Here is a 72,089-nt window from a genome sequence, read left to right as displayed (position 1 = left end):
TTATGCGCAGCTGGTGATTAGAGTCTGTCTGTAACTGCTGTAGAGGAGCAGGCGGCTTCTCATTTAGTGTTACAGCATATAACACAGCATTGCCCATCTCTGTTGATTTCTGGACCTTACGATGGGATATTTTCCATTATTAACCTGTTGTATACCTTGGTTGTAAACCTGCATGGTGTTTTCATCCTCACTTATCCCACATCTTGTGCGGTTGGAGGGGTCCTTGAAGTTGGTTAAATATGGTCTTGGGGATCCAATGGGATATGGTTTCCTCCTTTTGGAATCTAATATGGTTCTGGATCTGGTGAAAGGTGGGAGGAAGTTTTGACAAGGGTTTGTCGGATCCCCAGGAAATTCAGTGAACATTGGAACCCTTGTGGTTATGGTGCTCCCGAGCTAGTGGGGTAACAGCTGGGAGTAATTGTTGGTACATTTTATGTTCACTTTATGTTTGGTAATCACCAGATTTTGGGAGCTTCAAGAACTCCTACCAGCGTGTTAATATTATTTATGCTTTGGTGTTTTATTGTATGTTTGTTTTAATAAAGGCGTGAATAAAAATAAAAGGATTGGTGTATACCCACCAAGTGCTTATTTTGTATTACTTAAGATGACGGATAGCACAGGCCTCAGTGGATTACCTGTAGCCTGGTGGTTGGGGGGGGGTCCTTGAAGTTGTTTAGAAATTGGTCTGGGGGATCCATTGGGATATGGATTCCTCTTTTTGGAAGTTAATATGGTTCTGGACCTGGTGAAATGTGGAGGGGAGTTTCGGCAAGGGTTTATCGGATCCCCAGGAAATTCAAGTGAACATTGGAACCCTTGTGGCTATGGTGCTCCCGAGCTAGTGGGGTAACGGCTGGGAGTAATTGTTGGTACATTTTATGTTTGGCAATCACCAGATTTGGTAGCTTCAAGGACTCCCCCCAGCCTGTTAATGTTATTTATGCTTTGATCTTTATTTTATGTTTATTTTAATAAGAACATGAATTAAAATTTAAAAAAACAAAAAAACAAGTTATTTGTTTTCCTTTTAGTGGGTCCTTGAAGTTATTTATAAATTGGTCAGTAGGGGTAACCATATCAAGTATGGACCTCTGGTTTGGGGGGTGTTCATCACAGTATGACCCCTGGGTTTGGAAGGGTAACCATCTCAGATATGGCACCCTGGTTTTGAGAGGTAATCATCTCAGGTATGGCCCCCTGGTTTGGGGGGGGGACCATCTCATGTATGGCCCCCTGGTGTGGAGGAGTAACCATCTCGGGTGTGGCCCCTGGAATGGAGGGGTGACCACATCACAATATGGCCCTCTGGTCTCCAGAAGCATTTATATTTTATAGGATCCTGTTAGGGTAAAGTCCCTGGGGTCATGGCAATTATATTTTGCATGCCTACAGAATAAATTGGCTCATCTGAGCCAGGAACAGCGGCTGGAGGGGAGAAGAGAACAAGGTAGTTGGAGCGCCCCGCGGGGCCTGGGGGTACTGGGGGCTCGTCGACTTCAATGGTGGATGGTGTCACGGCGGCGGCGACCCGGTCAGTGGGCCAGAGGTGTCCAATAATAAAATAGGGGAAAGTTGTGTGGTATTTACGTGGTAAAAACAAAGATAATGTTTATAGATGGTGAAATACGTGACGCCACCTGTGGTATTCTGGTCAGAGGTGACCAGCGCTGCGGTGTTGTTCCTCTGGGATGGATGTTGGGGGCAGCTATGATGTTGTCGCCCTCCACAGGTAGGGCTGTAGTCCCAGGGCAAAGATGTTAAATAAATAGTAAAAATGGCTGTAAACATTGGGGTGCAGATAAATGAGAGAAAGACACAGAGAGGTGCAGTTTCTTTACCTTTTACTGGTAATTGTAATTGGTTGTAGTCCGGAGTACCACATACAGGTGATGGAATGAATCCGGCTCACCTGGAGGCATTCAGGGGATCCACCTTGCCAGGTGGGGATTCCTTTCTGCGCTTTGTGTGTGGGTCTCCACTGTATATAACTATGCTGCGACCCTCTATTCGTGATGGTTTCACTAACCTGTACAGCTGTCAGCGTGAGCCTATTCCACGGGTACCGTTCTCTTCACCGTCGGCCCCGGACTCCTTATCCGCTGCCGTGCCCTCAGGTGTTCAATGTGCACAGGAATTTACAATCCCCTGTACTTTCAGATTCGGCTATCAGGGCGTACAGCTCCTGTCAGCCTAGGACTCTGATGTCCCTTTTCTCTTTAATAGCGCTTCACTCAGGGGTCTGCTATATGCAGTATTTTAGCTTCCCTAGAGTCTCTCAGTCTCTGCTCTTGTCCTTTCCCTCTTCACAGATCAGCTCCCTGTCTTCATCTGACAGGATCTTCCAGAAAGATCTATTTACCTCACGTCCTCATGTTTAACTGTCATTTTTCCTCACAGCTCACAGCTGTTTCGTTTCCATGACAACCCCCTCAGCTTATTTCTAGCTGACTCACCATCCCCCTCTGCTGGCCAGAATTTGTAAGGCATCTCCCTTTTCTGACCTGCAGCAGGAAATTGTGATTTAATCTATTACCTGGCATGAGAGTCCCTTTCTGCCTCCAAGCATGACTTTACCCATTAGAGGGAGGTAATGTCACTGTGACAACTGGACTCTGGGGTGTCACATTCCCCCCAGTTAAGTTCAGTACTCCTGGACTGAAGAAAATATAACAAGAATTGTTAACAACAACATTTAAAGCAAATCTACAAAGTCTTAAAAATGTAAAAATTATCAAAAACCAGACAAGAAAAAGAAAACAATAGCACAGTTACTGCAGCGATCAGTCCTTATGCTGCTGTCCAGGAATTGTCTTTGTGCTTGTACCTGGAGTTTGGTTGGTGGGAACCGCCTTAGCCCACTTTGTGTGTCATCCCTGGGCATGGCTACAGGACACTCTGTAGATGGGCCTGTTTTTCGGGCCACGCCGGCGGCTTATTTCCAAGGCCTTTTTGGATTAACTATTTACAAATAAAAGTTCTGACCACACATAGTCCTTTGGCCCAATTGTCCTTTAACTGGTTATTGCGAATACTTTAAAAAAGGTCCTTACAGTAAGTCTCTGTAGGCTCTCATGCTTATCGGTTGCAACTATACATTCTTATCAATCAATCAATCAATCAAATTTATTATCGCCAAGTACATATTACATATATACAAGGAATTCTTTGTGGCAAAGAGGCAACATAACATATAACAACAGATACAACAAGTAACATCTAACAAGACAGATACAGTATATAGTCTACACATGACGATTTAATTGCTGAACAGAGAGTGTATGGAAGCTGTTCATATGGCGGTTGGTGCTGCATTTGGGGACTCTGAAGCGACGTCCTGAAGGGAGTAGTTGGAATGAGGAGTGTCCTGGGTGAGAGGGATCGGATGAAATTTCCAATGCGTGGGATCGAATACTCTTATCATAAAGATCCTGGATTTTAGGCAGGGGGAACCTATAATTCTCTCTGCTGTTCTGAAAGTCCTTTGTAAGCGGAGTTTGTCATGCGCAGTGGCTACCCCATACCAGACTATCAGAGAGGAACAAATCACAGATCTGATGACAGCATTAAAGAATAAGATCAGCAGATTCTTAGACAAACCATATCTTTTCAGCTGACGCAGGAAGAACATCCTCTGTTGTGCTTTTCTTATAACAGCATCCACGTTTTTCCCCCATTTAAGATCATGAGAGATGATAACACCAAGGAATTTGGTCTCTGTGACCCTAAGAACCACTTCGTCATGGATGTAGATTGGAAGTATCTCATGTTGAGCTTTCCTAAAATCCACAACCATCTCAGCAGTTTTTTTAGTGTTGAGTACAAGATTATTGGCTTTACACCAGTCACATATTCTTTCCACCTCACTCCGATACAAGTCTTCAGCATTTCCCCTGATGGGACCAATCAGTGTCATATCATCGGCAAATTTCAAGATTTTTACTGAGTCTGCTGAAGAGATGCAATCATTCGTATAGAGAGAAAACAGTAACGGGGACAAAACACACCCCTGAGGTGCCCCGATGTTTGTGACCAAGGTGTCCGAAGTGAATGGTCCAACTTTTACACTCTGTATCCTTGCTGTCAGGAAGTTATAAATCCACAAGCATGAGTTGAGAGGGACTCCAAGAGCTACCATTTTCTTATGAAGTAATTTCGGATCAATGGTATTGAACGCTGAGCTAAAGTCCATGAAAAGAATCCGGACATATGAGTGCAGTTCATCTGTATGATCCAAAATGTACTGCAGTGCCAGATTGACAGTGTCGTTTGCCGAACGATTCTCCTTATAGGCAAACTGAAGCGGGTCTCATAGCTTCTGCGTGAATTTTATCAGGTGGGACATCATAATTCTTTCGAAGACTTTCATAGCTACAGATGTGAGTGCTACTGGTCTATAGTCGTTCAACTCAGAGGATCCCACTTTCTTGGGGACAGGGATAATTGTGGAATTTTTCCAACACTGAGGTACAACGCACTCTTTCAGTGACACATTGTATATATTTGTCAGTATAGGGGAAAGCTGGGTAGCACATACTTTCAGACACATTGGAGATACACCATCAGGGCCAGGTGCCTTTTTGACCTTAAGTCCCTTCAGGATACGTATCACCTCTGCCTCGGAGATCACTACTTGGGTGTTGCACAATGAATGATCTTTATATGAACAGACTGAGGAGCTTAGAGATGAATAGCCACTGTGTGTAGAGCTTGCCTCAAATCTGCAGTAGAATTCATTTAACTCTGCTGCCAGACTTCTGCTGGGGTTCACTATAGTGGGGTGGCTTTTATAATTGGTGACCTCTCTTAATCCTCTCCATGCAGATCTAGTATCTTTTGATGAGAACCTTTCCTCCAGAGTCTTTGCATACTCGTGTTTGGCTAACTTGATCTCTTTAGATAGCGAGTTCCTAAGTTTCTTGAATTCAGTAATATCGCCTGCTTTATAAGCCTCCTCTTTTCTCTTATGGATCAACCTGACTTTATTTGTAAACCACAGCTTGTTGTTTCCCCGAAAGTGGACAGATTTGGATGGAATAAACGTGTCTTCACAAAAACGGATATATGAGGACACTGCATCAACCCATTCATCCAGACCCGAGCATGTTTCCTGGAATACCTCCCAGTCCGTGCATTCAAAGCATGCTTGTAGTTGCAATTTTGCCTCCTCAGACCATGTCTTCTTTGTATAAACTGTAGGTTTGGATGTTTTCAACCTTTGCCTGTAGGCTGGACTTAAATGAATTAGACAATGATCTGAAAGGCCCACTGCTGCTCTCCTCACTGCCCTGTAGGCCCCTTTTATGACTGTATAGCAGTGATCAAGCGTATTGTTCTCTCTCATGAAGCAGTTTATATGTTGAGTAAATTTGGGGAGATCCAGGTTGAGTTTTCCTTTGTTAAAGTCCCCCATTACGATCACAAATGCTTCTGGAGATCCTTTCTCCCATTCTGATATTTTGCAAGCTAATTCACCAATAGCAGCTTTAACAGATGCTTGAGGGGGAATATATACTGCAACCAGAACCATAGATGAAAACTCTCTTGGAGAGTAAAATGGTCTACAATTGAGTGCAAGGAACTCTAGATCTGGAGAGCAACCTTTTCCCAGTATGTTAACATCACAGCACCAGCTAGTGTTGATGTAGAGACATACCCCACCTCCCCTTTGTTTACCTGAAGCTACACAATCACGGTCAGCTCTGTAGATAACAAAACCAGGTAGATCCAGACTACAATCAGGGATGGTCTCATTCAACCAGGTCTCAGTAAAACAAAGAGCAGCTGAATTGGCCATATCAGATCTCATGTTACAAAGTAAGCTCAGATCCTCCATTTTGTTAGATAAGGAATGGACATTAGCCAAGTGGAGTGAAGGAAGAGCTGTTCTGAACCCTCTCCTCTGAAGGCGTGCCAGGACGCCTCCTCTCCTACCTCTATTGCAGTACACCTCCACAGGTTTCACAGAAGTAATGGATTTTATGTACTCAATTGTTGAATTAGCAATCATGCTCCAAGAAGGGGAGTCCATGAGAAATTGCGGATGATTCCAGAATAATAAATCGTCCCTTGAAATCATAAGAGTAGGTTTACAGAGTGCAGTGGCCATGATTACACACAGCTTGTAGCTATAAAGACTGAACAGTCACAGCATAGCAGAGTTAAATGTACAACTTTCCATATAGGGTGCTCCCAGCACTGCTGGGGGGAGGGCATGGGTGCAACAAGACAGGGACATCAGGGGACACGCCAACAGTCAGTCCAAACCTGCCCAGCTCACCCCTTCAGCTCCACCTGGACCACAAGATCTCCAGAACATCTCCAGCACTGCACACTCCACCAGCTTTCCTATCCCGGGATCATCTGCATGCTGGAAATGGGTACAAGTTGTAGGAAAGTTGGCAGGCAGCCAGCAGCTTCACTCTCTCCCAGCTGAAACCAGGCACGGAGCTCCACGAGGACAGAAAGACACCGGTCCCAGCTGGTTGCAGTCTCAACACTACTCCCAGCTCTGCCGAATCCTGTAGCCCTACAGCTCCATGTGGACCACAAGATCTCCAGAGCAACTCCAGCACCGCACACTCCACCAGGTTTCCTATCCTGAGATCATCTGCTTGCTGGAAATGGGTACAAGTTGTAGGAAAGTTGGCAGGCAGCCAGCAGCTTTACTCTCTCCCAGCTGAATCCAGGCACGGAGCTCCACGAGGACAGAAAGACACCGGTCCCAGCTGATCGCAGTCTCCACCCTACTCCCAGCTCTGCCGAATCCTGTAGCTACGCAATGGTGAGTGAACCAAAGGGAGAATTAACAATTAAACGGGGTAAAAAACTAAAAAAAACTCAGGAGCCTCATGCCAGAGCAGCCATCTCTCGGCGCTCCTCTTCTTATTACTTAATTTATATTATGTAATCTCTGTAACGAGCAGGGATCTGACCTCTAGTACTACGAGTGGATCTACGCAGTATAAGTATTTCTGATGACCTGACCTGTTCTCTGTTGTCTACTGTTGGTGCACTAGTCACTAAGCTATAAGTAGACTTGTGTAAGATAGGTATTCTAGACTGCCTTCTCTCTACTCCTAGACTCACCATGAGATTTTCAGATTCACTGTTAGCAGGGGACAGATTTCCGCATTCCTCTGCAGATGTGATATCTGTTACTGGAGCCATTTCATTTAGAGTCTCTTCTTCATCTGGTGAAGTAGGCTGATGAAAGGTTAGTACTGGTACTACTATTGACCGATTTACTTGTGTCCACGTCCGAGGAAATTCTCCAAGTATAGTTTGAATCTTTTCTTCCACCTCTACTATGGGTTATGGAGTGTCTTGGAATTCTTTCTTTTCCTTCAATTGATCAGGGCACATCTTTAGATGATCTCTTGAGACTGCTTCGAAGGTTTCGCCTCCATCTTTGCTGATGATACATACTTTGGTGTTATTAAAGTCTGAGTGGTATCACGGTGTATGGCTCTGCTTCCCACTGGTCATCTAGTTTGTTAACACGTGTCTTTCTTTTAAGTACTTGTTCTCCTGATGTCAAGGGAACTGCATGGGTGCGTTGGTTGTAATTTCTTTGCTGTCTCTGTCTTGCTTGGGACAAACTTTTCTCCACACATTCTTGTACTTTGCGGTATTGTTGCTGCCACTCTGTATCACAGTCTGTATCTGGTGATGTTGTCTCTGGTGTTAAGACTCCCATGTCTAAATCAATAGGTAACTTGCCAGGTCTTGCTCTCATCAAGTAGGTCGAAGTGCAATTTGTGGAGTTTACCGGTATATGATTATATAGTGCTACCTAATCTGGCAACTTCTCTGGCCACTGGTTTCGTTCTTCCAGAGGTAAGGTCTTCAATAAGTCAATTACCACCTGGTTCATCTTTTCACACATGCCATTTGTCTGTGGATGGTACGGCGTCATCCTGATTTTCTTGCAACCGTACATGTTACAGAACTCCTGGAACACTTCTGCCTCAAAGGCTGGACCTTGGTCGGTGAGCACTTGTTCAGGGTATCCGTGCGGTCGACAAAAATGTTGCTGAAATGCCTTGGCTGCTGTCTTCGCTGTTTGGTCTTTAACAGGCACGACTACCAAGAACCTTGAGTAATGGTCCACGATGGTCAGAGCATAGGTGTAGCCATTCCTACTCGGAGGTAACTTCACGCTATCCAAGGCTACCAGTTCAAGCGGCTGTTTTGTGATGATCAGCCATAATGGGGTTCTCTGGCTGCTTCGTTTTTTTCTGCGCAGGTTGCATGGGCCACATTCTCAACACCACTTCTCAATGGAACTCCTCATGCCAATCCAGTAGAATCTTTTACGAAGGAGGACCTCCAACTTCTTCCAACCGAAGTGTCCTGCTCCATTGTGGTACGCCTCTAAGACCATTGGCGCATCCCTCTTCGGGACTACCACCTGCCAGACCAGTTCATGTGTGCACGAGTTGATGTATCTCCGACACAGTTTACCCTCGTAGATGAACAGCTAGCCTCTTTTTTCCATAACTGCTGTGCTTCCTGTGGATCATCTGGGCCAGGGTGTGAATCAGCTTATGCCAGCCACTGCTTTACTAGGCGAACAGCTGGGTCACTATCTTGTGTCTCTGCCCACTCTTGATGGGGTAATGGGTTCAACGTTACCTCTCGTACAATAAAGCGCTTATTCCTTACTCCTTGAGAGCACTGGGCTGCAATTGGACGGTGGAAGGCTGGTAACTCGATTTCTTCAAGTTCTTTTGGATCTTCTCCCCCGTCTGGAGAATTGGGCATCCTGGACAGCGCATCCGCATTAGCGTTCTTATGTCCTGCTTGGTACTTGATGGTGAACTCATAGTTGGACAGCCGGGCCATCCATCGCTGCTCAAGTGCCCCAAGCTTCGCCGTTTCAAGGTGGGTTAGCGGATTATTGTCCGTGTAGATGGTGAACTTTGCGGAAGCCAAGTAGTGCTTGAAGCGCTCTGTTACCGCCCAGACTATGGCGAGGAACTCCAGTTTAAAGGAACTGTAGATGTCAGGGTTCCTCTCAGTGGGACGAAGCTTCCTGCTGGCATAGGCAATCACTCTCTCTCTGCCTTTCTGCACTTGTGACATCACTGCTCCCTATCCCACGTTGCTGGCGTCAGTGTAAAGTACAAATGGTTGGCCATAGTCAGGGTAGGCCAGGACCTCATCTCCTGTGAGGGCCAATTTCAACTTGGTGAAGGACTCTTCTATCCTATTGTTCCACTCGAATGGAAGATTTTTGTTCTTGGCCTTCTTGGATTGGCCCACTAGAAGATCGGTGCTGCTATCTTGGTGAAGTTCTTGATAAATCTTCGGTAGTAGCCTACTAACCCAAGAAATTGCCTCACTTCATGGATAGTTCTGGGTCTTTTCCAGTCTCGAATAACGGTGACTTTGTCAGGCTCGGGTGCCACACCTTCCACGCTCACCACATGGCCCAGGTACTGCACCTTGGGTTTCAAAAGGTGACATTTGGACGGTTTTATTTTCAGGCCAAAGTTTGACAGGGCTTCGAATACCTCGGCTCGGTGCTTCAAATGGTCTTCGTAGGTTTTGGAGAAGATGATGATGTCATCCAGGTACAGCTGAACGGTTTCAAAGTTTTTATGTCCAAGGCAGCATTCCATTAACCGCTGAAATGTTCCTGGTGCATTGCTGAGCCCGAACGGCATGTAGTTAAACTCGCAGAGGCTCATTGGTGTTGTAAATGCTGTCTTCTATTTATCTGCCTCTGCCACAGGAACCTGCCAACACCCACTAGTGAAATCTAAGGTAGAGAAATAATTAGCAGTTCTCAGTGCAGCTAGTGAGTCCTCATTTCTAGGCAATGGGTACGCGTCTTTATGTGTAATGCTGTTAATCCGCCTGTAGTCTACACACATTCTCATAGTACCGTCTTTCTTCTTAACGAGGACTAATGGAGCTGCCCAGGGGCTACAACTATCTCTGATTACCCCAGCCTCCTTCATCTCTCGTAACATACTCTTGGCACATTGGTAGTGTGCTGAGGGTACAGGCCGGTGTCTCTCTTTAATGGGTGGATGATCTCCGGTGGGGATATGATGTTGAACCCCTTTTGCCTGCCCAAAATCTAGAGGATGCTTGCTGAAGACCCGTTCAAATTCTCGAGCCACCCGGTAAGCCCCATGCTTTTGGTGTGAAGGGATGGAGTCAATGCCTACATGTAGCTGCTGACACCAATCCTCCTGTTGCCCCTCAGAGCCATTCCCTTCCACCTTGTCAGACGGAAGCTAGTGCCTCTGTTGCATTGTTACTGACAGTGAACAATTTAGCAAGGGTGGCATACTGGGGTAACTGGATCTCTCTCCCCACAACTTAAGATTTGTATTGGTACTCTCCCCTTGCGGACATCAACTACCCCTCTGGCTGTCAGGATAGTGGGCCTACTATCAGAGTACATGGGTTCTACCAGGGCTTGGTAATCTTGACCCCTTAGGCTTATTGCTGCCTGACACTAAATTAACATTTCACTTCTGGGAGGTAATGCAATGGGGAAAGGATCACTTACTCTGACACTGCTGACCTCTCCACCAGACAGCTCTACCTGTTGTGTCTGCATCAGGGCTCTGATCTCCTTTTGCAAGACCCGTTGCTGACTGGAGCTGGCGGTCTCGGCTACCTGTTGTAACAAAACAATAATTTCTCCAAGACAATTTTTAATTACATTAGTGCCTAAAGTGATCATAGGATGGCATTCTCATTTGTCAATATCAACTATTATCAAACTTTGCGATTGCAATTCTACTCTGCCAATCTTTATGGTCACCTCTTTACATCCCATCTGAGGCAAGGGCTGACCATTGCTGGCAAAAATGGTAAGGTCTTTATCTGGGTTATGAGTAATGTCTGAATCTGCCCAGTACTGCTTAAAAAGAGCATATGGTATCGTTGTCACCTGGGAGCCGATGTCCAGTAAAGCATTCATCGAAAAGCCGTCAATCACAACAGGCAAGACTGGTCGTCCTCCTACGTACTTGTCTCGCCAATTTGGTTGGCCTGGTTGTCTTACTCCTGGTGGTTGGCCCTTTGCCCCAGGGGATGCTTGTTTAAATGACAGGATCTTGCTAGGTGTCCCGCCTTGTTGCAGCGGCGACAGAAGGGCTGTCCGTCCTCATCGTAAATCGCTGTCTCTCCCTCTGGTCGGCAGGATCCTCTTCTGCTGTCGCCACGGGACACCTTCTGGACTGGAGGCCAGCTGGATCTTCTTCTTTGGAATCACTTGCAGGGACTGCACAGTTTTTGTGAGTGTGGCCACACTTTTAGTTAGTTCCTTGACTTGGAGACGTAAGTCTGCAGCAGAATCATCATCTTGGGATGGCTTGTCAGTCTCAACACAGGTCTTTTGAAAGGATGCCGTCTCCTGCTGGTATGTAATTGCAGGATGCTTAGAGGGCTCTGTGCTGCTAGGGTTCGGTTCACACAGCACTCTGATGGCTCTATCCTTAAAGTGTACAAAGTCCAATTCAGGATTTTGTAGAGCCAACATGCGCAGCTTTGTCCTTTGATTGTTAGACGGGAGTCCCTCTATGAACTGCTCTGTTAGTAATCTATCTTCATCTTGCACGCTCTCAGGGTCAACCTGCTTTACGGCCCGTAGTGCCTCCTGAAGAATAAGGGCATAGTCCCGTATACTGTCCTGCACTCTCTGTTTGCACCCAAAGAATCTCATTTTTATCTCTGTTGCAGTGCGGGCATCAAAAGTGTCTTTCAGTCTGGCTAAGATTTGTTTGACAGTTCCTTTGTCAGTGTCCGGCCAGGACTTTACTTCCCTCTGAGCCGCACCAGTTAACTGGCCAATGAGGATACTGAATTTTTGGCTTTCTGACAGGGGGTACACTTTGAACAAACTACATAGTCTTTCTTTAAAATCGCTCAGGGTGTGCGTACTGAGGTAACCAGGCTGCTCCTGGTATATATGGCATTGATAGTGGCATTATGGGGGCTGCAGCTGCGAACTCCGCTGAATCTTCACCCGTGTTGAGCATTTTCTTCCTGCTTTTTCACTTGCTTACTAACGTCAGAGCATGGGCAGGGGCTTCGCTTCGTGCTTTAATTCTGGCTCTGTCCACAATTGCACATCCATCTCTGCTCGCACGTGCTGTATGATGCAGTTATGGCGGTTATTTGAAAGCTCAGCAAAGTCTTTAGCACTCAATTTAATAAAGTCAATGGCACACAGTACCCAGCTTTGCCAGGCTCCTTTACCCAACTTTCCTAGGCTCGCTAAATCCTGTTCGTGACGCCAGTTGGAGCGCCCCGTGGGGCCTGGGGGTACTCGGTACCGGGCCTATCGACTTCCGTGGGGGACGGTGTCACGGCGGCGGCGACCCGGTCGGTGGCCCAGAGGCGTCCAGTAATAAAATGGGGGAAAGTTGTGTGGTATTTATGTGGTAAAAGTAAAGATAATGTTTATAGATGGTGAAATACGTGACGCCACCTGTGGAATAAAAAGAGAGAAGAGCCAGCACTGCCAGTGGTCAGAACGCATAACATGAGGTGCATATGCACATATCTTACTGCATTCAAAATGAGACATTTAGCAAAATATTGATCAATATATTGAGCCACCCCGCCACGCCAAGGCAATCTCATATGGGGGGTCCTACTCTACATTTTTATTTATTCACTGTGCCATTGCGGCCTCCTAAATGTTTTAAAAGCAAGACCATATCAAATGCAATCCATACCTGAAGCATATCTGCATCACTCCCGTGCAGCCAGATGGAGCAGGTGCAGATGAAGGCCAACCAGGTCTGAACACAGACATCTCAGGTTTGACCTCCACACACTGCCTAACCAGCAAACACAGGTGAAGGGCAATGCAGGCTCAGACATGGATGCAAAAATAAATAAAGCCTGGGGCAGGGCGGGGCTGCCGTGAGTGTGCACAGCAGCCTAGATCAATCACAATAAACACAGAAAAGATGGCGAACATGACGCCACCTGTGGTATTCTGGTCAGAGGTGACCAGCGCTGCGGTGTTGTTCCTCTGGGATGGATGTTGGGCACAGCTATGGTGTTGTAGCCCTCCATAGGTAGGGCTGTAGTCCCAAGGCAAAGATGTTAAATAAATAGTAAAAATGGCTGTAAACGTTGGGGTGCAGATAAATGACAAAAAGACACAGATAGGTGCAGTTTCTTTACCTTTTACTGGTAATAGGTTGCAGTCCGGAGTACCACATACAGGTGATGGAATGAGTCCGGCTCGCCTGGAGGCATTCAGGGGATCCACCTTGCCAGGTGGGGATTTAGGACCTTCCTTCTTCCTTTCTGCGCTTTGTGTGTGGGTCTCCGCTGTATATAACTATGCTGCGACCCTCTATTTGTGATGGTTTCACTAACCTGTACGGCTGTCAGCGTGAGCCTATTCCACGGGTACCGTTCTCTTCACTGTCGGCCCCGGACTCCTTATCCACTGCCTTGCCCTCAGGTGTTCAATGTGCACAGGAATTTACAATCCCCTGTACTTTCAGATTTGACTATCAGGGCATCCAGCTCCTGTCAGTCTACAACTCTGATGTCCCTTTTCTCTTTATTAGCGCTTCACTCAGGGGTCTGCTATATGCAGTATTTTAGCTTCCCTAGAGTCTCTCAGTCTCTGCTCTTGTCCTTTCCCTCTTCACAGATCAGCTCCCTGTCTTCATCTGACAGGATCTTCCAGAAAGATCTCTTTACCTCACGTCCTCATGTTTAACTGTCATTTTTCCTCACAGCTCACAGCTGTTTCGTTTCCATGACAACCCCCTCAGCTGATTTCTAGCTGACTCACCATTCCCCTCTGCTGGCCAGAATTTGTAAGGCATCTCCTTTTTCTGACCTGCAGCAGGAAATTGTGATTTAATCTATTACCTGGCATGGGGGTCTGTTGTGAGTTCATTCTCTGGTCCACCAGTAGTGAGTTCTCCTTCCAGACTCCCTCTGGTGGTAACAGGAGGTACTGAGGCTGATTTAATTAGTAGTGATCCACCACCTGATAATGCAGATGACGATTGGACCTCAGGAATCTTAGACCGGATTTAAGACAGCCGACGCCCTAAGTCAGTGCTGGTGATTGCTTCTGGCTTTTCAGGTCTTGGTTTTCAGCTCTGTTCCAGCCTTCTCAAAGCTAAGTGTTTTTGCTAATGTTCACACTTGATTTTGTTGGTCTATTCAGTTTTTTGTGTGCTCAGCCAGCCCCGGCTGGGGCTGTGCTGAATTTCCACTCTTATTTATCTGTATTTGCCAATTTGCTTTTTAGTCCCTTATTAGATTGGCCTCTTTTTTGCTCTGTCTCAGAATATTTCAGAGTGCTGATATAGTGGGGGAAGTCTAGTGACTTCAGGGTTAATTTTGTTATCAGAAGTGTTGGACATTATTTTTGTAGGGTTATTGGCAGATTGCAGACAGTGTCTTTCCTTTCCTATCCTTTATAGTTAGTTTGGGCCCCATTTGCTCAGCCTATTTTCCTGCCTGTGTTTGTGTTTTAATCTTGTTTCACCGTCAATACATGTGTGGGGGCTGTCTATTCCTTTGGGGTCTGCTCTGGGGCAGTTAGTTTTCCCCTTTCCTTGCTTTAGGCTTATGTAGTCCTCCGGCGGTGACGAGGCGTTTAGATCATTGTAGGAACGCTCCACTGCTACTGCTAGTAGTGTGGATAGGATCAGGGATCTGCCATCTGCATAGTTACCAACCTCTCTGGTTTCTGGGACTTGGCTTTTTGTTGTCCTCCTCGGTGACCCAATCATAACAGGGGTCCCTTCCTGCCTCCAAGCATGACTTTACCCATTAGAGGGAGGTAATGTCACTGTGACAACCGAACTCTGTGGTGTCTCATATGCATGCTTTTCAATACAATCTATAGCTTCAAGGACCCTCTCTTTTTTTTCATGTGACTTTGAGAATGCCGAGGCAGGGTTCTTGACTGTTTATATTTACCAAACCATGTTTCTTTCAAGGTTGTCGTCTGGACAATGCAGTTATCTAGTGCATGAAACTGAAGAGCAATGTACCTAATCTGTGTGCCCTTGAGTCAGTGGGAGTGACTAAGGGTAAAGTAATCAAGTGCATTAACATGAAGGGCAATATGCCTATTCCTGATGCCCTTGAGCCAATGGGAGCGGCTAAGGATATAATCAAGTGCATTAACACAAAGGGCAGTATGCCTACTCCCGGTGCCCTTGAGCCAGTGGGAGCGGCTTAGGGTATAGTAATCAAGTACATTAACATGAAGGGCAATATGCCTATTCCCAATGCCTTTGACCCAGTAGGAGAGGTCAACAGTAAATGTTATGAAGTGCCTGAAAAACAATTAACAATGGCGTGGCAGGGTTATTAATAATGCCTTTGTAGACTTTTTCTGCTTTAGGTTTATTTAAATTACTAATTCCAGATATTCTTAATGTTATTTTATGGTCGGTTATAATGTTGATGTTATATTGTGTATAGTTTTTAATTACTCCCCATTTATAATATCTTTCTATTGATATGTTCATCACTTTTCGGGTAGTGATAGTAAGGGGGTTTAAGAAATTTTACTGCACAGCTACTGTAAATAATGGTGGTTTCTAGAACTAAAATCTGTGATTTGGTGAATTATTAGAGCTGGCTACAATACATGCAGTATAATAGTTTTTGAGGCATGACAATGTCATTATACAGGTATTTAGATTGTGGCTATGACCTTAATTAGGGTTTACTTTCCACATTCCCCATTATGGGATCCTCATTGCAGGATGTTTAGCAACTGTTATTTTGCTGTAGTTACCATATTATCGATCATGACTTGGTAGCATGGCATTGATAAAATTAATCTGTCGGAGCTCTGGAATTTTAATTTTTTTTTACTTGTATGCACAGTCTTTCCATAGCATGTAGAAATGGTTGATGGCTTTATTAGGCATGGTTGATGGGGGTCAAGTACATTTAAGGTGTCAAATGGCCTCTCTGGTGGCGGTTTAGGAGTCAGGTGGAAGTTGCAGACAAGTTAAGGTGGACTAATTTTAACTAATAGAGGCTGTAAAACCTCATGGTGGTGAACAGGCTCGGCTTTGGTGGCCAGCCTCAAGGACGTTGTAATGGTAACGTCAATCAGGGGCGGGCACAGTGGTTAAGCACAGGAGTGAGGATAATAGGGTCATTGTGCTCTGAAAGTTTACTGGCTCTGCTTGAATGGCAAGCCAGTGCGTGCCGCCCCTTTATGGCTGTCTGTCCTGGTTCTGTATGTCAGACAACTGGGGATATCACAGTACTTGTGAATCCCAATGTAATAGCACTTCACCTGACTCCTACTGTGATTGTTTTAATCCTGTGATTTAAATAAAGCTGTGGCCATTTTGACAACCAAAATAATGTGTTGTGTATTTATTCTAGTGCCTAGGTTAATTGTAGTTATGGTGGTTTTAAGATGGAGTGGGGGTCCGTCCCATTTGCATAAGTCATGATACAGCATGTCACTGCCTGATACTAAGAGTAAATGGAGTTGTTGTACAGCCCTGTAGATATGATATATGGCTAGTAAAACTCTCTTGTAGAAAGCCATAATAAAATTGTGTGCATAATACCCAATAACACATGATCACAACAGTTGTAAAGTTTACGTTTCCTTTTCCAGAGCAAGGATTCCACTTTTCTGTTCTCTTTTACTTTGCCTCAGTCAAAGTCATTACAAGAACAAAACAGACAAATGGAATTGGTGCAGGTCCGTCTCCATTGTTCCTATACAAGTTTCTTTCAGCTTGAAGAAAGGTAAAGCCTCAATCTGATCATCGATCTCTCAGCTGAATAAATTGAGGTCAGTGCGGTCTGTCCATAAAGATCAATGTATCAATCAGTGAATATAGCTAAAAGGGAAAGGATCAGGTTTTGCCTCTGGAGCTCTTAATATATGAAATAGCACGATTTTGAGCGAAACAGAACAGCACATTTAATTGTGAATTAAGCCAAAATAAGGCTAGCTTCACACTAGCGTTTTGGGCCACAGCGCATGGCCACCGCTAAGCCCCACCCCCTGCACGCCCCCTTCGGTCATCTCCGCCTAGTATTGCACACGGTTGCATCCGATCTGCACACCCTATCTTTAGCATTGGGTGCGCAGACCGTGCGCTAGTAGAATTTTGCGTGCGCTGCATAGATGACTGATTATTTTTCTTTAATGTCAAATAAAATGTATTATCATAAAATGAGCTACAGGTTAAATCAAGTTTTTTTTTGTTAGACGTTTTTTTGTTTTGATGTTTCTTTTTTTCCCATATCATTGCCTATATTGTAAACTAAATTCCCAAAACTTGCAATTTTCACACTGGCCAGAAAGCCTAATACTATACTTTCATACTTACTGATTTTTACAGACAACTTTTCAGCAATTTCATTATCATCACAGACAGAATTACAATGAAAGGTAACACCACACAGTAAATAACACAGGAACCAGTATTTATAGTAATCCCACCTTCCCACTTCCTGCACAATGATATTTGCCCAAGCCAAAATGTTCAGTCAGTTCTTTGCTGCTTATGTGGTGCCCCTGCAGTCTTGGTTGCCACAGGGTACTGCACTTCATCCAGAGGTGTGGTAGTCAGCTCTCAGGATAGGAAGGGGCACTGCCAGAACTCACACACCAGCGCCCAACATTAGTCCCCATCTGGCCAGGGGGGAGTTAAATAGAGGGTGTGGGTGGGGAAAGTAGAGAAGGGGAGGAGCTAAAGGGAATGACAGTTAGTGGGAGGAGTTAGTGCTGAGGTAAAACGATTGTTCTGGAAGGAGTCATTCAGGCGGGAGGGAGAAAGAAGGAGTCACTTGTGGAGATTGAAGCTGAGTGCAGCTTGTCTCCAGACTAAAGAGAATGAGAGATGGAGTGAAGATAGAGAAGAAAGGAAGGAAAGCTCCAGAAGGAGAGGAAGAAGAGGTCTTAGGGGCACGGATAGTGAGCAGTCCATCCGTGGGGCCTGCATCCATCGTCTTGGTCGGTGGAGGGACCAGGTCACAGTTAGGTGACCGGCCCCAAAACTAGTGGAGAAATTAAAGAATCAGCTAGCAAACCGGAGGTGGCAGTATCTTTAAGTGCTGCAGCCGACCCCACACTCATTCCCAAAAAGGCAGACATATAGGATCCAAGGGTCCCGACAAGAGCCGAGTCTGCTGGCTCTTGACACTGTGTGTGAAGATGCAGGGCAGGAGAGGTGGCAGCCAGCATAGTGAGATGGCCAGGAAAGGAACATCAAAGGGAGCCCTAGCAACGTACACCCCAAGCTACCTGAGAGCTGTCTGGACCACAAGCCTGAAGGACACAGCACCCTGGTTGGGGACTGTAACAACAGAACTGTGAGTAAAAGTGTAAAGACTGCACCCTGCTGTGTCCTCAGTTTATTTGATGCGTCATCTGCCCTGCACTATAACCACCATTATCTTCAACCTCATAATCTGCCCTGGGGAATAGCTCTGCCTGTAGAGAGCTGAACCAACTCTGCTGCATTAACAACTGCCCCAGTGGACTGAATCTGCAACGTCGGCTAACACCTTTCTTGCCAAGTACCACAGGTGGTATCACGAATCTTTTATAAACTTTATACCCCTCTTTCATCATTTTTTTTTATTGGACACCCAGGGCCACGGACCGGATCATTGCTGCTGTGACACATCCCTTTAAGAACTGACTGGGCCCAGTAATGAAAAAATAGACTTTGTGACTTTCAGAGTCCCTCCTTTATAAATGAGACAGGATGTGTCTGATGGTGTGTCACACACCAGATGGCCAAAGAAGGTTGTAAAATGTTAACATGACATTTCTCAGTGAAAGCATTTGTCTTGGTTGAAAGCAATGCTAAAGTTGAAAAATGCATCCAAAACCCTATGTGTGAACATAGCCAAAGTGGTGGAGGAACATTTTTTGTTTTGGGTTAATTATTTTGCCTTATATAAAAATCATTACCCTGGAAAGGATGTTTCTTAACATATTTCCCAGGAAAACCAATTTTGGTTTTGTTTTTGTATGTTTTTTTATGTGCCTGTAAACATGACGTAATACAAAAACCAAGAAAAACAAGGACCAAAAATAGAGAATTGCACACCACCAATGATAATAATACAAGGAAAAAGCTTTATTAACAGCAATGTTAATTAAAAACATGTAAAAATGACAAAAATGACGATCCCACTGTTAACCATGATCTATACAAAATACAATTGAGTCTTATAAATGTACCATCAGCATATATAAAGAAAATTTGATGAATAAAGAGGGCATCCACAATAAGGTGTATCCCCATAAATATATGTAAAATGTTACACCATGGTGTCCCACATAATTGCAATCTTAATAGGATCGCCCCAATGCTGGAGACTCAAAAATATATATATATATAAATATATATATGTGTAGCCTTCAGGTAGGAAAATACCATGAACAATATATCATCCACAATTTGGTGTATTTAGCCATTGTGGCTGATATATTGTTCATGGTATTTTCCTACCTGAAGGCTACACATATATATACCCGAAACCGAACTTTTTTTTTAACTGTTTGACTGAAACTGCCGGACCCAAACATCCAGGGGTCAACGCATCTCTAGTTAAGAGACTACTAGTACAAAATGACAATACTGGTTAATAGAATGTCATGCACATAAAGCTAGCACTCCCATCAAAGTTTTTATCCTAATATTTTGCAGTCAACATATTACACAGCACTGTGTACTTACAATTGCTCATTTTGCCTTTCTATTCAGATTGGTTGTGAACAGGTTGACTAATCCCTGGTTTTATGTGTTTGCTAACCTTATGAGCATAACATTATAACTCTTTTTTACTTGCACCACTGTGCTCGATGTCTTCTTCCTCCATATTTACTCTGCGCTGGTGTGTTCAACATTAAGTAGGCATATGGCATCATTATGCTTATTCACCACATGCCATGACATCATTACGCATTGTGACATTATAGGTCTATTTGGTACTTAAAGCTCCATCATAGAGTGGACATGGAAGAAGAAGACGTCACTCTTTGTGTAGCAATAAAGAAGAGAGATCTGCACAGAGAAGAAAATGAGCAGACTGCAATGGCGAGACAGGTGAGTATGCTATTTTTCATTTGAGCAAGTTCATCCATGTGGTATTGAGTTTGAGTTGAGTTTTCAGAAATTCATATTTCCATGCAATTTCAAAGACTTAGGCCGTGTGCACACGATTCATTTTTCCTGCGGACCCGCAGCGGATTTTACCGCGCAGAAACGCTGCAGATCCGCAAAGTGATTTACAGTACAATGTAAATCAATTTAAAAAAAAAAAACGCTGTTCAGACGCTGCAGTTTTTTCCACTCGTTTTTTGTGCGGTACAAAAAATGCAGCACGTCACTTCTTTTGTGCGGTTTTCCACCTGCTCCATTCTCCAAATCCGCAGGGGGAAAACCGCAGTGGAAAACCGCACAAAAACAGGAAGAAATCCGCAGGAAAAATGCAGGTCATTTCACCTGCGGAGGAAAATCCATGTGTGCACTTAGCCTTAAAGATTAAATTTCCAAATAGTAAACAAGCAAAAAAAAAGTTGTCCGGCACCATCCAAACACTGCTGCATTAAAAAGTGGGCATTTGGCGTTTCCCATCAGCTATGACATCACATTCCAGTTTATCATCGGATTTTCCTACCTTGTACACTTGTGGTCAGTGGATTAGCAGTTCCCAGAATTATTCAGAGACCAGCAGTTCCCAATGGAGCACGACTGGCAGTATATACTGTGCAGTAGGATTCCATCTCCAGTTTCACCGGCTATTCTTGAGATTTCTCTCTCTCTTCTCCTCCACTTTGCAGTACTAAGATCTGCCCAAGTTTGTTCACCGCAAATTTCTAGCAAATTGGAATTTCAGCAGATTTGCTCAATACTAGTTGGGGAATGGTTTTCTCATAATAAAAACAAGAATTGAAATACAACATATTACAAAATACAACATAATACAACATATAGTATGCTACCTAGGGATTACAATATAATAATCTACAAAATGAATTTTTCTTAAACAAGGATAATTTTTCATTTTGAAGATTTAAAATCTGGGAATTTCAGCCAGTGATGAGACCAGTAGGATTACACTGTGACTCACATATTGAATTTTTTTGTTTTTTTCTCAGAAAACATGTTCGCGATATGAATCTATGAGCACAAGTCTATATTGTGTTTACTGTGAGATTTCAGAACCTGGGGAATTGAACACATGTCTGTTATATTAAAAAACACAGTTTAATATACAGTGCCTAGAAGATACGAACAACACTGACATGTGAAAATGCTCTCAGTCTGACACATGAAATTTCTGACACTAGCAATCAATGATCTCCTGTTTGAAGTTACTTTCTAGGGTATTGAGTTGGCCATATTATTCTGAGCTTTCATATTACTGTCTTTTTCTTACACCCTTTCCTTACCACGTTTTATCTGGAAGTGAACACATATATCAAGAAAGGTACAAAATGAAGCAATATGATATTGCCTCCTAGAATTACAAGTACTATCAGAGATTCAGGTAAAGCTTAACTCTGTAAGGACCATGTTTTTTTTTGTAATTTAGTTGTTCCTTGCTTTTTTCCAAAAGCCATTTTGAATTTCCAATAATTGCACCATTATTTTTGCCCCCCAAAAAATCCAAGCGGGATGATATTATGAAAAAAATATGATTCCACCATTGTTTTTGGGCTTTGTTTTTTTAAATATTTTATTGTGCACTACCAATTACCTGGAAACATAAATAGTCTATCAATAAAATTGCAATGATACAAAATGTGCATAGGTTATTTTTTTCTTTTTAAGTGATGAAAATAAATTCACAATTTTTTAAGAAAAAAGTGAAGCTGTTTGAGGGTTTGTTCATTTTCATTTTGCATGATGAGCCAATGATATTTTTGCTGTTCATCTGAGACACATATCATGTTTTGATTGTTAATTATTGTATTTTATATACAATTGCATGTCTGATGCTGTATACCTGAGTAGAAAACTCTCTTCTTGTTAAAGGAACTATGCCAGGAGAAACAGTGTTTGGCCATCAAATGGGCAATTGACATGCTGAGGTACTACCTGTTAGGCCAGAAGTTCAGATTAGTGTCAGACCATGCCCAACTAAGATGGATGCGGAAAAGCAATGGGAATAATGATCAGGTGACTAGGTGGTTTTTAGTGCTCCAGGAATTCAGCTTCCACGTGCAGTATAGGCCAGAGAAACTACATGGTAACACAGATGCCCTGTCCAGACTTCCCTGTTTAGTGAGTAAAGGTGCCAAAACTCTGGCTTTGAGCTTGTCAAGCTCCCACATGTACCATGCTTGGCCCATGTACTCAACTTTGCACTTCAGAGGTTTCTGAAAACCTACCAGGATTTTCCAGAGCTATTAGCAAAGTTTTGGCACATCAGGTCCCATTTTCGCAAGTCGGCAATAGCTGATGCTGCTTTGGCAGTTCTGCAGCAGCGCAATCAAGTGCCAACTCACCCACTGTTGTGTGATGTGGCCACGTCCTGGAAATACACACTGCACATGCTGGCAAGGCTTTGTGAGCAGCATAGGCTAGTTGTGAAATATCAGCTCATGCTTGCATGTCAGTACACATAACAACTAAAGAGTTTGCATGGATGTCTGACATTTGTGCAGTTGGGGACTCCATAAAGATGGTGAGCGGCAATGATGGCATCATTAGCGTAACGATCCTGCTTCTGTGCCTTATTAAACAGTCGCTGCTGGTAGTTAGATATGAAGCTTTGCATGTGGACTAGGTGAAGATGGAGGAGGACATGAGACAAAGAGATACATCCCAGCCCAGCCTCATCTCATCTGTTTAGCACAGATTGGGTAACAATCAAGAGGTATAGGCTGAAGAATAGGAAGAGGAACAGGAACTTGCAGATAGAGCAAAAGAGGCTAGTACCCACTCAAGCTTTGAAGTGTCATTCCTGCATGGATGTAATGAGGAGGGGAATGAGGAGGAAAAGTTGGAGGAGGATGTTGAAGCTAGTCATCATGGTGGAGACAGGGAAATGTTGGCTGTTGGGACATTGGCACATATGACAGACTTTACGTACTGCTGCCTTCCTGTGACCCTCACATTACACATATCTTGGCCAAAAAATGTAAAGATTGCTCACCCTGCTAGACCCATGCTACAAGAACTTTGCATCTCTTCTTCCTGAGGTGGAGAAGTTTTCTAAAATGGTGCTGTAACAGAAGGCCATTGTGGAAAATATGTTGGAAAATTTTCCATTAGACAACGATGGTGACAGGAGGCAACCAAGGAGGAGAGGCCAGGAAGACACACACCAGGTACAGCAGAAGCAGGGGTACAATGTCAAAGGCCTTGGCCAATTTCATGACACACTCCCAGTGTCCAAGCCCTGATGACCGGGTATTTTTGACAAGGAGGGAAAAGTTTTTTAAGATGGTCAAGCAATGCCTGGATGACAAAACGAGCGTACTCCATAATTCCTCTGCAACCCTCAGCTATTGGGTCTCAAGCAAAGGACCCGTTGAAGCAAAGAAAGCACAAAACAGCTGTTGTCCCATTAAGTGTCTGAATCATTCTCTTGCTGCAATGTTTTATACGGACGGTGAGTGCCACCTCTTTTTGCTTATTTTGGACATATGTTTAACCTTTTTTCTGGTGTGCACCCAAACTCCTTTTTTGACCGGCTTTTTTGTGCTGTATCTTGAGGGATAATCAGGGATTTGTTTTCTCCTCTACAATTTGTTGCACATATTTGGTAACAGCGCCTTCAGAATTGCCCGATCTATCTATTATTATTATTTATTTATATAGCACCATTGATTCCATGGTGCTATACATGAGAAGGGGTTACATACAAATTACAGATATCACTTACAGTAAACAAACTAACAATGACAGACTGATACAGAGGGGAGAGAGGACCCTGCCCTTGCGGGCTTACATGCTACAGGATGGTGGGGAAGGAGACAGTAGGTTGGGGGGTTGCAGCAGCTCCAGTGATGGTGAGGCGGTAGCTCCAGTAGTGGTGAGGAGGCAGTGGGGGTCATCAATATAGAAAAAGAATTTAACCGATCGGTAAGCGGCGTAACAAGAGAAAAAAAATCAAAACCCAAAATGACATTTTTTTGGTAGCCGCATCATTGTATTAAAATGCAATAATGGGCGATCAAAACATTGTATCTACACAAAAATTGTATCAATAAAAATGTCAGCTTCTGAAAAATGGATCTGATACGGGTCTTGGAAAATGATGCAATTATTTATTTATTTTTAAAAAGCAAACTTTGAATTTTTTTTCACCTCTTAAATAAAAAAAGAACCTATACATGTTTGGTATCTACAAACTCATAATGACCTGGAGAATTATAATGGCAATTTCAGTTTTAGCATTTTGGGAACACGGAAAAAAAAAAAACAAACAATTGTGGAATCGCTCATTTTTTGCAATTTCACCGCACTTAGAATTTTTTTCCCGTTTTCCAGTAGACTTTATGATAAAAATAATGGTGCCATTAAAAAGTGTGAGTCGTCCAGCAAAAAACAAGCCCTCAAATGGCCATATTGAAGGAAAATAATAAAGTTATGGCTCTGGGAAGAAGGGGAGCAAAAAACAAACACAAAAATGGACAATGGCTAATAACTGCATTTTGTGTTTACCTGTGTTGTTTAAATAGAAAGTAAATAATATCATGGAATAAGTACATTCCTTTTCACAAAACAAGTGTTTCAGATCATGAAAAGTGACCTGCACAATGTCTTTATTCACATATTTTTTATATTATTTTCTGCTGATAATCTTTGATGTTCGATGATTGCAATTGAAAAGATCTATTCAGTAAACTATTCATGTCACTACTTAATTAAATTAGCCTTCCTCACCTCTGATCTCCCAGTCGTTAACAGTCATCTGCAATCCAATCACGTATCAGTGAAAACATCAAGGCGGCGTCATTCTAATCATCCCTTGATGTTCTTAAGCACGTCTTTGCCCTGGGACTGATATTTTGAGGACAGAATTCTTAATGACAGTGTTTGCAGATATAAGAAGAATGCTACAGTAAAATTATAAAAGTTCAACAAATGATACTCCGGTAATGATTTTAAAAGAGCCTTGCACACTTGAGCTGAATTTATGCTAATTTTAATAAATGTATATAGGATTCTTAAAGGACAGGTTCTCCTTGTCAACCAGTAATTGTTGTAACCCTCAAATTGAAACATGAAAACTGCAAATAGGCTTTATTAAAAATACCCTACAATTTAATGTGTAGCCTACAGTTCCTAGACAGCAGAGTATTGCCATAATTACAGACTTTAAGCCAAATCCTTTATAGCCGGATCCAGCTATCATAATTCCAGCATGTGAGTGACTTAAATTTGACTAATTGATCAAATGTTTGTAAAAAAAAGATGCAAGAGGAAAGGCAGGTTAAATCTCATTATATGGGATTTGTTTGTAGTCTGCAACATTGGAGGTGTATTGGGCAGGTTAGAACTCCTCAACCCCTTGGGTATGTAAAGTCGTGTCATCAGAGGAGGGCCGGGACAAGGGGTAGGCAGGATAGGCACCTGCCTATAGCGCCACCCCCTGCCTACCCAAGGGGGGCGCATGCACAGAGGCGAGCAATGTCAATCACTGATACCGCTCACCCCACTCTCTGTCCTGCACCCCGTCCATCGCTCCATCCATGCACTCAATTGCATTCGTGTCTGTCAGATGCGAGTGCAATTGCTGTGTGCACCACCCGGGACAGGAGCAGAGGAGCTGTCATCTTCCCTGCTCCATGGGGATTTCAAGTAAGACGCAAGACACTTCCGGCCTGCACCTTGTTGGAGAAGACACACACAGGGGACGTTGGATGGTGCGATGCAGTGACATCATCTTGCCATCTAGTGTCCACTGCCGCACAGAAGAGACGGAGGACCGGGAGCCAGGAATATGTGAGTATGTGCTTCTTTTTTAATCCTTATATTACTGTGCAGGAGGGCATAAAATGATGGGAGGGACTGTGCCTATGGGGGAATAAAATGAGGGGATGGTCTGTGCTAATGGGGGGAACAAAATGAGTGGTAGGGCTGTGCTGATGAGGGGAATAAGACAAGTGATGGGACTGTGCTGATGAGGGAATAACATGAGGTTAGGGGCTGTGCTGATGGGGTAATTAAAAGGGGTGAGGGACTGTTCGATGGAGAGGAATAACATGAAGTGAGGGGCCATGCAGATGGGGGAATAAAATGAGGTGAGGGGCTGTGCAGATGGAGGGGAATAAGATGAGGTGAGGGGCTGTGTAGATGGGGTAATAAACTGGTGAGCTCTGCAGATGGGTGGAATAAGCTGACGGGCTATGAAGAGGGGGGTAAAATGAGGAAGAGGTGGGGATAAAATGAGTGGCTGTGCAGATAGGGCAATAAACTGAGGGGCTGTGTATAAGGGGGTAATAAGCTATTGAGCTCTGCAGATGGGTGGAATAAGCTGAGGGGCTATGAAGAGGGGAGTAAAATGAGGTGCTGTGCAGAGGGGGAATAAGCTGAGGGGCTTGGAAGAAGTGGGGATAAAATGATGCATGTAAATAAACATGAGAACATTGTAGATGGGGGTAATAAACTGATGAGCTGTGCAGATGGGTGAAATAAGCTGAGAGGCTGTTCAGAGGAGGGGGTAAAATGAGGTGCTGTGCAAAGGGGAAGAAAACGAGAGTCTCTGCAGGTAGGGGAAAAAAACTGATGTTTTGTGCAGATGGTGGAATAAACTGACAGCCTGTGCATATTGGGGGAATAAAATTAGGGGCTGTGTAAATGGGCGGAAGAAGCTGAGGGGCTGTGCAGAGCAGGGTTAAATGAGGGGCTGTTCAGCTGGGGTGAATAAAATGAGGGACTGTGCAGATTGGAGGGAATACATTGAGGGGCTGTGCTGATGGGCGAATAAACTAAGGGGTTGTACTGATGGGTGAATAAACTAAGTGCAGGGGGGCATGAAATGAGAGGCAGTGCGTGGGGGGACATGAAATGAGGGGCTGTGTGAGAGCCATAAAATTATGAGATATCCATTCGGGCCATGAAATGAGGAGCTGTGAATGGGGGCAGCAAAGTATATGAGGAGCTGTGAAGACCATACTGTATGTGAGGCTGTGGGGGTTATTATACTGGGGGCTGTGGTGATCATACTGGATAGGGGTCTGTGGTGAATATTGTACTGCTTAGGGTGTTATTTGTGGGCCATAATACTGTGTAGGGTGTTGTGGGGATCATCTTAAAATACATGGAGGCTGTTTTGAACATCATACTTTTCTTGGGAGTTTGTGGTGGACATCATACTCTATGTATTTGATGCTCTGGTGATGACCATATATATATTGGTGGAAAGTTGTGGATAAAATACCATATGGGCGAATGTGGTGACCATCATAACACAGTACAGTGTGAGGGGTGGTTACAGTGTGAAGAGGGCAGCGTGTTGGGTAGTATGAGAGCATAGTGTCAAAAGGAGCACAGAATGGATATGGAGTGGGGACAGCGTGAAATTGAGACACATTATGGAGAGGGGTTTGCATGGTGGAGGGACAATGTTGAGATATGGAAAGTGTAATGGAAAATAAGAGATGGGACAGCCATGGTATAGGCCATGGTTCATAAGGGTGTATGGTATGGCAGTTGTAGCTGATAATGGTAGACAGTGTGGAGGTCATATACCATAGGAGGCTTATTTAGGGGCATAATATGGACATATATTTTTATGCAGTGGGCATTTAAATAACACTATTTTATGGGCATTGTGTGCTGCAAAAGACAGAAGAGGGAGGTCTGCAGAAACCAGCTGTGGCTGTGAAAAGTTACTATGTCATCTAGACAAGATGGAGATAAAAAAAAATAGATGACTCCAGAAAATATGTAATTTATAAGGTACCTGGGTGTAAATGTTTGTTTATTTATTTGTAATACTGACTAATTCCCATCAGTACTGTGGTTCCAGGCTGGTCTGTAGTCTGATGACGGCTGTTAATAACAACTCCTTACCATTGTTAAAGACATACTGGAAGTTGTATGGTTGTAGGTTCATTCGATATAATTGTTTATGGGGCCGACTTGAAATTACAATAGATTGTTGTACTAAGCTTGGTTCTTGTATTCAAATACTCTTGGTTATAGTCATGTATTCATGTACTTATGATGGTTCTGGTGACATATTCATGTACTGATAGAGGTTCTGGTAACATATTAATTTACTGATGGTGGTTCTGGTTACAAAGTCAAGTACTATACTAATGTTTGGTCTGTTGATGTATTCATGTACTGATGGTGAATCTAGTGATGCATTCATGTAATAACAATGGTTCTGGTGACATATTCATGTACTGATGGTTGCTATGGTGATGCATTCATGTACTGATGATGTTTCTAGCACCATATTCATGTACTGTTGTTGGCTCTGGTGCTCTAATTATGTAGTGATGATGATTTTGACTTTATATTCATGTACTGATGTGGTTTGGAGACATGAAACTATCACCACTGTGGATGTGTTGTTTGGAGACATGGGAATCTCTGTAACCATTGTGTATGTGATATGAAGACATCTGAAGCTCTGTCACCACTGTAGATGTGATGTGGGGACATGTGATGCTCTATAACCACTGTGGATGTGATTTGGTGACATATAGTGCTCTATCACTAATATGGATGTGATGTGAGGACATGTGAATGTCTGTCACCACAGTGGATGTGGTGTGGAGAAAAGTGAAGCTCTATTACCACTGTGGAAGTGGTGTGGAGACATGTGAAGCTCTATCACTACAGAGGATGTGGTGTGGAGACATGTGACGCTCTATCACCACTGTGGATCATGTGATGTGGTGTGTAGTGATTGGGCCGCTTTCCACAGACACAGAATCACTGTTCTGTTACTTCCAAAACTAGAGCGATGACAGAGGTTTGTGCTGGGACAGTTTACCTACAGCCAATGAGTGTGTGGTGGGTGGTGCTGGACATTGAGGCTGGGTAGTGCCAGATCTGGCTGTGAGGTTAGATAAGAAAGCACAGGGAGCTGCCGCAGGTAGAGCCGCAGGTGAACAAAGTGGGTGCAGGAATGAAGGGAAATTCATGGCAGAATGCGACGTACCAACAGACAACCCTGGCACAATAACACCACTAAAAAGCTCTGGCATGTGTCCAGGGCTGCAGAGCGGCGTTGGAAGAAAACAAATTTGCAAGACGTCTTCACTGCATTCAAACAGGAAACACTAGCTTTCAAATCTGCCCTCACCTCTGCTAAACAGGCCTACTTCACAACCCTCATATCTTCCCTATCCTACAATCCCAAACAGTTATTCAAAACTTTCAACTCCCTCCTCCGCCTACCACTGCCCCCTTCAACCTCCCTCATCTCTGCTGAGGACTTTGCCACACACTTCAAAAATAAGATCGACCAGACAAGGCAAGTCTTCATTGTTCAACCACCACAACCACTTTGTATACCAGACCAATGCCCAAACCCCATAACTTCCCTCTCCAACATCACTGAAGAGGAGCTTAATCGTCTCTTCTCTAAATCGCACCTCACAACCTGTGCACTTGACCCTATACCATCTCACCTCCTCCCCAACCTCACCACCACACTTATCCCATGCCTAACCCACCTCTTCAACCTATCACTATCGTCCGGTACCTTCCCGTCCACTTTCAAACATGCCACAATCACGCCTATCCTTAAAAAGCCAACCCTCGACCCAACTGCTATGTCCAGCTATAGCCCAATATCACTGCACCCATTCGCTTCCAAACTCCTGGAGCTGCACGTCCACGCTGAACTTTCCTCCCACCTCCCATCTAACTTTCTCTTTGACAATCTACAATCTGGTTTCCACCCCCATCACTCCACTGAGACAGCCCTGATCAAAATTACTAACAACCTACTTACAGCCAAAGCAAACGGACAATACTCTATACTCCTGCTTTTAGACCTGTCCTCTGCATTTGACACAGTTGACCACTGCCTCCTACTACAAATCCTCTCCCCCTTTGGCATCAAAGACCTCGCCCTATCCTTGATCTCCTCTTTCCTTTCCAATCGCACATTCAGCGTCTCCCACTCCCACACTACCTTCTTATCCCACCGTCTCTCTTTTGGAGTCCCCAAGGCTCTGTTCTAGGAACCCTACTCTTCTTAATTTATACCCTTGGCCTGGGTCAACTCATAAAGTCCCATGGATTCCAGTACCACCTTTATGCTGATGACACTCAGACCTACCTCTCTGGCCCAGACGTCACCTCTCTGCTGTCCAGAATCTCGGAGTGTCTATAAGCCATATCCTCCTTCTCTCGCTTCCTCAAGCTCAATGTGGACAAATCTGAACTCATCGTCTTTCCTCCATCTCACAGATCTTCCTTACCTGACCTATCTATCACAATTAATGACATCATGCTTTCCCCATTACCGGAAGTCCGCTGCCTCGGAGAAACCCTTGACTCTGCCCTGTCCTTCAAACCGCACATCCAAGCTCTTTCTACCTCCTGTCGCCTCCAGCTCAAATATTTCCAGAATCCATCCTTTCCTCAACTCTCTATCTACTAAAATGCTTGTGCACACCCTCATCATCTCCCGCCTCGACTTCTGCAACATCCTTTTCTGCAGGGGCGGACACTGACAGCTTGGGGCCCCTGTGCAAGAAATGTCTCTGGGCCCCCTTCCTTTTAAGGTGACAAAACTATATATATATATATATATATATATATATATATATATATATATAGCCACACACATACATGTATATATATTACATAGTCTCATTTATTATGTATATTGCTGTCCTCTCTTGTCATGTACAGTACCGTCCCTTACATATTGGATTATATAGAGCCCTGTTTTTTATTACATACCATCCTGTTTTGCCAGCTGTACTTTATAATGCAATGATGGCTGATGGAGCATTGTAAAGCATCCGTTCTAATGGAGGAGCTGATGGACTGGTAGTCTGGTCACTGGCTGCTCCATCAGCAGTCATTTTATATCTAAAAAGAGAGGGGACTATGTAATAAAAGAATGCACTGTGAATAACAAACATAAAAAGAATACACTATGTAAGAGACAGCACTATACATAGCAGCAGAGGAAGCTATATAATAAGGGACGGCACCATATATAATTAGAGAGGATGGTACGTAATAAGAGACAGTGTTATACATAATAAAAGAGGAAACTATGTAACTAGGGATGGTGTTATACAGAATTAGTGAGTAGACTATATGCTAAGGGACTGTGTTATACATAAGTACGTATACTATCTGCTAAGCGACTGTGTTATACATAATAAGTATGTACACTATATACCAAGGGACTGTGTTAAACATAGTGAGTACACTATATACTAAGTGACTGTGTTAGACATAATAAGCGATAATGTCTTCCTCCACCTCCCCCTGTTCATAAGGCCATTATAAGTCCATCCCAATCCCCCACACCCCTCATTGTCCTCCTCCCCCTGCATATCATTATTGTCCTCTCCCCCACCCCATCATTGCCCTCTTCACCACCTCCATCATTTTATTCTCCCCCACCACTCCCATCATTGCCCATTCCACCACCTCTATCATTTCCTCCTCCTCCACCCTCATTATTACCCTTTCCACCACCTCCATGATTGCCTTCTCCCCTACCACCCCATCCTGGCCTTCTTCCCATCACCCCCATCATGGCCTTCTCCTCATCACTCCATCATGGCCTTCTCCCCATCACTCCATCATGGCCTTCTCCCCATCACCCCATCATTGCCTTCCCCTCCACCTACACACATACACATACATAATACACACACCCAGCACCTCTCACTTGTTCGCACCATCACCGGTGCCCACGCTTTCTCGCTCTGGCACAGCGGCTAGCTGGCCGCTGAATGATGATGTCATCCAGCGGTGCTGCTTCTGTGTCAGAGACAGGTAGCGCTGGCGCTGCCAAATCCTGTTCACACCCATTTCACAACTAGTCACACCCATGTCCACACCCCAACCACACCCATTTAGCACTGCTGATCACACTGACTGGTACTGAGGGCACAGTGGCTGTTACTGAGGAAAAGAAAGAAAGAACAGAGAGAAAAAAAAGAAAACAGAGAGAGAAAGAAAGTATAGAGAAAGAAAGAACAGAGAGAGAAAGAGAGAGAAAGACAGAGGGGAAAGAAAGAAAGAAAGAACATAGAGAAAGAAAGAAGAAAGAAACAGAAATAACAAAAGAACAGAGAGAGAAAGAGGGGACAGAAAAAAAGAACAGAAAGAGAAAAAAGAAAGAGGGGAAGGAAAGAAAGAACAGAGAGGGAGAGAGAAAAAAAGAGGTGAAAGAAAGGACAGAGAGAAAGAAAGATTCTATAAAGATACAATAGCAGCCCGACTCCCATTGTAATGCCCACCTGAGCCTCCCAATGCAGGACATATCATGATCCGCTCACATGGCTGACATCCCCGAGTCCATGGCGATCCTGCTGATCACGCTGTTGGAGGATTACATGGTGATGGATCTGAAGCATTCCCTGAAGTTCCTCCATGGTTCTTTCACAATCTCCTCCCAAAACTACTTAATTTCCGGTCAGCTTTTAGCACATCACTTCCGGTGGAACATCACGTGCGAATTTTAAAGTGCTCCTCGGTGCTCCGCCATGTACTCCAGTGTCCGAAGGAAAAGTAAGCTCCCGGCCGGAGCAGTGGGGCAGACTCTCAAATTCAGGACTGTCCCACTGGATCTGGGTCGGTTGGGAGGTATGAATGCTCCCCACCATACACCTTATACACGCACGGCTCCGCACACCTCATACACACACGGTTCTGCTTTGTATGCCTCGCACACACACAGCTCCGCTCCGCACACCTCGCACACACACGGCTCCACTCAGTACACCTCGTACTCACATGGCTCTGCTCCATACACCTCTCCACTCCGTACACACATGGCTCCACTTCATACACCTCATACACACGCGGCTCTGCTCCGTACACCTCATACATACGTGGCTCCACTCCGTACATACACGGCTCAGCTCTGTACATCTCATACACATGTGGCTCCGCTCTGTACACTTCATACACACATGGCTCCGCTCCATACACCTCATACACATGTGGCTCCGCTTCGTACATGTCATACACGCGTCTCTGCTCCGCACACCCCGTACACACGAGTCTCTGCTACATTCACGTGCGACTCCGCTCCGTACACCTTGTACACGTGCGGCTCTGCTCTGTACACACATGGCTCTACTCCATACCCCTCGTACACACGCGGCTTAGTTCCATACACCTCGTAAACACGCGGCTCTGCTCCGTACCCTCATACACATGCGGCTTCGCTCCGTACACCTTGTATACACACGGCTCTGCTCCATACACCTCGTACACGCACGGCTCTGCTCCATACACCTCGTACATGCACTGTTCTGCTCCGTACACCTCATACACGCGCGGCTCTGCTTCGTACACCACGTACACGTGCGGCTCTGCTCCGTATACCTCGTACATGCGCGGCTCTGCCCCGTACACCTCGTACATGTGCAGCTCTGCGCCGTACACCTCGTACACACGCGGCTCCGCTCCGTACACCTCGTACACACGTGGCTTTGCTCCATACACCTCGTACACACGGCTCCCCTCCGTACACCTCATACACACGCGGCTCCGCTCCGTACACCTCGTACACACGTGGCTTTGCTCCGTACACCTCGTTTACACGGCTCCACTCCATACAGCTCGTACACACACGGCTCTGCTCCATACACCTCGTACACACAAGGCTCTGCTACATCCACCCTGTAAACCCCTCCTGACCCCACACATTCACTTCTCTCATCCAGCATCATGACGACCAGCACAGCAGAGTCCTGCACACGCAGAGGCAGGGCTGTGCGCATAGGACCTGTGATGAGGTCACAGGAGGGGAGGAGTCAGGGGGTCACATGATCAGGGGCTTCAGATAGATGCCCCTTATGTGACCCCCTGACTCCTCGCCTTCTGTGACCTCATCACAGGTCCTGTGCGCACAGAGAATCCCAGCGATGTAATTGCTGGGATTTATCAGTGAGGGGCTGCGGTGGCTGGTGGCCCTCTCTGTGAGGGAGTGGATGGGTGGGGTTGGTGCATGGGGGGTGCGTGGCAGCTCAGTGCAATGCGGGAAAAATAAGCTCCAGCCCGAGACAGTTGAGAGGTAAACATTATCCGCCCTGCAGGTGCCCCCTGGAGGCTCTGAGCCCCGGTGCAGCTGCACAGGTAGAACAGGTGGTATGTCCACTTATGCTTTTCTGTGGTCTTCCTGCTAACACCCTCGCACCTCTCCAGTCCATCCTTAACTCCGCTGCCAGACTGATTCATCTTTCTCCTCACTACTCCTCCGCTTCTCCCCTCTGCAATTCTCTTCACTGGCTCCCATTCCCTCAACGTATCTAGTTCAAATTACTAATACTGACCTACAAGGCCATCTATAACCTGTCTCCCCCATATGTCTCTGAACTAATCTCCCGATACCTTCCCTCACGTAATCGCCGGTCATCCCAAGACCTCCTTCTCTCCTCCACACTTATTTGCTCCTCACCCAACCACCTCCAAGACTTCTCCCGAATAGACCCCATCCTCTGGAATTCTTTGCCCCAACATGTCCGACTATCAACCACATTCGGATCCTTCAGACGGAACCTGAAAACCCACCACTTCAAGAAAGCCTACAGCCTGCAATGACCCCGCTACCTCCTCACCACTACTGGAGATATCGACTCAACCAACACTGGAACTGCTGCAACCCATCCACCTACTGTCTCCTTCCCCACCATCCTGTAGCATGTAAGCCCGAAAGGGCAGGGTCCTCTCCGCTCTGTATCAGTCTGTCATTGTAAGTTTGTTTCCTGTAAGTGATATCTGTAATTTGTATGTAACCCCTTCTCATATACAGCACCATGGAATCAATGGTGCTTTATAAATAAATAATAATAATAATAATATTAATAAATACAGGAGTTAAGGTAGGCAGAAATTAAAAACAAGATGTATAGGGGCATTGTATATCACAATACAGCACAGATCAGCTTAAAAAAGTTTGGATTTCGTGGTCGAACAACTTCTTTAAATATGATATTGATTTGGACAAAAAGGAAAAATTGCTGATTAATTGGTGGAGGTGTGGAAACTTGTATATATCTACTAGTCATTAATTTGGTTAGGGCTTGTTCAGATGAGTGTATTAAAACTCTGTGTTCAGTCCTTGTGCAAAATGCATAGCATATGAACAGAACATTGACCAATGAACGCTTTTACATATGGACCCAAGGTCTGCACGTAAAAATTTGCACCATTCACTTCTTTGATTCATATTTTAGATGAGACTTGTCCATGATAAGCAAACGAGAGTACAAAAATCAATCACATGCAAGTTAACATCTATATGTAATGCATTTTATATGGATCCACTAACATTTTTTTTACACAGGACATGTATTTGGCCTTTTATTATTTAATAAATTGTTCATGCAAAAATCAAATGGTACATGGATGAAAACATACAATTTTGCATCCATCCATCTGAACCTGGCCTTAGGTTGTGTTTTCAACACAAAACTATAGAGCACTATGTATTTTATCAATGCTCCTATTTGTGTTATGGAAGATCATGTCTTGGGATCAATATTTCCTAAAATACTTATTTATTTTCCTTTTTATCCTTGAAGTACACTGTTTCATGCTTGATTTTTCTCAATAATTGTCTAATATTTCAGTTGAATAGTTTCAATTGAAAATAGACAGGTACATTTATGTGAAGCACCTACAAATTAAAGTGGGATTTCTTTTAAAATCCTGAAGATAAAGTTCCAATTTCATTATTCTTAAATAAAACATTAATTAATTAATTAAGAATTTTCATTAGTTTTAATATCTGAGTAGCTCAAGTGAGCGCAAGTGATGGGAATAAGAAAGGATAGCTTCACTGCTGTTCATAGAATTATAGTCGCGTGATGAAAGTGAACAGGAAATGTTTCCTTATGTCTCAATAAAGTAATTTTTTTTCAATTTTCAGCTCTCCAGTTTAATTTGGGAAGTGCAAAATAATACAAAAATACTATTTTATAAATTAGCTGAAATCATACATTATATGAGGCATGATAGACAGTGTGTCACTATATATATATAAAAGGCCAAAGCTGAATATATAATAACAGTCTTGATTTATGCCAAGTGCCCACCAGTAACATGGACTCTTGAAGTCTACTGTTCGGCTACACGCAAATATTACGTTACCCTAGTTCATAATATAATAATGAACTGAAACATTTGTCGAATGAATGATGAGATGCAAACTACTGCTCATATAGATGGTGGCAGCCCACTCATGTACAGAGGATCACTGAAGGATTAACTTTAAAAGGGTATTCCCATCTCGAGGATCCTATCCCTATAAGTCCTCCTCTGCCTGCACAATGGGAAAGAGACATAGCGAATCAAAAAAAGTAAATTACAGTTCTAATTGAAGGTATTGGCTAATAATATTATTATTACACCTACTACATATTGGGAAATTATATTGGAGAAAGGAATATTCCTTTAAGTCCCTCAACTTGATTGTGCTGCTGCCTACTCCTAGAAATTAGCATTAAAAAGTAAGAGGCGTGATGAAATCACTCATATTTGCTTTTACGGAAGCAGTCACAAAGACGCGCCTGCTAGTAGAAATCAGCAATAGAAAGCAATGGGCTGATGATATCACTTGTACTTGCTCTTTCAGGGGTAGTCACAAAGAGGTGTCTGCTAGTCGAAATCAGCAGTAGAAAGTAAGGGGCTGATGACATACCATACTCGCTCTTCTGGAGGCAGTAACAAAGAGGTACCTTTTATTAGAAATCAGCACTGGAAAGTAATGGGCTGTTGACATAACATGCGTGCTTTTCCAGAGGCAGTCATAAACTGGTGCGAGTTGCTGTGAGGCATAGTGGAAGCATTGTTTGTGCATATATTACTTTATTACTAAAACACTTGTGTATACGCTGGGAATGTAAGCTTAAAAATGTGCTACACAACCATACATTGCATAAAATCGTAAGTTTTATTAATTGCTGTTACTGTAAGTGATGAGTGAGCACTAAAATGCTCGTTACTCGAGTTGAGCAAATCGTAAAGCTCGGATGCTCGAATAATGAGTATATTGGAAGTAAGTGGGAAACTTGAGCAGTTTTCTAAAGCCCACCCACACCCTGGAGATCTGGAGGGGGTCTAAAAATTGCGGAAAATGATGGAAACAGCACTGAGATGACCTCGGGACAACATGTGGAAGACCCTGGAAGCATCTCTATGTCCCAGGGTCCTGCTGGGAACAATGTTGTTGGAGTGTTATGTCACTTTTACGGACTGACAATAAAGCATACAAAACTGCAGTTAAAATGGAATTGACTGAAAAAAGTTAATAAAAATTCTTTCAAGGATAATGACTTGTATTTAAGGCAAGATGAATAATAGAAAATAAAATGCTCCTCCAGACCTTGGACTATGTCCACACGTAGTGTTTTTGTTGCATTTTTGCTAGTTTGTATTGCTTACAATAGTGAAATAAACATTCTACAGGAAATGTAATTTTATCGTTGAATACCTTATCTGGCTATGTGGTGTGTGACACATGATGAGACACATCCTATTTAATTTATGAAGTAGGGACTCTGAAAGTCACTTTTTTATCAGGGCCATTAGACGGCCATCACTATATGTAGAGGGCCATCAGACGGCATTTACTATTGTTAGAGGGCCAGCAGGTGTGCCTCACTATTATCAGAGGGCCAACAGGATGCTCTCACTCCAAATTTAGAGGGCCAGCAGCCAGCCCTCACTAAGCATTCTTTGAGAGCCAGCAGATGGATATGTTTTGCACAGCCATATATTGCTACTGCAACATCATTTATCCATCTGAGGTGGGCAGATTTTCTTTTTCATATTAACACTGGAAAGTTTGACATTTGGAGGGCCAGCAGGTGGCCTTCACAAATTTTAGAGGGTCAGCAGGCCCACATCATTCTGCTGTTTAATGTAAATGGAATGAGGTCTACAAATAAAAGAACACAGTAGTTACAGTCAAATATGGTGGAGGTTCAAAGATATTTTGGGGTTGTTTTGCTGCCTCTTGCCCTGGGTGCCTTGACTGTGTGCAAGGCTTCATGAAATTAGAAGATTCTCAAAGCATTTTGAGTCGCAATGTAGTGCCCGGGTTTGGAAAGCCGGGTTTGCATCCTAGGTCATGGGTCTTCCAGCAGGACAATGACTCCAAACATACTATAAGAATTACCCAGAAATAGATGGAAACAAAGAACTTGAGATTTCAGAAGTGGTAATTCCTAGTCCAGTAGCGTAAATTCTCCCATCACTACCTCTTACAAGCAGATGCTATAGAGAAATTGTAAATGGACACATTAATTTTAGTTAATTTTGCCTGCTTTGATGAATTTCTGAGTACAGATCATGGTAAAAGCTATGAATCGGTCAATATGTCCTTGGAAAAAAGCAGCAGCAAAGCTTAGGAGTTATAAGGCAATAATTGCTGACTAGATGCCTGTCACTCACTGTACCTAGTGTCACACTTCACCATACATGAATTGCAGATAAAAGTGGTATTATTACAAAATATAGAAGGAATTTGAACCGGCCCTGAAAAAGATTTGTTTGTTGTATGTGGCAGCAACAAACTCTGGAGGAACCCAAGTAACACTGGCAGCTTCAATGAATTTCAGAGTACATGTCACCATAAAAAACATGAATTGGTCAATTAGTCCATGGAAGAAAGCAGCAGCAAAGCTTAGAATTTATAAGGCAACAATTCCTGACTAGAGGGCTGTAATACACCATCCCTATTGCAACACCTCACCATAGATGAAGTGCAGGTAAGAGTGGTATTATTATAACAGAATAGAATCTATTTGAATTAGCCCTAAAAAATGATTAGTTTAATGTAGCAGCATCAAGGACTGTTATTTCATCCATCCTGCTGGGGAATATAGTGGAGTGTTTCGTATCTACTTAGCCTCATATGGAGGGGACCAGGATCTTCTGAACTTACTGTACAAACTCTGCTCTCCTGGGTGTGAAATACTGTATGCAATGTGAGAACTCCTTATGTGACAACCACCTTACAGTCCACAACAAGGCACTTGATCATATATTACTACTAGAACACACCGGCTCTTTTGAATTCCAAAAATATTCCATCAAATAGAAGTGGAGCCTCAGAAAATAGTTTTTCCTATTACTAAGGAGTGGGTCTCCTACACTGAGAAAACATATACTAAGTGCAAGGTATGCCAAAAATTAGAAGTAGGCACTCCAAATCCCATCTTTGAAGAGATGTAGTGGAGGGCCTCAGAAAACATTTTTTGAAGAAGTGCGTGTCCTAGACTGGTAATGCCTATGCGCTAAGTGTATGTCCGGAAAACAATAACCCCTGCGGGGTATATATCTATATAAAAGAATGTTTGAGGTAGGCCTCTAAAAATTGTTAATGCGGGCATTATAAACACCCTTAAAAAATACAACAGCAAAATTTGAATCCCTGGCAAATGTTGCTACAAACCAAAAGATATACATATGCAATCTAGTGGAAAAGATATTTAACTGTTAATATTGTTGTTTGTAACATCTAAATAGGACTATGTAAATGGCTGTTCTACGCTGAAACAGGGGAAGCATATAAAACAAAAAGCGTATAATGAACAATAAAATTGCAATATTTTATTATAAGTACTAAAAGAGACAAACAATACATTTAAGACAGTGCCAATACTGCATGGTGATGAGCCAAAGAAAATAAGTGACACCACCAGATGGTGGGCAAGGCTAAAATGTAATGCTAATATACCATAAGGATAGAAGGGTTAAAATGGAAGCAACTAATGTACCAAGCATAGTAAGTTTTCATGCAAACAGCTAATCGTAAATTGTATATACCATATTCCAGTGATTCAACACGGCTGAAGTGCCTACAATGCATTTAAGGTACACTAAAAAAGTGTGGATATTTGACCTATAGTATCCTAAATAGATATCAAAAACATAGTTAGCATGTCTTACCAGGAACCATGCAGTGGTGCCACTTTCCCTATGCGCATTTCGGCAGCTGGCCTGTTAGAGCACCCCTTCCATCAGTTGTTCAAAAGTACAACTTGTCCCACAAAAAAAGCCCTCACATGGCCATATTGATGGAAAAATAAAAAAAGGTTTTGGCTCTGGGAAAAAGGAGAGCAAAAAACAGAAACATAAAAAGAAAATGGGCTGCGGCGTGAAGGGGTTTAGCTCCTACAAACAAAATACAGACAAAGGTGTAAATTGATTGTTTTTTATTAGGGTGTAAAACATGTGGGTAATAGAATAGGTAATATAAAAGGACTCTTGTTTTGTATTTTGGATGAATCATAAAACAGCTTAACTTTTTACAAAGCTATTAGATATGCCATAAGCTAGATAAGCGAAAAGCTGCAGTAATCATACATGTAGATTTTTATTCTCAGCCAAATAAACAGTTATGCCTCATATGGTGACTTCTACCTGTCATTGTGATTTTCATCATTCCATTTCTCAGGGTTTTCAAAGCAACTCCAAGCCATACTGGTAGAATAGAAATATTAATAATGCACTCCCAGTGACAGAAGGCTTAAGGTTAGAAAACCGATAGAAGTGATATACAAGAGAATACAAAGAGACTGTCATTGTGCTAAAAGATATTTCACCCAGATAGCTTTACAAAAAAGTAGGTCAATGTGATGGTTGCCACCACAAATATTTTAAGATTAAGATGTAAAATACCCCATAAAATCCAGTATGCATAAAAAAAACAATTTACAATTAATTTTCTTGTAAAGAAGACTCAAAACATTTGATAACTATATTAAAATCTTATGCACACAAAATGTACCCACACTAAAAATATTCAATAATCAGAAATAAATGAAGGATGGTTTGTTCACTTTTCAAATGCAGGGATAAGTATCTAGATGCCGTTTGCTGTAATATATTTCATCCCTCTAATCGTTTACAGATATAGCTAGAACCGAGAGCATGCACTTTGTTGGATTAATGAATGATAATTGTGTTGCTTAGTTGCCATTAGAGTTGAGCGACTTTACTCGGATCGGGTTTCATGAAACAAAATTTGTTTCAGCTGAAACTAGTCCGACTAGGGCAAAAGAAAGTTGGAGTTTCGTCTGAAACCCGACCCCAATGCCAGTTAATGGGGAAGAAAAGTTGGCATTGAGTGGATGAATGTGAACCTCAGATATGGTCTGTGCTAAAGGTTGCTGCTCCAAGTGTCTACAGTGCAGTGCCATATGGAATTCAATGAGCAATTGAGAATTTGTCCCACGTTCTTATGCATGTGAGAGAACAGAACAGGCACCTCTTTCTGTGAGGAACAATGGCAGATGGTTTCAAACGCCATCATTTCACGAAAGGAGCTGACTCCAATGCACCATGAGCAACTTGACCAGGTGAAAGTTTTTTTGCCAAACAAGCAGATGGCTGGCAGTGTACTCCTGTTTCCTCAATACACAATCGAGGAGGAATATTTGCCAGTGTGAGAGAGAAAGAGGATGAGGCAAACTGTGAACACAACAAGCAGTAATGGTGGATGATGATGATGGTAATGGCACTAAATAGGTACTAGTGATGTGTCGTTCGTGAGCGAACCGAGACAAAGAGCCGGCTCCCTGCTGTGAACAAGGGGAGCCGGCACCCCAGTGAAAACCACTAAAATCCCTGAATGGCTCTCACTGGGTGTAAAATCCCAGTGTTCTGCAGACTTAACCCTGCCCACCTGAGCAAAACTCCACCCACTCAACAATTTAATTGGCTACTAGCAAGTGGGCAGAGTTTCTGCCGTAGGTGGGCAGGCTTCGGACACCTTACATCAGCATAAATACAGTTAGGTCCATATATACAGTCATATGTTAAAGTTTGGGCACCCCTATTAATGTTAACCTTTTTTCATTATAACAATTTTGGTTTTTGCAACAGCTATTTCAGTTTCATATATCTAATAACTGATGGACTCAGTTATATTTCTGGATTCAAATGAGGTTTATTGTACTAACAGAAAATGTGCAATCTGCATTTTAACAAAATTTGACCGGTGCAAAAGTATGGGCACGTCAACATAAAAGTGACATTAATATTTCGTAGATCCTCCTTTTGCAAAAATAACAGCCTCTAGTCGCTTCCTGTAGCTATTAATGAGTTCCTGGATCCTGGATGAAGGTATTTGTGACCATTCCTATTTACAAAACAATTCCAGTTCAGTTAAGTTTGATGGTCGCCGAGCATGGACAGCCCGCTTCAAATCATCTCACAGATGTTCAATGATATTCAGGTCTGGGGACTGGGATGGCCATTCCGGAACATTGTAATTGTTCCTCTGCATGAATGCCTGAGTAGATTTGGAGTGGTGTTTTGGATCATTGTCTTGCTGAAATATCCATCCCCTGCGTAACTTCAACTTCGTCACTGATTCTTGCACATTATTGTCAAGAATATGCTGATACTGAGTTGAATCCATGCGACCCTCAACTTTAACAAGATTCCTGGTGCCAGCATTGGCCACACAGCCCCAAAGCATGATGGAACATCCACCAAATTTTACTGTGGGTAGCAAGTGTTTTTCTTGGAATGCTGTGTTTATTAGCCTCCATGCATAACGCCTTTTTGTATGACCAAACAACTCAATCTTTGTTTCATCAGTCCACAGGACCTTCTTCCAAAATGTAACTGGCTTGTCCAAATGTGCTTCTGCATACCTCAGGCGACTCTGTTTGTGGTGTGCTTGCAGAAACGGCTTCTTTCGCATCACTCTCCCATACAGCTTCTCCTTGTGCAAAGTGCGCTGTATTGTTGACCGATGCACAGTGACACCATCTGCAGCAAGATGATGCTGCAGGTCTTTGGAGGTGGTCTGTGGATTGTCCTTGACTGTTCTCACCATTCTTCTTCTCTGCCTTTCTGATATTTTTCTTGGCCTGTCACTTTTGGGCTTAACAAGAACTGTACCTGTGTTCTTCCATTTCCTTACTATGTTCCTCACAGTGGAAACTGACAGGTTAAATCTCTGAGACAACTTTTTGTATCCTTCCCCTGAAAAGTTATGTTGAATAATCTTTGTTTTCAGATCATTTGAGAGTTGTTTTGAGGAGCCCATGATGCCACTCTTCATAGGAGAATCAAATTGGAGAACTACTTGCAAGTGGCCACCTTAAATACCTTTTCTTATTATTTGATACATCTGGCTATGAAGTTCAAAGCTCAATGAGGTTACAAAACCAATTTAGTGCTTCAGGAAGTCAGTAAAAAGTAGTTAGGAGTGTTCAGATCAAGAAAATGATAAGGGTGCCCATACTTTTGCACCGGTCAAATTTTGTTTAAATACAGATTGCACATTTTCTGTTAGTACAATAAACCTCATTTGAATCCAGAAATATAACTGAGTCCATCAGTTATTAGATATATGAAACTACTTAAAATAGCTGTTGCAAAAACCAAAATTGTTATAAAGAAAAAAGGTTAACATTAATAGGGGTGCACAAACTTTAACATATGACTGTATTTGGACAGAGACAACATTTTTCTAATTTTGGTCCTAGACATTGCCACAATGAATTTTAAACAAAACTATTCAGATGCAGTTGAAGTTCAGACTTTCAGGCTATGCCTGTGCTGTAATATTCTAAAATGGTGCTGCTTGGGAGGCTCTTATCATTTATAATGCCTGTGATAGTCCCCCCTGATTGATTTTACTAATTCATGTGATGTGATTGCTGCAAGGAATTATGATGATGCCTGTGTGGTTGACTACATGAGCCCACTCACTAATTTATGTGTGAAATGGTGCAGGGCATTTTTTGGACATTTTGCAATCTTCATGACTTGAATCACAAATGGCATACATTCACGGGGACATGCAAATTTCAGGGAATTTGACTTAAAGTCAACCTGCAGTGGATAATCACACATTGGGGTCAGTATCTGAGCTATCACCGATCAGCACTTCCCAGTGGAGCATAATTTATATAGCAGTTATTTTCCATCTCCAGAGTTGCTGGGTAAGTCTCTTCTGTTGAGTGTAAGCTCTTATGGTCTGTTGGGTCCTTTCTCTCCTGTAGTGTGTAATCCCAAATGGTCATTGGTGTTCTCTCTCTCTTTCAACTGTAAAGTGAAAATTCTTATGGTCAACATGGTCCTCTCTATCCCTCTTGCTTGTAAACTGTAAGATTTTATGGTCAGAGTGGTCCGCCCTTTTTAGCCAATAAAGCACAAACTCGTATGGTCAGTGAGAGTCTCACTTTCTCTCGCTATCTATCTATCTATCTATCTATCTATCTCACTCTCTCCTCTCCTAGATATGTATTTCACAAGCATTATTATTATTTTTATTTCTTATTATAGCACCATTCATTCCCTGGCGCTTTACATGTGAGGAGGGGTATGCGTAATGAAAAAAGTAACGTAATCTTAAATAATACAAGTCACAACTGGCACAGGAGGAAAGAGGACCCTGCCCACGAGGGCTCACAATCTACAAAGGATGGGTGAGGATACAGTAGGCAAGGGTAGAGCTGGTTGTGCAGTGGTTTGGTGGATTTTTGGTTACTGCAGGTTGTAGACTTGTCGGAAGAGGTAGGTCTTCAGGTTCTTTTTGAAGGTTTCCATGGTAGGCGAGAGTTTGACATGTTGTACTAGAGAGTTCCAGAGTAAGGGGGATGCATGAGAGAAATCTTGTATGCGATTGTGGGAATAGGAGCATGTACAAGCTTTCCAGTGACGTTTGTACAAATTTATTTTACGTAAATGAAATTTTGGGCTAAAATTTGGCCAAGTTTGCAAATTTGAATTTAAAAGGATTCGATCATCTCTCATCCTGATGTAGAAAAGTGTAACTCAACATCTCATTTGATATTATCAATGTCTTTGCTCTAATACATGTTTTTTCACAGATTTATGCACACTACAGTACATATGAAAAAAGGTTCAGTACAATGATAAGGTATGTGATTATAATCAGAAAACAAGTCAATGAAATTAAATGGGCCAACCTTGTTTCATAAAAAAAAAATACTGACAAAGTCAAAGTTTAATGTGCCAACATACTGTAGCTCTCAAAAAGGTGAGGAAGGTCTTATTTAGAACTACAATAATCTGTGAGCAGGAAGCGAGAAGACGTTCATTTGACAGGTAATGTAATTTTGGAGAGTAGCACACTGGGAGGATTAACCAAAGCTTGATGAGACTGTCAATAAATCAGTCAGCTGCTGTTTTTCAGCTAACTAATCTCACATAACAGAGCAGTAACAGCGCCAGCAGCATTGGTTTGAATTTATTTGTAAAATGGTTTACATTAGAAGTTCTCCCCATCTGATTTACAAGAAACTTAAAGGCGCATTCTCAAGTTATTACACTGTTTGAATTAGACAGCTCAAAAAAATAAGCAAATTTTTAAATTACTTGCTTTTTCTATCTGCTGTCAATCTCCTACAATAATAGCTTTTATCTTTTATAGTGTACAGCTGGTGTAGGGTTGGTGGGGCGAGCTGGGGGGTGGTCCCTCTTCTTACCGCGCAGAGACGAAACAGAGACACGATGGAGGCAGGTACTGGGTACAACAGGTCCAAGTTTATTTTTGCGCGCCGTCCGCCTGACTGCCCTTGCAGCACATCGCAATATCTCTCTCTCTCGGCCATCCGCATCCAGAGCCGCTTCACAACACAGCACAGTACCTCACTCATGGCCCTCTGTATCCAGAGCCACTTCACACACCGTGTTTCTCGCCTGGGACGTATATATATGTCCTGTCCTTTCCTGACGTAGTGACAGCTTCCGACACTGTGGCTGCCCTAAGCCTAATCACCAACAGTCCATTCACTGGTCAAACGTCGTTCTTTACACGGTGTGCTTATTCCCTTTAACTAGTCTCTGTTGCGGTGTATCTGTCAGGACCACCCCCCTGTTGTTCTCTCTCCTCAGTCCCCCTGGTCTGGATTCACCTCACAGCGCACAGACTGTTGCAGTCCTCCTGTCACTGGAGCTCCCCCTGGGGACTGGAACTTTCTGGAACCCTCCCTCAGTATTTATAGCTAACCCGGTTCCTTGAAACTGTCACTGTCACCACGCCCCCCATGACCAACAGTTTCTAAAGCCCTAAGCTGATGTCAAGTCCTTTGCTCACTCACCTCCCTGCCATCTAATGGTCAACCCAAGGTACTGCACGTCCACTACACTTTCCTAGCTGTTTCCCCACTGTAATAACGGACACCTACCTACACTGTGCAAACCTTTCCTTCTTCACTCAGACTAGTCCGTCCGTCTGTCAGGTCACCTTCCCTACACTGGTGCAACAGGTTTCCATGGAGTTTTGGCCTTCAGACCTTGGTGGAGAAAACACAGTAATTAATTACATTTCAAGAGAGGAGTTAACATTTAACATCCCAGTCACCTCTTTCCAGATCATGGATTTTTATGCAGCAGTTATCTGTTCAAATTCCTCCCCCTTCCCCTCATCTTCTCATCTTCTGAAGAGATGCATTTATAAATCTCCAGTCCAACAGTTTTCAAAGCTGGTCTCCTAATCATAGCTCTCTGCTCTTGCTCGCATGTTTGTTCAAATGACTTTTACGTATATTTACGCCGATGTTGGACTCCCTCCCTTTGACGTGGAATCTGGCAGTGAGCCCACATCTTTCCCGGGACTTGTCAGCTGTTTTGAACAGCTGACATGTGCTCGCAATAGCTGCAGGTGGAATTGCGATCCACTCGTGGCTATTACCCAGTTAAATGCCGCTGTCAAACTCTGACAGTGGAATTCAAAAAGCGCTTCCGGCAATCGCGCCAGAAATATGCACACGGTTGGCCCGCATCACGTAATCGCCTGGAGACTTCTATGGTTGTCCGTGCCGGCTTGCTGTGAGCGCCACCCAGTGGTCGACGCTTATAGCAAGTGAGTTAATATTGTACATAGAGGCAATGTTTTCTCTTTTTAAATCATAATGACAACTCATAACATCCAAATGACCCTGATCAAAAGTTTACATATCCTGGTGATTTTGGCCTGATAACATGCACAGAAGTTGACACAAATAGGTTTGAATAGCTACTAAAGGTAACATCCTCACCTGTGACCTGTTAGCTTGTAATCAGTGTGTGTGCATAAAAGCTGAGTGAGTTTATGGGATCCTTACTGACTCTTACTTCTTTCATTCAGCCATTGACGTTTCTGGATTTTGAGTCAGGGGGAAAGCAAAAGAATTGTCAACGGATCTATGGGAAAAGGTAGTTGAATAGCATAAAACAGGAAAGGGATACAAAAAGATACCAAGGAATTGATAATACCAGTCAGCAGCGTTCAAACTGTGATTAACAAATGGAAAATCAGGAGCTCTGTAAAAACAAATCCACGGTCAGGTATACCAACATAAATTTCATCCACAACTGCCAGGAAAGTTGTTCGGGATGCAAAGAAAAGCCAAAAATAACATCAGCTGAAATACTGGACTCTGAAAACTAGCGGTGTGGCTGTTCCAAGATGGCACAATAAGGATTTACTTGACGAAAAATGGGCTGCATGGTCAAGTCGCCAGAAGAAAGCCATTACTGCGCAAATGCCACAAAGTATCTTGCCTACAATATGCAAAACAGAACAGACACAAGCCTTAAAACTTCGGATACAAGGTAATTTGGAGTGATGACACCAAAATTGAACTTTTTGGCCACAACCATAAACATTAATCTTGGAGTGATGTCAGCAAGGACTATGACAAAAGGAACACCATTCCAAATGAGCACAACAGTATATATCTTACATAGTCTCCTTTATTATGTATATCACCGTCCCTTATTGCACAGTGCCCTTGTTAAGAAAAATAACAAGAATACATTATGTAAGGGACATCACTGTCCTGTACATAAGAGCAGAGGAACAGAGGAAACTTTAAAATAAGGGATGGCACCATACATAACTAGAGATGATGGTATGTAATAAGGGATGGTGTTATATATAATAAAAGAGGAAACGATGTAACTAAGGAAAGCACTATGCATAATAATTGAGTACACTATATACTAAGGGACTGTGCTACAAAAAATAAGGCAGCATTCCTGTATCTGTCTGCAGTGTCGGAGTGTTGCAAGCTTTTACAGATGCATTGCGCATGTCCTTTTCTGATCCTCAAAATCAGATCACAACAGAATATTCTCTGACCCTCACGGATCTCATTCCCAGATCTGTGATTTTCACGCATGTGTGAATGAACCTATGAAATTCTACAAGTCTGTGTGCCATCTGACAAAAAAAATCTGGTAGCTTACTGACATTTCACACAAATGTGAGAATGCAGCCTAAGGGATTTTACAGATAACATTATCACTCCACATCACACAGTGCAGATACAAAATAATATTTACATCCAGGCACTTACCGCTGACTTCTCAACTGATTGGAGTCATTTTCTGTTGTTTCTTATCCGTCTTGTCAAACCCTCATGTTGACTTCTCCCAGCCACGACTCACCTTGTCACGATGATCGTTGCAGCCCTAAAAATAACAAGGTCACATATATTGTATACATACATGTGTCTCACCCCTGAATACAGATATGTACCCTACCATTAATATACTATTAGCCACAATCTAATCAAAATATAAAGTGATAAGCCTCACTGTTACCTACATTACCTATAATCTCTGCAGCCGAATGATATAAATTATTCAGTCTCTGTAATGCTCTCCAATTAACTGTAAGGGTATGTGCACACGGAAAGTATGCAAGGTTTTAGTGAAGTGAATGGGATCCCTGATGTCTCATGCACACCTTGCTTATTTTTTCCTTGCTGATTTGCAGCAGATTAAAATCTACATTGTGTCAATTCTTGCAGCGTATTTCACCCATACTAATAGGTATGGGAAAATGCGTAACAAAAACATAGCAAAAATGTGGACAAAATTAAATGTATTTTATGCAGCATTCTTCCTGCCAACATATTAGGATATACAGAAGAATTTTCTCCTGCCAATCCTGAACGTGCGCGCATAGCCTTTGTCCCTGTCCTGTTTCCCTCCATTCATTATAAGTACTTGATAGCATTGTAATGAATTGGGAGTGGGATAAGACATTATCAGGTACTGAGCATCCTCTGCCACCTCTAAATTATTACAAGTCCCTGACAGTGTCTTCTCCCACCTTTCAATTCATTTTAAGGTGTCCTATGCAGCTTACCCTCTCCTCTCCCACTCTCCAATAAATTTTAAGTCCTTGACAATGAATTGTAAGATGGAGAAGATGCTATCAGGGGCTTAACACCTTTTCCACGACCCAATTCATTTTATATCCATATCTAAGGCTGGTTTCACATTTGCGTTTTTTTCGCGGTAATTTAGCGCTAAATAGCGCATGCGTTTTTTTTTCCTATACTTTGCATGGGATGCGCTTATGTGCGCATACACATGCGTTTGTACGCGTTTTACCGCGCATGCGTTTTTTTGCGGTATGCGCTCGGGCGCACAAAATGCAACTTGTTGCATTTTTTGTGCGTCCGATTTGCCTCAAAAAAACGCATGCGCGCGCAATGCGTTTTTTTACAGCAAGACACCCATTATAAGTCTATGGTGAGCATATGTGCGCATTGGCATGCTTATGTATGCGTTTTTTTGCACATGCGTTTTTTTTTTTACCATTAGTTTAGACAATGGAATTTAGGGGTTTGGGTAAAGTTAGGGTTAGTTAAGGGGGTTTAGGGTTAGGGTCAGGGTTAGGGTTAGGGTTAGGGTCAGGGTTAGGGTTAAGTATGGTTTGGTTAAGGGTTAGGGTCAGGGTTAGGGTTAGGGTTAGGGTCAGGGTTATTGTCAGGGTTAGGGTTAAGTATGGTTTGGTTAAGGGTTAGGGTCAGGGTTAGGGTCAGGATTAGGGTTAGGGTTAGGGTTAGGGTTAGGGTCAGGGTTAGGGTCAGGGTTAGGGTTAAGTATGGTTTGGTTAAGGGTTAGGTTCAGGGTTAGGGTCAGGGTTAGGGTTAAGTATGGTTTGGTTAAGGGTTAGGGTCAGGGTTAGGGTTAGGGTTAGGGTCAGGGTTAGGGTTAAGTATGGTTTGGTTAAGGGTCAGGGTTAGGGTTAGGGTTAGGGTCAGGGTTAGGGTCAGGGTTAGGGTTAAGTATGGTTTGGTTAAGGGTTAGGGTCAGGGTTAGGGTTAGGGTTAAGGTTAAGTATGGTTTGGTTAAGGGTTAGGGTCAGGGTTAGGGTTAGGGTTAGGGTTAGGGTCAGGGTTAGGGTCAGGGTTGGGTTAAGTATGGTTTGGTTAAGGGTTAGGGTCAGGGTTAGGGTTAGGGTTAGGGTTAGGGTCAGGGTTAGGGTTAAGTATGGTTTGGTTAAGGGTTAGGGTTAGGGTTAGGGTTAGGGTCAGGGTTAGGGTTAAGTATGGTTTGGTTAAGGGTTAGGGTCAGGGTTAGGGTTAGGGTTAGGGTTAGGGTTAAGTATGGTTTGGTTAAGGGTTAGGGTCAGGGTTAGGGTTAGGGTCAGGGTTAGGGTTAAGTATGGTTTGGTTAAGGGTTAGGGTTAGGGTCAGGGTTAGGGTTAGGGTTAGGGTCAGGGTTAGGGTTAGTAAAGTCATGGTTTGGGTTAGTGTGAGTGGCCACCTAATGTTGGAAAAAACCGCAAACGCGGTAAAAACGCACTAAAAACGCATACAAACGCTTAAAAACGCTGCGTTTTTTTCATGCATGCTCATAAAAATGCTTGAAAAAAACGCAGCAGTTGTATGCTTTTGTATGCGTTTTTCAATGCGTTTTTTTGCGGGAAAAACGTGCTGCAAAAAAAAGCAAGTGTGAAACAGGCCTAACGTCCTCCTCCCCTTCCCTTGTTCATAAATCTATTATAAACCCCCAATACTCCATCTCAATTTCCCACCCACTTCATTGCCATCTCCCTCACATTCATCATTGTCCTCTCCCCCATCCTCACCATTGCCTTCTCCATCACATTCATCACTGCCTCTTCCCCACCCCCATCATTGTCCTCTTACTCACCCCATAAATGTCCTCTCCCCACCCCACTCCTTGTCCTCTCCACTCCATTATTCTTCTACCACATCCCCCTCATTGTCCTCTCAACACCACCTCTCCACATTGTTCTCACCCACCATACCTGCGTCCTCTCCACCAGTCCTTTCATTGTTCTCACCCACCACACCTGTGTCCTCTACATCAGCCCCATCATTGCTCTTCCCCAATCTCATCATTGTTCTCCCCCACCTTCATCATTGTCCTCCCCAACCACACCTGCCCTCTCCCCACCAAACCTCAGTGTACTCTCCATTAGCACAATAATAGTTCCAACACACCTCCCTGTCTTCTCCATCACCCTCATCATTGTTCTCCCCGACAACCTCTCAGCGCTATCTCCAAAGTATATTGTCTAAAAAAAACCCACCACCACTCACCACTGCATCCGTTCCCACAGCAGCATCATCATTGCTGGCAGCATACTCTCTGACAGCGGGGCATGCTGTTGCTGGCATCATCAAGCAATGCATGCCTATGTCAGGAAAAAGAAGGAAGCAGAAGACGGATGCATGCAGCTCCACTCCACTGCCATTTTCTCCTGTAGGCAGCGAAGCTCTTTCATTCAGCTGCTACCAGTAGAGATGGGCAAATATTTCAATGTTTGGTTTGGCTCACGTTGAATATAGCCAAACATCTATGAAGAAAAGAGACAAAAGTATGCCTACAAGAATTGGGAACACCCATATAATATAAAAATATATATAGCTTTATTCACAAAACCTGACATGTGCAGACAAAAAACACAGTGAAAGTTAAAAACATTTAAAGCAAAAACAATTTGATCCAGACATGCCATGAAATGATGGCAATGTCGCCCCACAACTTGTCCCACACATCATACAATATCAAACACCAAGACTCTAAAATAAGGGCAAATGATATGCCTAAAGAGAAAAAAAAACAAACAATATAATCACCATTAATTCAAGGAATAAATACCTGATCATTCACAGCAGCATATTATGAAATTACATTGACCTAATATCTGAGGGAAGAACTATATCAAATAGATATTTAGAAAAATAGCAAATCCTCTAAAGTGCAACAAAAAGGGTCAGCAAGCTCCTGAAAGATATCAGAAAAGAGAAGCCAAAACACTCAAACCCTGATCAAAGAACAAACAGGCATGCGATGAAGAGCCATTGGGGCTGCGGGAAGAAGAGAAGGAGGGGGATAAACACCCCACGCGTATCGCCACAACAAAAGTGGCTTCCTCAGGGGAAATAGTGTGCCCAAATATGGCCAAACATATGTGGGGAGGTTGAACTGATGGACAGGTCTGCCTGTGGAGAGAGGCAAAGGGATAGCACAGTGTATGGTGAGATACAGAGAAAGGGGTGTTATGTCATAGTTTGACCATTAGAGGGCAGTGGGGAGTGTAGGAGAGAGTGACTGTGTAACTGCCATTGGTCAAGGTAACTGTCAGGTGATAGGGGCGGAGCTACCAGGACTGGGAGTATAAAGGCTGAGGGAAGGTTCTGGAAAGTCCAGTCAGCCAGAGGAGCTCACTAGAGAAGAGGATCTGCCGTAGGGAGAAAGACGGTAAAAGCCTTCAGAGAGTAACTGACAGTGGAGACGGTCACGGGGGGTGACCCAAAAGGACAGTAGCTGCAGACGGAGACGGTCTGGGGGTACCAAGTGGACGGTGTACTTTGAAGGGTGAAACGCTGTGGTGGAAGTGCCTAGGGCAGCCACGGTGGGAAGAGCCACAAAGGACACCACGACGGTGAAACTAAGAAGTGAAGATACCCGGGTCTGTGAGCAAGAGAACAGTGAAATTCCTGTGATGAAGTGCGGTGGTGGTCAGAGAGGCGGCCAATAAAAACGGACCTGTTCAATATAACTCCTGTCTCTGTCTCGTGTCTGTCAGCGGCAAGAAGTGGGTCACCCCCCATTCCTGTTGGATCAGTCCCTCCCCTCGCCTATCCTACACATATACCGTACAAAAGCTGGTATTTCCTAAGCTGTAAGACAATGTGGGAAACACCGGCGTAGTGCTTCTGAACGGCGGTGGAATGATCCCTGCCGGTCAGAGACCACAGTTCCCACACTGTCAGAAGACAGCATGAACCCGCAGCTGTGATCAGAGGTAAAAAGTTTACCTCCGGTTACTGGTGTCAGCTGACCTGACTACAGATCCCATCAGCTGCCACTAGCGCAACAGTAAGTGATGTTCCCAGGCGGCAGATGCTGAAGACGGCTCTCATCATTCTCCTCTGCTCTTCCGGCGATCGGCGCGAGCAGAGGAGAATGATGAGAGTTATATTAAAGTCAGAACGATGACAGCAGGTGGGGCTTTTCTGACTCTTTCTCCCATCGTCCCACACCTGCTGCCACTATAGTGACAATAGGAATGAATGATCGGGGTATTCCTCAGCTGCCGCCTGCGATATAACTGAATAAATGAATGAAAAACCCAAGGTGGGTTTCCCCCTATTTTATTGAACCAACCAGGCAAAACTCACAGCTGGGGCCTGCAACCCTCAGCTGTCAGCTTCAACAAGGTTGGTTATCAAGAATAGAGGGGTCCCCATGCTGTTTATTTAAATATTTGAATAAATAATTTAAAAAAACAGCTTGGGGTCCCCCCATTTTTGACAACCATCCTTGCTAAAGCTCATAGCTGGGGGCTGGTATTCTCAGGCTGGTAAGTGACTGTTGATATAGGCCCCCCAGGCTAAAAAAAGCAGCCCGCAGCTGCCCAGAAAAGGCTTTGCCCGGCTCTTCCTACTTGCCCTATAGCGGTGGCAAGTGGGGTTAATATTTGTGGGGTTGATGTCATCTCTGTATTGTCAGGTGACATCAAGCCCATGGCTTAGTAATGGAGAGGAGTCTTTAAGGCACCTATCCAATAATTATCCTATAGTTATATGTTACTGTAAATAAAGACACAGCCAGAATAAAATCCTTTAATTGACAAAATGCCTTACTTACTTACTTACTGCATTGCCCAATTCCAGCAAAGCCCTCGATCTCCTGTAATAAAAATAAAAATACAACAATATCTCTCACCTGTCCACCGTTCTGTCCCATGCCATAATCCATGTCTGGGGGATAATTAGTTTTCAACCTGGATGGTGCAAGATGCAACCGTCCAGGCTGAAAACAACTGGTGAATGAGATGCTGCCATTTTAATAGCCAGTAAAGGCTAAGTATACAGCTGTGAGCTGATATTAATAGCCTGGGGAGCTCCAAGGGTATTACCCCCTTCCCAGGGTATAAACATCAACCCCCAGCTGTCGGCTTTCCCTCTGCTAGTTACGAAAATTATGAGGGAGCCTATGCCATTCTTTTCAGAAAAATAATCTTTTATTAATTAAATACATATACAGTAATTTGTACACATAGTGCACTCATTGTATATGTCACTGACATCTATATATCTACCTATTCTATTTGTATTTATTGTGTGTAATCCATCTCTTCTACCCTGCGCAGAAGATCCCTGCATGCAGTGCCACAGAAGGTAGGACGTGGTTCGCATTTCTGAGGGAGTGCAGGGTGCAGGTGAAAGATTCCGGGGCCGTAACTGATGCTGATAGGAGGGGTAAGTATTACAACGAAGACAGAAGGCAGAGATTTCTTTCAGGCACCGCATGCGCTGGAGCCTGGAAGAAGTCATTAAGAATATAACATTTCTCAGCAACAAGGCTATTAATATGAGGCATACAAGTAGTACTAGTGTAACATTTATATTACCTGTATGCTCTTATTAATAGATCCTATACATCCTAGGTGGTGACAGACTCCCTTTAACTTATCAGCTTCCTATGCCAATCTGAAAATTAAAAGAATTTTCTAGATAGTGGTTATGAGTAACATTGCCAATTTTCTACAAACTGAGCGATTCTCAGATTTGAGATTCGCTCATCTTTACTAATTCCAATTCATATGCCATTATCTGGAGACTTCTAGGGAAAGCTAACACTTCTCTGTTTGAATCTATTATGGGATTAATCAACTTCAGAGTGGATGTCGCATTGTTTGTCAGCTCTTTTCTTAGCCCCTAGTCACAATGTATTTTATGCAGTGTATCCGGAGTTTCCCTCTGAATTCACATGAAATTCCTTTCAAATCCATATACTGATATGACATGAACAAATTATTATCTATGAGAAGAAGCTAAAATGATTATTTAGGCACAGTGAATGCAGAGCTCAGTGTGACTTTGTCCGGTCCTGAAGCTCAACCCCACTCAGTCTGGTTCAGCACTACTAGGTAGTTCCACACTTATGGATAAACACTGTAATGTTAACGCCGACACCTCTGCATGGTTCCTCATCCTCCTTGATGCAGGGAAACAGACATACTAACTGCTCCAGCTGTACAGCATGGTCCCCATCGTGGCACCTTCCTTCCTGGTCTGTGTATATTGCATACGGTTCCTGGTGGCGTGTCTAGTGCGTGAGTGCATTCCTCTGTTCTTAAAAGGACATCACACACTTTGAAAATGACCCCAGGCAATAGCTGGGAGGCATCTTGTATATAAGGAACCCTCTGCAGTAGGGAGGTACCTGAGCAACCCCTGTAAATCCCTACATTGAGTGTGTGCATCTGTATTTGCTAGGTCCCCCGTCCTAGTATCCTGTGTAGTTTGTTCATGTTTCTGTAAACCGGTTTAGTCTGAACGTGACCGACCATGTATCCCAAGTTGTCTGAACTAGAACCTGAAATGGCTTCAGCAGTGCCTGAAAGTGCACCAATGGTACCTGAATACTATAGCTGCACTGGTGGTATCTGAAACTGAAACCATTCTGTCAATACTTAAACCACTGTCTCCTCTGGTTAGCATTCCCGAGTGCGTACAGTTGGAACCTGTTTCAGTATCTGAATCTAGCCCTGCCTGTGACTTTGTGTCAGTATCTGTTTTGCCCGCTGATCCAGAACCCATGTTGTCTGAACAATGTCCAAGTCCTGTCCTGTCAGTTACTCCGAGTCCGTGTCTGTGTCAGTGAATCTAACCCTTGGGGTCAGCAGCTGTGGTACCGGAGACAGCCCTATAGCGGCTACCTACAGCTCAAGTCTAACTCATCCATCAGGAGCTCTAGTGAAAATAACATAGTCGCTTAGCTACGGCCCTCCTATGCAAACCCAGATCATAGCACTCCACGTCTGTTACAAAGACATTTTTGGCCTGCTGATCATAGATTGCTACACATGTCCTTATCATTAGTGTTGAGCATTCCGATACTGCAATATCGGGTATCGGCTGATATTTGCGGTATCGGAGTTCCGATACTGAGTTCCGATACTTTTAGAATATCGAATACCGGAATCAGAAGTTCCCATAATGCAATGAGCCAGTTTGATTTTATTCAGCCAATGAGGAATCCTAAGACGTGTGGGCACATCCTGTTATGCATGTTAAGCATGTTGCTAGGAGTCAGATTTCGGCCATTACTAGGCAGGAATCTAGACCCTCACATTCTGCAGTCTCCTGCTCTGTGTCTAATGCAAAGGACATTGCAGAGGAGATTGCTTTGCAGCAACTCTCTCCGGAGGCTAAGTCCTTCATCCCTGCTTCTGAGCATGCTCAGGGGACGATCTCCCATTGGAGCTTGGGAGTCAGGTGCTCAGGTCCTTCTCCAGATTCCATTGGCTCAGCTCAGGGATCTGAAAGCCTCTGGAAGGTCCTGTTTGCTATAAAAAGCATGCATGGCTGTTCCGCCATGCGCTAGTATAGTCATACTTGCTGCTGTGTGTATGTTGATGGATGCATGATCTGGTGAATGACTCATTTGAAACCCCTTTCCTTGGATATTACGACTATGTGTGGGATTGAGTTATTTAGTCAGTACCAGCGCCAGCACCATTGCTCCAGGCACACTTGCTAGCATCAGATATCGCGCCTGCTGTTCAGCGGTGTCACTCTGCGGCACTATCCACGCCGCGCTGCAGTAGCAGCTTATTTGGGCGTACGCGGTTGTGACGCTCGACACGCGAATAGCTACGGTAGGTCTAGACGGACGTAGTACCGCCATCTTGGGCTACTCCTGTGACCGCATTACTGCGTGTGTTACTCTGAGTACCTGTGACACTAAGGCTACTTTCACACATCAGGTTTTCGGCGTCAGGCGCGATCCGGCGTCGTGCCGGAATGCCGGATCCGGCAAATGTTTTGTAAAACCTGATGTGCCGGATCCGGTTTTCTGCCGGATCCGTCTTGTTCTTGACAGACAAAACCGGATCCGTCTCATCCGGTTCATCCGTTTTTCTATCTGTTTTTTCGACGGATTACGCCGGATCCGGTTTTTAAAATTGACCCTTGTGGCCCCTCAAGGCAGAGTACACTGGCAGGATGACAGAGTGTGAAAGATTTGTGCCCTAACCAAACTTGTGTACCTTCTGGACCAACAGTATATACCTTTGCCAACCAAAGTTGGCTATCTTGTCATGGTCTTACTATTTTTAGCTTTAGGCCACAGGTGTGTACCTGGTTGTGTTTTATGCAAAGTATTTCACCTTTTAACAAAAGTTGTGTACATTGTTAGGAAATCACCAACAATAAACACAACTTTTTAGGTGAAATACTTTGCTTCAAACACAACCAGGAACACAACTGTGGCAAAAAGCTAAAATTTACCCACAGTTATATACCTGGTTTTGAATACCTTTTTACCTTTGAAATACCCTGTATTTAACCTTTTTTTTAAACATAGTTCGCCGCAGAAAGAAAAGACAGACAACCATTGTGAAACGATAATTTAACTTTTATTTAAAATTTTTTTTTTTTTAAATTTTTTAAAGTGCAAATAACTTTTTTAATAAAGGTTTTAAACCCAATGGGCATTTTTATTAAAAAACACACATTTTACAATTCTGTGTATTGTGGGGTGGAAATACTGCTGGAGGGGCTGCGGGACACTTCGACACTGGGTGTGTGGAGAGAGGACTGGGATCGTGGTGGGGAAGGAACAGTTAGAGGTGAAGGTGTGGAAAAAACTACAGAATGGGTGGACATGTGGGAAGCAGAAGAGGTGGTGGGTGGTGGAGTGGAGGGTTGGGCAGGGACTGTAGGAGCAGATGATGTTGATGGAAAGTTGTATGGGGAAGGAGTTTGGTACGGGGAAGGAGTTTGGTACGGGGAAGGAGTTTGGTACGGGGCAGGTTGCTGGAAGTGGGGAGATGACTGGTACTGGGGAGGTTGCTGGTACTGGGGAGGTTGCTGGTCCTGGGCAGGTTGCTGGTATGTAGTAGGAGGGGGAGGATGAAAAGTGGCTGGAGGGGGTGCAGATGTAATAGGAGGGGGAGGATGGAAAGTGGCTGGAGGGGGTGCAGGTGGAGGAACTACAGTGGTGGGAGGTGGAGGTTGGGAGGTAACCTGCTATAGAGCACCGTGGCACGAATGCATTACATGCATCTGCTGGGCAGGAGAGAGCATTTCCATGCGCTCCACAACAGACCTGAAAAAGGTGTGGTTTGGCGAAGATCTTGCTTCTGAATGCATGGTTTGCAGAAGTGTCTTCACCTCCAGAATGCTGGAGTTGATCTGCTGAAAGCCTGCGGAGATTTGCTCTGACAAGACTTTGAGACAGTTCTGGAAAGATGCATTCAGATGCAATAACTCTTGCGCATAACTCTTTTCCTGACCCCTCTGCCGCTGCCGCCCAGTACCCGCAGGTGTACTAGAGGCGGCACGGGCAGAAGGGTGGGGTAAAGGGAAAGCGATCTCCTCACCAGCAGCTTCATGTAATGTAGGCGGCCACGATGCTCCTGTGCTGGTGGATGGGACAGATGGGTCGAATGTGTGGGAAGGCAGGGAAGGTGCAGATGTACCGGGGCGGTCGAAGTGTCCCTCGGTGCCGGTCTCCTCAGGGATCGCCTCAGAAGGGTCCAATCGTGCAGGCTCCCGAGTGCTGCTCACCGTGCTGTGGAATAAAGAGAAAAAAAAACAATTAAAATACTGACATGGTATGGCCCTGGCTGAAAAAAAAAAGTTACATCTTTTTCACATGTGGTGTGTAATATTTACCTTCTGGTGAGCATTGTTTCCCGGAGGAACGACAGGGCTTGTGCGTACTTGTACTTGCTCCTGCGTCCTTCAGATCCACTCGGGGCCCGCATCTCTTTATTGAACTTCTTCTTGAAACGATCCCTCACAGACCGCCACCGATTCACAATTCTGTTCCCTGAAACGAGAAAGAAGTGGTTAGTATACAACATCAGTGTTTCACAAACTCCAGTCCTCATGGTCCCCAGGGGTCATGTTTTCAGGATTTCAATAGTAAATAGAAATCCTGAACACATGATCCGTGGGGACCACGAGGACTGGAGTTCGGGAAACACTGGTTTACATCAAGCAACCGTTACTGTATATACTTACGCTCTTTAATCTGGTCCCGAGCTTCGAGGTCCTCCCAGCGGCCCACAAGGAGAGAACAGATTTCCTCCCAGAGTCGTCGGGTAATGATCAGGTCAGCGTGGCGGCGGTCAGCCATATTCCAGAGCGGCTCCCTTTCTCTGACGAGATCGATGAGGCGGTCCACATCAATCCCTCCATCCTCACCGTCAGAGTCGGGAGCACGCTGTGAAGGCTGTTAAAGAAAAAGACAAAAATAACATAATTAGCCTCCACAAAAGAAATGAAATAAAAAGTGCCAAAAAACAAAGCAAAAATATTTATACTTACACGCTGGTGACCGCCGCGTTGCTGTCGCCGACGACCCTGGGAGGCACTGCGAGGACCTCTTGGCCGAGCACCAGATTGGGAAGACTAGAGAAGAAAACAAAAAAGGTTATGAGTTTGGATGTAGGCATTTGTTTGCTGTGTGTGGTCTGCAGAACATTGTTTTCTATGTGTTGTGTGTAGTGTGATGTTGTGTTTCTGCGTTTGATGCAAAAAACTTACGAATTGTGAGCCCACTCCAAGCGTCTGTCCACCCCTTCCTTCTTCTTCTGGGAGCTCCTCTTCATCTTGTGATTCCTGTTTTGAAATAAAAGGCAATGAATAGACATATATTACAGAGATGATGGATTTTGGAAATAAAAACTTACCGTCAAACGCTGACGATGCGAGGGAGGGCTCCCAGAAGAAGATGTGCTGTCCTGTTGATGGCCAGACTCCATGGCTGTGGGTGTTGCTGCTGCCAGTGATGCCATTTCTGCTGCTGCTGCTGCTGCTGCATCTCTTTGGCGGCTGTTGAATAAAGAGAAACAAAGGGCCAATGAATATCTTGATATTCCATGGCCCTAGTTTGGAGGAATGGGGGATTTGATAATTACCGTCTCTCATCTGCTTCTGGACTCCCCTCCCGTTCAGCATGCTGCTCCATTTGGGGTGGTGCTGATGGTGCTGCTGCTGCATCTCTTTGGCGGCTGTTGAATAAAGAGAAACAAAGGGCCAATGAATATCTTGATATTCCATGGCCCTAGTTTGGAGGAATGGGGGATTTGATAATTACCGTCTCTCATCTGCTTCTGGAATCCCCTCCCGTTCAGCATGCTGCTCCATTTGGGGTGTTGCTGATGGTGCTGCTGCTGCAGATGTCTGCTGCCTTCTCCTGCGCCTGGTTGCTGTCTTGGGTGGCATGTTGGGTGTGGCTGAGGGTCCCATTGTCTTGCTTTTATATATCTCCTGTGGGCAGAGCTACTGAGCATGCTCAGACCAAAAAAACCGGATCCGGCCACCGGATCCGGCTTTCGCCGGATCCGGCGCATTGCGGCACTCATAGGCTTTCATTGTGTGAAAAAGCCGGTTACAGTAGACGTTTTTTCCAGACGCCGGATCGCGACACATTGCGACACATTGCCGGATCCGGCGAAAACCGGATGAAACGCATGGCCATCCGGCGCGATCCGGCGCAAATGCAAGTCAATGGGGGGGAAACCGGATCCGGCATTGCATTTCGCCGGATCCGGTTTCTGTCAAAAGCGACGGATCGCGCCTGACGGCGAAAACCTGATGTGTGAAAGAGGCCTAACAGGCTCAGACTTACTGTGGTTCTCTCTGTATTGCAGCTCTGTGAGTTAACAGAGATTGCCCTGTGTACTCGGGTGACGTCAAACCCTGTGCACACTACCACCATATTGCTCTGTCATCATCTAGCTGCGGTTTTTCCATCCACCGCACGGTGGACCCCGAGCGGCAAACACACTTTATTTATATTTTTATTTAGTGTGTTCCGCCGTTCCTAACACATGTTAACTAATGGCATGGCTGTGATTGGCTGCTGAAATGATGTCATGATGCACTATAAAAGCCGCCGCCATTTTGGGTTCACTCTGCTGTGAATTTACTTATTGACAGGACGCTGCTGTTCTGACTCTGAGGGACAGTTTGAGATAGCGATTTGCTTTATTGTGCTTTACCCAGGCTACTTTAGCAACCGCTGAGTGAGAAGCTTTCTTTTGCCTTGCAGCGCTGTTCACTGCTGTCTGCGAGGTCTCTGTGTGTGAGTGCAGCTCACGCTGTAGTGTGTTCTGCAGCCACCTCTGGTTGTAGTCTGCTCAGCCTGCGTCACTGCCTCATACATTGTCCTTTTTGCATTAGTGCTGCTCATTTTTCCAGATTTCTCCTATTAGTGTGGCTCCATCCGTATCCAGCTAGAATATTTTCAAACACTATATAGGAGTAGATAGAGGAGCCTTTCTGCTGGCTTGTGCCCTGCAGCCCCAGCCAGATTAGTATTAGCCTATTTTTTGGAGCCTCATCTATTGCATTGTAGGTTACCTTCCTGCATTGTAATAGCTACAAAAAGTTTGTGATACTATCGGTTTTACATCTTTGGGCACATCCAGTGTCTTTTTGTGAAAAAAAAAGTTAATAAAGTTCACCAAACACTCCACTTTACAGTTGTGTAGGCCACATTAGCTCATATTAAAGTCTAGTCCACACTTTATAAAATTAGTGTTTCTTATACCTGTTAGCAGCTGTTCAGGAATAAGCACACTAAGCCCTTAGTACTTTTCTGCCTATCTTTATCAGTCTACCAAGATGAAGAAGGCAGGGAGTACGGCACGTTGTCGTGGGCATGGAGTTTCTGCAGGGAGAGGACGTGGGGATTCTGTGCCTGCTGCGGGCACCAGTGACTCAGCATCCCCCAGTTTTACCGGTGAACAGTCCTTTATGCGCAGCTTTGTAGGAGCTCGGCGTACCCCACTGCTGCGGGACGAACAAATTGAAGCCGTTGTTGGATGGATTGCAGCTAACGCATTGACTTCAATTAGTTCCAGATCCTCTCAGGTCCAGAGCACTGAAGAGCACCCATCTGTCTCTTCACCACCTGCCAAATTGCCCAGGTGGGTCGCCCTCACACCCAGGGCTGTGGGGTACTCGGTACCGGGCCCAGTGGATCTCAATGGGAGTTGTCACGGTAGCTGTGGTCCGGCCCGTGGTCCTGGGCGCCCATTGTAAATGTTCAGTGTCAATGAATAAGTTGTGACGCCACCTGTGGTGTTCGGCAATGTAGATGTTAGGCCGATGCTGCAGACAGATCCTCTGGGACAGATGGTGTGGTGCAGCAGTGATGGAATAGCCCTCCACAGGCAGGGCTGTTGTCCCAGGGCAGCGTAGGTATGGTGACACTTAGGTGGTGAAGTGTCAGGCGCAGGGGATGTAGCAGTGCCGGGCAGGTTGACGCAGGAATAAGTGGAGGACACCAGAGCATGTAGTTCCAAAGCTTTACTCACAGTCTGTTGTAGAAACAGGTGCCTGCTCCGTGCCGTGTCCTCCAGGTCTGGGACTCAGTCAACCTCCAGGCAAGATGAAGCACTCCTTTCCAACACTCCGCCAACTTGTGCTTTTCTGAACGTCTCCTCTTATAGCGCCTTTAGATGAAGTACTCCTAGTACTGAGTTACACTGGAGTTCTGCTGCAGGACCATTAGTATCCATACAACCTCGGGGACTGGGCCCCGGCCTTGCGCTTAGAACTTCTAGGAAGGGTTCTATTCTCACCCACGTCCTCTGTTCTCTTTTACTCCTCACGTTCCGTACTAATCCTTTCTTTCTATGGAGAGCCAGGCTTTCATTCTATGTTGCTCTCTTTCTCCCTTTCCCATGCCAGCAGACTCAGGTCACTGGGATCTGCTGCAGCACTTCCATCCATCTATCCCTCTCTCTAGGGATCTTCTTCTCTCCCCAACCAACTACTGACTGACCCACTTAAACTCTTCCCGCTCCTTGAAATGTAATCTAACTCCACCCACCTCCCAGCACGTTTCATGTTCCAAGCAGGGAGCCACCAAGGGGTGCTTTGCTATACTCCAAGCAGGGAGTGGATGGTGGGATACTACACCTCAGGTGGAGGTGCAGTACCTCTGTGGTGACTGAGCCTCAGGGGTGCCACACAGGCAGTCATAGAGCCCTGGACAGGAGCCTTCTCTACTTCTGTTCTCTGAATCTGTTGGCTTGGAAAGAGGGGGCCAGCCAAGCAGCATTCGAGAATTTGAAGAAGCGGTAGTATGCAGTGATGTGCAACAGCTTTGTCTCTCTGAATCTGAAGAGGCGGGTGGGCCAGTGCCTATGGTCAGCACACCTCAGTACACATCTGATGATGAGACTCAGGTGCCACTTTCTGGTGCGTACTGTGCTGTCGAGACTACCCAGGAGAAGCAGTCGTTTGAAGAGGGTAGTGTAGATGATGAGGTCCTTGACACATCATGGCATGAGGTACAGGAAGGTGGTGGGAGCAGCTCTGAGGAAGAGATTCCCCGAACAGCCAAAAAAGGAGGGAGAGGGAGGGGCAGACTCTGTTGCCTGTAGACTCCACTTCGGCACCCATTAGGAGCATGCCTCTTCCAAAACCCAAAACGGGCGCTCCCAAGACTTGCAATGCCTGGTCCTTTTTTGACACAGTTGCAGATGACATTTGCTTTGTCAAATGCAAGCTGTGTAATCAGAAAGTGAAAAGAGGGAAAAGTGTCAGCAACCTCAATACCACAAATATGTGGAAAAATGTGCGGACCAAGCACAAGGTGGAGTTACAAAGACACACTGAAGACCTAGGCCAACCTACAGCGCCACCTACCACCTCTTCAGCTCGTGCTGTAGCCTCTTCCTCCAGCTCACACAGCTGGTTCGGCTTCCTCACAGGATCGCCATGGAAGAACCTCTGGCACTGTTGTACAGAGACACAGTGTCATTCCACCCACAGCACCACGTTCCCTGTCACCCTCACACTCCCAGGCCAGTCTACAGCCATCGGTAACACAGGCATGGGAGAAAAGGCGCCCATACTTGGCAAACCACCCCCGAGCACAGGCTCTGAATGCTGGCATTGCAAAACTACTGTCCCTTGAAATGCTCTCATTCAGGCTGGTGGAGACTGACACCTTCCGGAACTTCATGGCACTGGCAGTCCCACAATACAACATGCCCAGCCGCTTTTATTTCAGCAGGCAAGCCATCCCTGCCCTGCAAAAGCATGTGGAGGGAAAAATTAAACATGCGCTACTAAACGCCGTCAGTAGCAAGGTCCACCTGACCACCGATGCGTGGACCAGTAACCATGGACAGGGACAATATCTTTCCCTCACTGCCCATTGGGTAAATGTTGTGGAGCCGGGTACAGATCTTGAGAGTGGCGCTGTACGTGTTCTGCCAACTCCAAGGATTGCAGGAATCCAGTCTGTAGACGTTGACTCCTCCTCATACTCCAGTTCCTCTGAATCAGCGCAGCAGGAGCCATCACAGTCTACCTCCACATGGACCCGTGAACGCTTACCTGTTACGACCATGGCCAAACATCAACAGGCCGTATTAAAATTAATTTCTTTGGGGAATTGAAGCCACACAGCGCAGGAGCTCTGGAATCCCATCAAACAGGAGAGCGACGTGTGGTTTGTGCCAGCGAATCTCCAGCCAGGCATGGTAGTGTGTGACAATGGCCGAAATCTGGTGGCAGCTCTGGGCCTAGGCAACCTCACTCACATCCGAAGTCTGGCACATGTGCTCAACTTGGTCGTGCAGAGTTTTTTGAGGGACTATCCGGATCTTGATGCACTGCTGCACAAGGTCCACATAGAGTGCGCTCACTTGCGGCGTTCCAGCATGGCAAGATCGCGCATTGCAGCTCTGCAGTGCCGATTCCGCCTTCCAGAACATCGCAAACAAGTCAGGCGCATCAGGCGCAAATATCTTTGTAACTCCGAACGTCTTAAAAAAAAATTAATTCCTGCTATATCATTTGATTGGGCTAAACCTCTATGCCTTTAATGTCTCCTCCACCTCCCCCAATACATTCTACCTTATTCTTAGTTGTTTTCCTTCATGTAGAATTAACCTACAAGGAAAATATGGGTTTATTTTCATTCCGATATTTGTGTCCCATTGACTTGCATTGGTTTCCGGTATCGGAATCAGCGATATCCGATATTTTTGGGGTATCAGTCCGATCCAATCCGATATTTCCCAATATCGGAAGGTATTGCTCAACAATACTTATCATACATTCATTGCTTAAAGGGGTTGTGCACAAACAAAAGTATGTTTTAATCAAGGTCTAAGGGGTAAGGTTTCTCCTTGTGGAGAGTGACATGCCAGCTCTGGCTTGTCAAGGTAAGGAGGCTTATTCGCCGTGCAATGATCCTCTGGGAAAATAATATGGAAAATAATAATATATAAAAATAATACGGAGGCAATTTGCGTTTTAATCAACAGATCTTGGAAAAAAATAAACTCCACAACTGGATGTGTTTTAAAAAAATGTTCCTGTCCTGAGATAGTTTTATAAATATATGTGCTCCAGTATAATGACTGTGTCTGACTGTGCAGTGACAGGTTAGATATATCACAGTTACTGGCTATGGGTGGAAGCAAAAGACTTATCTATAGAAGTCTTCAAACAGAGACTGGACAGACATCTGTCTGGCATGATTTAGCAAATCCTGCTTTGAGCAGGGGGTTGTCCAGATGGCCCAGGAGGTCCCTTCCAACTCTACGATTCTACGATTCTATGACTATACAGACATTACAGCACGGGATCACTGCCAATACTTCCTTTGAGATAAAATGTCTATATATATATATATAATCATCTTATCATGTCTGTCTGTCTGTCTGTAACCGAAATCCCGTGGCACTGATTGGTCGCGGCCGCCAAGCCGAGACCAAACAGCGACAGGTGCAGCTGTTTGTAATGGTAAGCTGCGCCTGCCACCGATCGGTCACGGCCACCAGGCTGCGACCAATCAGCGGCAGGTGCAGTCGGGCGCAGCGCTCAATCTGGCGCAGCACAACTGTAAAAATTAGAATTAAAATAAAAAAAGGTTATACTCAGCTTCCGACGGCATCCGATCTCCTTTCCACGCACCCGGCCTCGCGGTCCCAGTAATGCCTTGCGCCTTAGACCGGAGATGACGTCACTCTCACGAGAGCGCGACGTCATCAGCGGTGTTTCACGCAAAGCATTACTGGGACTGCAAGGCCGGGCGCATGGAGTGGAGATCGTGGGCCGTCGGAAGGTGAGTATATAACTATTTTTTTATTTAAACAAAGACCATGCATACCAGGAAAGGGGGGTGACAGGACCATGCATACCAGGAAAGGAGGGTGATGGGACCATGCATACCAGCAAAGGGGGTGAGGGTGACCATACATACCAGCAAAGGGGGTGAGGGGGACCATGCATACCAGCAATGTGGGAGGGAGGGGGACCATGCATGCCAGTAATGGGGAAGAGAGGGAAAATGCATACCAGCAAAGGGGGGTGAGGGTGACCATGCATACCAGGAAAGGGGGGGTGAGGGTGACCATGCATACCAGGAAAGGGGGGTGAGGGTGACCATGCATACCAGGATAGGGGGGTGAGGGTGACCATGCATACCAGGACAGGGAGGTGAGGGTGACCATGCATACCAGGATAGGGGAGTGAGGGTGACCCTGTATATCAGGAAAGGGGAGTGACGGGACCATGCATACCAGGAAAGGAGGGTGATGGGACCATGCATACCAGCAAAGGGGGTGAGGGTGACCATACATACCAGCAAAGGGGGGTGAGGGGGACCATGCATACCAGCAATGTGGGAGGGAGGGGGACCATGCATACCAGCAATGGGGGAGAGAGGGACCATGCATACCAGCAAAGGGAGGTGAGGGTGACCATGCATACCAGGAAAGGGGGGTGAGTGTAAGGTACTCCTGGGGTGGACCCACTAGACCGTGGCAACGAACCTCCCGAGGGCGAGCTGACCAGGTGGACCACCCCCTATACAGGGAGTGTATGGGGCAAGCCCACGGGTAACTATCACCACGGTAGCCGGTACCCGGGAAAGTCAGAGCGGACAGACAGGTAGATCCAAAGAGTAGGCACTGGACAGACGACACGGCTCGGAGACACAGGAGAGACGGCACGTCTTGGCGAGACAGGAGGGATGGCACGGCTTGAAGAGACAGGAGGGATGGCACAGCTTGAAGACACAGGAGGGACACGGACGAGGACCGAAGCCACAGAACCTAGGAGAGGAAGCACAAGAGGAACTAGGTAAATGCACGGAAGAAGGCAGGGGAGCACTAGGGGAGCGGCCAGAGTCACTAGCAAGTTCTAGTGATAGTCAGGCATCGCCTCCAGAAGGAGGCGGCCTGATATAGGGAGAGAGAAGGCCTTCCAGGTCATGACCTCCAGCTGGAGGAGGAGACGCGCGTCCTCAGGTGAGGGAGGGCGCGCGCCCGGCCATAGCGAGGAGACGCACCCGCCGAGGAGGAGGAGCGGGAGCGCGCACCAGGGGGCTGGACAGAGGCGATCGTGGGCCGTGGACGGGAGGCCGGGAGAGACCGCGCCGAGGCCCGCAGCGGCCGGTGCGGCAGAGAGGTGGCCCCCGGAGAGCGGGTGAGCCGGGGCCGGAGGGAGGTAAGAGAGGAAGTCCGCGACAGCCGCCGCGTGACAGTACCCCCCCCTTACGCGCCCTCCCCCGCAGACCGGACAAAAATTTAGCCAGGATTCGAGGAGCTTGGATATTCTCCTGGGGCTCCCAGGATCTCTCCTCAGGACCAAAGCCCTTCAAATCAACCAAAAAAAAGGTTTTCCCTTTTTGCTTTCTCATGGCCAAAATATCTCTCACCTCAAATACATCGTCTGCGGCGGCAGGCGGAGGTGAGTGAGGAGCTTCAGAAAGGAAACGATTGAAAATAACTGGCTTAAGCAAAGACACATGGAAAGCATTAGGGATGCGGAGAGAGGCGGGAAGACGCAATTTATAGGAGACATCATTAATACGGGACAAGACCTCAAAAGGTCCAATATAGCGGGGGCCCAGTTTGTGGGACGGGACTTTGAGGCGAATAAACTTGGAGGCTAGCCAAACTTTATCCCCTGGGTGATATGGTGGGACATCCAGGCGCCTCTTGTCTGCGTATCCTTTTACCCTGTTACGCACCAACTCGAGAGCGGTCTTGGTCTCCTGCCAGATCCTGGAGAATTCGCCGGACAGAAGATCAGCCGCCGGTACACCCGAGGCGGGGGGAACTGGTAGAGGTACACCAGGATGTAGACCGTAGACGACAAAGAACGGGGATTTGCCAGAAGATTCACTGATGTGGTTATTATAGGAAAACTCAGCCCACGGGAGTAATTCAGACCAGTCGTTCTGGTGGATATTAGAAAAGTGTCGGAGGTAGTTCACCAAACTCTGATTCGTCCGTTCTGCCTGACCGTTGGACTGTGGATGATAAGATGAGGAGAAGTCAAGGGTGACATCCATCGATTTGCATAGAGCTCTCCAGAAGCGAGAGGTGAATTGGACTCCTCTGTCCGAGACAATATGTTGGGGCAGTCCATGGAGACGAAAGATGTGCTGGACGAAAATCTTCGCCAAGGCGGAAGCCGATGGCAAGCCAGGCAAAGGGATGAAGTGGGCCATTTTAGAGAATCTATCTACTACCACTAAGACGACAGTACACTTGGCAGAGGAGGGTAGGTCCGTAATAAAGTCCATGGCAATGTGTTGCCAAGGCGACGAGGGTACTGGAAGTGGATGTAGAAGACCAGAAGGCAGCTGCCGAGGCACCTTGATTTTGGCACACGAGAGACAGGAGGCGACGAAATCCCGGACATCTTGGGAAAGGGTCGGCCACCAGTAATAGCGGGACACCAGAAGAAGTGTCTTTTTATGGCCGAGATGACCCGCCAGTTTAGAAGCATGGCCCCAGTGGAGGATTCGTCTTCGGTCCCTCTCAGAAACAAAAGTCTTGCCAGGTGGGGTAGCGAGGAGAGAAAGCGGTGCCACGGTGATGAACCTGGATGGGTCCAAGATATGTGCAGGTTCCTCCTCGACATCCGTGGAAAGAGAGGACCTGGACAAGGCGTCGGCTTTGAGGTTCTTGTTGCCTGGACGAAAATGCAGGTCAAAATCGAATCGGCCGAAGAACAGAGACCACCTGGCCTGCCGAGGGTGGAGTCTTTGTGCAGACCGCAGGTACGTCAGATTCTTATGGTCTGTGTAGATTGTGAAGGGATGTGCGGCGCCCTCCAATAAGTACCTCCACTCTTCTAGGGCTAACTTGATGGCAAGCAGTTCTCGATCTCCGATGGAATAATTCCGCTCTGGGGTGGAGAAAGATTTTGAAAAGAAACCGCACGTAACGAGCCTGCCGGAGGAGGACCTCTGAGACAAAACAGCTCCGGCTCCAGTTGCGGATGCATCTACCTCAAGGACGAATGGTTTGTTGACCTCAGGGCGATGGAGTACGGGGGCCGTGGCAAAGGCACGTTTCAGAGATAGAAAGGCTTCTTCTGCTTCAGGGGTCCAGACGTGTGGGTTGACTCCCTTACGGATCAAAGATAAGATAGCGCCAGTCAAAGAGGAGAAATGGGAGATGAACTGCCGGTAGTAGTTTGCGAAGCCGAGAAAACGCTGAATGGCTTTCACCCCTTGAGGACGTGGCCAGTTAAGCACGGCCGAAACCTTCTCAGGATCCATACGCAGACCAGAGTCGGAGATGATATAGCCCAGAAATGGAAGAGAGGACTGCTCAAAGGCACACTTCTCCAACTTGGCGTACAGACGATTCTCCCTCAAATGGAACAGCACGCGGTGGACATCTCTTCTATGGGTGGACAGATCAGGAGAGAAGACCAGGATATCGTCGAGGTACACAACCACGCAGGAATATAGAAGGTCTCGGAAGACGTCGTTCACAAATTCCTGAAAGACTGCGGGAGCGTTGCATAACCCAAAGGGCATGACGAGATACTCATAGTGTCCATCTCTGGTGTTGAAGGCGGTCTTCCACTCATCTCCGGAGCGAATACGGATGAGATTGTAGGCTCCACGGAGATCCAATTTAGAAAAGATTCGTGCCCCACGTAGCCGGTCGAACAACTCGGGGATGAGAGGTAGCGGATATCTATTCTTAACGGTAATCTCGTTGAGACCACGATAGTCAATACAGGGGTGCAGGGACCCGTCTTTCTTCTTGACAAAAAAGAAGCCAGCTCCAGCAGGGGAAGAAGATTTACGGATGAAGCCCCTTGCCAAATTCTCCTGTACATATTTGGTCATGGCCTGGGACTCGAGTGGACTCAACGGATAGATCCGCCCTCGAGGCGGAGTCGAGCCAGGAACAAGCTCGATGGGACAATCATATTGCCGGTGCGGAGGGAGGACCTCCGCTTCCTTTTTATCGAAGACGTCCGCGAAGGCCCAGTAAGCCGAAGGCAACTCCGCAGGGCCCGAGACAGGAGACGAGCATTTGAGGGGTCGTACTGGGTGGAGACATCTGGTTTGGCAGAAGCGGCCCCAGCGAAGGATGTCTCCGGACCGCCAATCCAGAACAGGTTCATGCATCCGCAACCACGGAAGACCCAGGAGCACGGTGTGGGACAAAGACGGCAGCACGAAGAAGGTTATCTTTTCACGGTGCAAGACCCCGATCTGTAACTCCAGCTCTTCAGTGACCAGTGTAACGGCTTCGCGCAAGGGAGCACCGTCGACAGAGGCTAACTGCCGGGGAACCTCCAAGGACCTGACAGGTATCCCTAATCTCTTCACCGCCTCGAGTTGGATGAAGTTTCCCACAGCCCCCGAATCAATATAGGCTAACTCTGAAAAACGTTTGGAGCCCAGGAAAAACACAACAGAAAGGGTCAAGGGTAGAGAGGTGTCAGTGACACCTAGGGAGGCCTCTCTTACCTGTCCTAGGCGGAGGAGTTTCCCGGCCTCACAGGACAGGAACGCAGGAGATGGGAGGCGCTGCCACAATAGAGACAAAGGCCATGAGCGAGTCTGTCCTGGCGGCGAAGCTCCGCGGGCCTTAGTCGGTCCACTTGCATGGATTCGGGAGCTGCGGCTGCGGCGGAGGACCGCGAGCGTGGTGGGCTGTGTGTCGGAGGACAAAAACGATTGGGCCTTCTCTCCCTGGCGATCTCGCGGGAACGCTCCCGGAAACGCAGATCAACTCGTGTTGCCAGCGAGATGAGGTCCTCCAAAGTCGTGGGTGTATCCCGGCCTGCCAGCTCGTCCTTGATTCGGGACGATAAGCCTCGCCAAAAAGCCCCAACCAGGGCCTCATTGTTCCACCCCAGCTCCGAGGATAACGTACGGAACTGGATGGCGTACTGTCCTACCGAGAGGGTACCCTGGCGAAGGCAGAATAAAGACTCGGTAGCAGAGACCAGGCGACTGGGCTCATCGAAGACCTTACGAAAGGTCTCCAAGAAGGTCGCGAGCTGGGAGACTATCGGGTCATCGCGTTCCCACAAGGGATTCACCCAGGCCAGTGCCTCACCGTCAAAGTGGGAAATCATAAAAGCCACTTTGGCCCGGTCGGAGGGATACTGTAGGGGAGCCAACTCGAAATGCAACTGGCACTGGTTGATGAACCCCCGACAGAGTTTGGGATCTCCGCTATAACGTGGGGGTTTGGCCAAGCGGGGAGAGGAGTGTGGAACTGCCACAGGTGCCGGGACTGCGGCTGCCGCCTGTAGGGCTAGTAAGCGGTTATCTACAGAGGCAATGTAGTTCAAAATATGGGCCTGGGTGTCGCGCTGCTGGGCCAGTTCCTGCTGCAGGCCAGAGATCTGGGAGGCAATTCCCGGATCGGAGGTCTGCAAAGAGGAAAGTCGGGACTCCATCGATTTGAGGAACGACATGATCCTC

Source organism: Dendrobates tinctorius, unplaced genomic scaffold, assembly GCF_039654945.1.
Source record: "Dendrobates tinctorius isolate UK_male_01 unplaced genomic scaffold, ASM3965494v1 ptg000067l, whole genome shotgun sequence".
Classification (NCBI taxonomy): domain Eukaryota; kingdom Metazoa; phylum Chordata; class Amphibia; order Anura; family Dendrobatidae; genus Dendrobates; species Dendrobates tinctorius.
This window is presented reverse-complemented; position numbering follows the sequence as displayed.